The following is a 60,107-nucleotide window of genomic DNA, read 5'->3' on the forward strand; positions in this document are numbered from 1 at the left end:
ATGTAGCACCACGTCCCACCCGGTCACATTATCCTGACACCAGGCCAACCAGTCCTAACACTAACCTCTTAATGGTCAGCATCTAGCGAGGCAGCTGTTAATACCATTTTAAAAAGTTTTAGGTATGACTCTGCCGGGGTTCAAAACCCGCAACCTCTTGCAACCAAGGTGGATGCTTTAACCACTGGTGCTGTCATAATGAGGTAGAGCTGTAGTTAATGTATTATTTCTACTAAACTATACAGATACCATTTAATGCTGCATTTCTCTGTCAATCTGTGTCTATTGTATTTGTGAACAGCTAAATACTATATGATATACCGTATCTATTGTCATTGTACAATCCCAGTTAATATACTGATCAAGGACACAGTGCATCATTTCACATTCTTAATTTTTCTCACCAGATATCCTTCACAACACAATGCACTTAACTGATCCTAGGCATTAGGAATTATTTTAAAATGAATTTATGGAAATCAAGTGACACAAAAGCTACAGCAGCATAATCACATTTAGTGCAAATCAAAATTATATCAATACATTATTGGTTATAGTGAGTTCCACATGCAACAAAACAAAAACAGGGGATGAAAGTATATAAACGCACGAAAAACAACAAGCCAGAACCTTATATACCTAAATGAATTTTTGTATTTACAAAATCTGTATATGGATTCCAATGCAATAAAAAAATCCACACTGTAAAGTGTGCTTTTCACAAGCATTTTTATAATGCTGTCTAAATGTAATGTTGATTTAATTTAGTACATCATTCTTAAATCTTACATGGCCAGTCTGGCATTAGATACAAATGCTCAATCTGTGTTTCTGTATTGCGCAGCTATGACTTTCGTATGATACACCAAGCCTGGAAATATTCCATCATCGTCTATATATAAAATATTTTGAATTATATATTGCTATAATCTGTATACTATTGTGCATCATTTCAAAAATGTCTACACAGCTTTAAATTGTATAAAAAGCTATCATGGTGGTGGGTATATGATGTATCTGCTGAAACTGGTCAAATTCTCTGCTGTACAGACAGGAGTGAAACGACAGTTAGTTGAGGCTGACAACAACTTTTTGGACAGGATATTTCATTATGAGTTCTCAGCTGAAGCTAGAGTGCAAATGGACACCAAACTTAACACAGAGCCCAAATGCTTTTGCTGCTGAAATCTTACTTTGAAAATAAAAGAAATACAAAGTAAGACAGACTCAGGAAGTCACGTTAAATTTCAAGGTTAGAAATGCCCTCTTGTTTGGAGAAAATGGAAATTATCAACATTACCCCTTTTAATTTTATAATAAGATATGAGTGTCAACCTTATCATGTTAATTACACCAGATCATTCAAACTATGAACCAATTACTACACAGCTATGGACAGATATTTATGGGAGAATAACTATGGCTACAGCATCTTGAGTTTGCAACCAGCTGCACAATGCTGAATTCTTGGTGCAAAGAACAAAAACTTCTAAACCATACACCTATTGATTGCCTTTCAAGCTGCAGTTTCATTACACTGAGAGAAGACATTCCACAATGTAAATCATCTCAGTGACCAACTATGGTCAGAAAACTAATAGCTTTCATACTTTCAAAAAATTGTCTCCAGAATTTGTCTTTTTTTAAGCATGTGGAGGAATTTACAATTTGTCTATTAATATTACTGAGAGTTCAAATTCACTGAATAAATCTAAGGAACCAATTTTTAAACATTTGCAGCCCAAACATGGATGTATCATTAAAGAGCAATAGCTCCATTAGTTTTGAGTAAAATTTAGAAGACTTATACCTTGTTACAATTATCTTCACATATTTTAGTCACTGGGCCACAAAACTGGAATTGTATTTTTGTTACAATTGTTTACAATTTTGCAACTTTTCATGAAGGAAATAAAAAGAAAACAAAATATCATTTAAAATGTTCTTGCTAAACAATATAAAAATGGTTACTAAAAGTCTAGTCCATGTATTAGAAACAGAATGAATCTTCTTCTTTTTATCAAACAAAATGCTCAAATTGTCACTAAGTTAAATGCAAGAATAATTTCTTGCTATGAAAATAAACAAAGCAAAAGAGTTTTGAAAGAACAGTGATTTAATGAGATTTCTATATCACTGAATCTATTTAGTAACTGGTTCTTTTTTATTTAATTTTGTCCTTAAATTTTCTTGAAAGTGGAGTGGAGTGAATGCAATAAAAATATACAGTATGTCATATTTCTCTAAAAATATTTACTCAATCATAGTATTGTTGGGAATTATTTCAGCCGTTATTTCTGCTAGCTGCAGAACCCAGTAATCCCTCAGACTTGAAAAATCTGTTTTGTACATTCTGTAGACAATGGGAATCAGATCTTACAAATTACCTGCCCTTACTCACTAGGGGGCTCTCCTTACACTGGATATAACCAATTTAAACTTGAGCACTCTCTGAAATAGGAAGTTTGCATTGCAGGGAGGGGTGGGATGGATTTAAGTTAATTGACTGGGTAAGTATTTTCTGGGAAACGTAATTTAAGTTAAAAAAAGCTAATGTTCCCATCAAATACATTGCCCAATCACAGTAACATATGGAAAATAAGTAAGTTGAGGAAATTACGAGTTTCCATCCTCTACCTAAAAGTACCCTGTAGGTCAAAATGACTATCTACTTTCAAGGGTGAAACTCTTCTAATGACAGTTGATGTCCAAATGTGTCAGAAATCATGAAGCAATATCCATTAATTGTTATTGGTGTTAGCTTCTTGCTTGCAAAGAGAAAAAGAAAGCAAGCTCGAGAATTGAGGCTTTCAGAGTGGAGGACCTTCTACTTGTTTAAATCCTCCCGCAATTAAAGATATGAAGTTTTTTCTGTGCAAGACATGCCATATATGATGCATGCAAAAGTAGTAATTTTCCAGAAATGGATGAAAGACGACCAACTGCAGCTGCTTGTAAAGTTTTACGGGTCACAAGGTTTAGCCTTAGCACATCTGTTGCTAAGTCAAGCAGATCAATGATCCATGATGGGCTGAAATCCAATGGATTGCCCAGATTTTGTAAGACAAAATGTTGCCATACTCAGCTCTTGACATTCTCATCTATAAAGCACTATGAATAAATATGATCATTATAGACTCAATATCACTGCTGGCGTCTGACTGCAAGGTTTCTTCTCTTCAAAGGAGTTTAACAGGTGGCACGTGACATTCCCATATCCCTGGCTAAACTAGATAAAGAGTAAGAGGTAGATACAAACACAAAATATCCTCCTTGCCAGATTTATGACTGGCCATTTTCTCTTTGCCCTTAAGCTGCGTTTGCAGAACATTGGTCCACATGTTCTCAGTCCACAGACAGCACAACTTGCATGTGTTGAATGACAAGCGAGACTGGAATTTAACTTCCACAACCTTTACTCTCCTCCACTTATTAAATAGCCATACTGTCCAGACAATATGAGTGTACAAGTGATTTTAATGAGTGACAATATACACAACAGTCATATATTTGTTTCAAACAACATTTGAATGAAAAAACAATGAAAATTCCAAGGAAAACGTGAAACATTAACAAGTGACTGACTTGAAAATAGGACCCCAAATATAGTAATAAATACAAAAAATGGAGGGCCATACCAAAGGTTTGAATCATAATTATTAATATATTTTTTTAATATGTAATTCAGTACAATATTTATATTCTAACATGATATAATTTGTTTGCTTCATTTCTCATTCTCTGAAAATACCTGTTCTATCATATGGATGGGAACCTGAAAAGCTTGATCTGTTATGGGAAGATCGATCTGTGATCATAGGTGAATCAGAAGACGGTACCAGATGTGCTGTAAGTTCAGCCTGGTGATTATCTGCTTGTGACTGCAAATCTCCCTTTACTCTTTGTTGACAAACAGAATTTGATATTTCATCTGGGCTGAAACTCGAGTCTGCTTCTGTACTAAATGTATCGCAGATTCCTCCTGTACATGTTGATAGCAAAGGCTGCTGAGTAAAAAAAAAAAGCCATTATAAATAATTACTGAATTTAAGTCTCACATAATAGTTATACAAAAAATATGTTTCACTTTGGGTATAACTATACATGCTTTCTTTCTTAAAAAAAGTTACAATTGCTCAGCAACTGATTTAAAACTAAGAGCAATGAGAACAGTATACTGTGAATTCAGTGAATTTTGTGGGTACTTATTTTTTCTGGATTTTGTGGTTGCTACAAACTGTAAGCGTAAAAACCAACAAACTGTCATTCTTTTGGAAACAAACAATAGGTTCCCAAACCAATCCATGGAATTAGATGCAGACAAAAAACAAGAAACCTGAATAATAGATCCCATGAAAAAAAATGAATTCACAGTATTACATGGCAGTCCAATATAGACTGGTCCTGTATATAGATACTGACAGAACCTGGCTATGAACAGCACTGACTAATAGATCACAGTGCTTTTGAATTTTACTTTTTACAAGGAATAAGCTCATACATGTGACAGAAGAGGTCAGTCAGTCTAAGATGGATCAGGAGATCTGCAAATTTGGTCATTAGTTTTGACTTCAAAAACAGGAGGATTTTCATCAAATTGTAAGTAAACAAATGTAGAAAATTGATAATTACTGAAAAAAGTAATTTTTTCTATATTAAAATTTGTGTGTATCACCTCAACACATTAGTTCTTACATAGTAACTTGCTGCATATACTGTCTCTATATGATACAAGAATATTTTTAGCATAAAGTTCTTAGTAGATCATTGCCTGGATTATATTGTGACAGTCATCCTAACCGTTCTCTGCACTTAGAAGATGATGTGTCATTACTGGACCATTGTATTGGGGGGAAGGGGAGAACATAATATTTTAAAGTTTAATGGCATCTTTACAGGTATCATACAGCAGTAATAAATGCTTCGGTCCAGCTTGGGTGTTTATGCTTTATCAACACAAATCAACTGTGCAAACACAAGTGTATCCAATGTATTGTCTCTCAATCTATCTATTACATGGCTAATGTCATACTGACAAGCAAGGGTCAATTAATAGTTATCACTGTAACAAGACTAAGATAAGATATATAAGGAAAACTAACCTGAACGTCAAATTCACAATTTCAAATATGCTACATTCAGGTGGTACTTCTATTATGATTTATGTCATATACATCAGAATGACTTATATCGATATGTTTGCACCAGATTTAAATGCTCCCCCTTGCTGCTGTTCTTGACAATTTAAATCGCCATAAACCTGGAATTTTTTAATTTATTTTTTCCGGAATTTGCTTGCTGAATTATCTTCAAAAATGAATCACATCTGAACACTGTTACAATAAATGAAATAATCAAATCTGAATTCAAATAAATGTTGCTGTTGATCATAAACATTATCAAAGGTGGCTGCAACATTCTCATTCAAGCAGGTAATGTGTATAATAACTTCTGTTCTTCAACATGTCTCTTTGATGTACCTGACTTCAGATGAATAGGGATGTTCTAATCTGTGTACTTTACTTATGCAAATTAGGTAAATGGACTATTATCACAGGAGAATTGGACATGGCACATCACCCTAGCTAATGTCAACCAATTAAGTAATCTCTGAGGACCTTACATTTTAATTGCCTCTATATCAGCTGTATGCCCGGAAGACAGGTTAAGCTGAGATTTGAGAAGAACTGTTTACTGTTCATACATATGTTAGATTACATGCAGGCAGTATATCACTATGGTCAAGAAATATTGGGATATTTTGTTGTTGAAAAACTTTTGGTGCTAATATTCTGGAAAATTTAGCTTTTTGAACACAACCATGTCAGGGGATTTGGTTAGTCCAAAATCATGTTTTTCGTGTGACACAGAATGTTTTGGCAGATGTTTGACTTGTAATACCGAAATCATTACATGACCTTCTCATCTGAACTGCTAGCGATGCACAAAGTTTAGTAAGCGAACTTAGCCTGCAATAAAATCTGTACTTGGTACTTTTCATTTTTCTTTAATACTTTGTGTCACCATGACCATGATCTTTCAATGGAATACATTCTTGCAGAGTGTATTGACTTCGATCATGCGAGACCAAAATCTAAATGTTACTTGATTACAACAAATGCAAACACATAATTTGATCTGAATATTGGTCTACAACTAAAGTCATAAGGCAAAAAATAAAAGGTGTGTTTGCCGCTGGCTGATCATACATGTTTTTCCTTGCTGACCCTAACACTTTTTCCCCTAGGGGATAATTGTAAAAATCATGAAAATTGATTTGTACATCTAACTGAGTCAGTTTGGTCCAGTACAGGACCTATAGCTATACCTGTTGCTATACAGCTTTCTTGTAAGACTTCATACGTTAGATGAGATTTTATAATCCTGTTTCATGTAATCACCGAGATAATTTTGCAGATCATTATAACGTATGGCTGTTCCTGCCAAACCACAATTCTCAAGGCACTGTTGTCAATTATCAAAAATAGATTGACTAAATTAGCAAATAACATGCAAGCTTGTTAATCTAATTTCTGTTTGTCTTTTCATGTATCAATTTTGGCAATTGTTCAGAGGTCATTGCATCTACTTTTTTTCATTTCAAACAAGATTGAAGTAATGCTATTTCAAAGGATCAATCGAAAATTTCATTTTTTTTTTTTTTTGTTATTGTTTTACAGATATACCTAAGGAACCAATGGCTTGCCATGCAGTCCTATCAAAATGGATGGTAAAACTGAAATTTAGGATTTCTTGAAAGAATGATCAGGAATAACACCTTGAGACATTTCTAAGACTTGTGAAATGAATTTCGAATGTTGAACGAAAAAAAAAAACTTTTTTTTTTTGCCAAACAAGTAAAAAGTCAGATTTTTTTGTTCAGATAATGCAGTGTAGTACATGTTGCTGTAATCTATTTCAGTGGATGGTACCTGAATCATACAAAAAAGCAGGGTAGGGTGCATGATTTTATTCTGCGTTCGGAAGAGGTGTTTAAATGTTAGCAGTGCTCAAAGAAAATTTGTTCTTAGACACAGACCCCCAGGACTCAGGTAACAAGCCATGACTCAAACTCCACAAGCCAGGACTGCAATTTCCATGTTCCCAAACTTGCCCTTTTTCAGCATTATTTTTTTACACATCGTTGTAATTGCTACACTTTAAATACGAGAAGAAAAAAAAAACAAATCATATTAAATTGACTTGGGTGTTTATTTGAATCTTGAACAATTTCACCCAAAGCATTGTTTTCCGCCAGGTCTTTAGGTCAGCCATTGTCTAATAGCTCTAACAATGTCCATCATACTCAGTGGATCAACAGTGTTTATATTTATTAGCATCAGAAGCATGTCTTGACATATTATCAAGTTTCTGTTTACACTAATGAAGTTATTCATAGGTGCCACTTAATTTGTTTAAACAGTATTTCATTAGTGTCAGCATGAGCAATGGGCAGCTGAATTGTTATTCATTAATATTTAACTTGAAAAATCTTCAACAGCGCAATAGCATTTAAACATGAGCATAAGTGAACTAAGTTTATGGAATTGTTCATTTTCTGCTTTACAGTTTACTGCAGCATATAAATAAAATCCAAATAAAGGTTCTAAAATTAATTGTTTTATAAAACTTTAAAGCTCCCCAATATATTTATTGAATTTAGCCAGAATTAAATCAAATTAAAGAAAATTCCTGCATCCCTTATTTTGAATTCTTTAAAGGTTTGAAAGAACAATTTCGACATTGATGTACATTTGGTGTCAAAAACAGAGTAAAGCAGCATGTATGTATATGTGTGTAATCAGGGACTAGTACATGTATGTACAGATCCACGATGCAAGTCAGTTATGAAAATATGAATGGTCAGGCTGACTCACCTACAAAATGGCACTTTGTTGTTCTAAAGAAATTTTATTATAAACATTGTACCAGTAAACCATCTTGAATACTATCTTTGAAAATTGTGACTGAAATTTCAGTGAAATTTTGTGAAATGCCTTTATTTCACCAAAATTATGGTATTTTTTCCATTTTAAAGCAAAATTTCATTTTTCAAAGACCTGATTCCAATTTTGCTTCTTGTGTCAATCTAGTTTGTAAATAATAGTCTGTCCAGTCTCATTCCGTAACAATTCTTATACCTGTATGTAGTCATTTAAATCAATATATTATTTAACAGGAGGTTCTATGAAGAGCTTCTGACTGGTCAAGCATTTGCACTTGCCTACTAAATCCTCAGGTAATGGAAACTGATGGGAATGAGCATGCTTCCCAAACATGGCATACTGAAATTAGTTGTTGACAGTTATTGACAGTAGGGTTTGATTTAAGCATATCTATTGAATTTAGCCAGAATTAAATGTATGTTATCACTTTCTTGTTGCTCTGAAGGTGTTTTTCATTAGTTCTCAGACAGTGGATTCTAGAAAATTTGTAAACATGTACATGAAGACATTTTTACATCCCAATGAAAAGAAAAGATGCGATCTAAACTAAAGACACATACAATACTGTTGATGTTGTTATTGGCCAATTATTTTTCCGTCAGGAGGAGAGTGGGTCGCATTTCATTTATACTTTACTTGTAAGTGTAGCAAGTGAATGACTCATATTTCACTTAATATACTTCAATTCTAACTAAAGTATACTTCATTTATAAGTAAAGCATATATATAATTGAAATAATTTAAGTATACTTCATTTATAAATGATATGCCTGATTTTCATATCCATATATAAATGCAATGCCTAATTTTACATATAAAATCCTAGCCCTTCACATATCAGTCACTTATAAGTGATCTATAAAGAGGCAATTCACTTATAAGCTCTGAATAAGCAATTAATAAGCCACTTATAATGTCATCTATAGGTTTTTTAGGGTCTTGAAAGCAGATTAAGTAAACCCCAATATTTATAACCAGGAGTGGAAGAATGCACAGGAAAGATAATTCACAAACTCATATTTGCATCTAGTTGTATTTCTTTGACTTTGGTTAACCTATGAAGCAAAATTATGGGGATGAAGGGAAAGACTCACATAATGCTGGCAGTTTGAAATCTGGTTTGTTCTTTCCATGCCTTCTGCATCCTCACTGATTGGTATTTGTGCCAAACACTGCTGAACTGTAACAGATTCAAAATGTACTTGTAAATTATATATTACACAGTGTTTTTACTATGATTAGAACAGAAGTAAAAATTGGTGGAATAGGTGAAAGACAAAGCCATTTTTGAAAATGAAATATAGCCAGCAGAACATTCATTGTGGATAGTGGATTGTTCTGCCAGTCAGCTTTTAATAATTCTACTAATGCTGATACCATTATTTTATTCTACAAAAGACTCCTCCTAAGGGATGATCTTTAAATAATGAAAATAATGTGAATAAATAAGATATACAAAACAAAGTCAAATTTCAATGAAGGTTGATCAACTGATTGGTAATATAGTTAAATATCCGACATTTATCACATCTGGCACATCAATACATGCAAGGTTATATCATAAAAACCCAATTTAAATAGAAGTAAAATTATCCAAGACAAAAATTCTTCCATTACAAATCATAATAGACCCCCAATTACATCACTATATTTGATACATAAAGCTGAAAAATAACTGCTTCTCTAAACAGGGAAGATGTTGATAATTGGTGGTGATCTAAACATTGCTTGCATACAATTTTTGCCATGTAATAGTTGTTTAAATGATAAGATTTTGAATGAGTGATTACCAGTCAACACACATCACTGCCTTTGTTGATCATATCTATCTTAATCAACCTGCACATTGGCAATTAGACAGCAATATAATATCTGAATACCGAGGCATACACAGCAGCTGCCAATAATTACAATCATTTTTTTATACACGATATAGGAATTTCAAAACATTCTGAGGAGGATTTTTTAACTGACCTATTATTTACACCCTTTTATGAATCCTGAAAATAAAATTGTGACCTGCATTTAAAAAAATGATATCAACTATTAAATAAAGTCTAAAATATCCATGCATCACAGACAGACAAATGTGTCATGTAACAATTTAAACCTGCATGGCTCACACTGGAAATCAAGTTTGGCATGGATGAGATAGCTTCAAGAGAAACAGAGATTGGGTGAACTGCAAGTGCTGAGAAAGAGTCATGCACTTAACTGACAATGTAAAACAGACCTATTATAAACAAGCTGTAGAGTAAGCTCAAACAATGAAGCAAGTGTGAAAATATTTTAAAAAAACCCAATATCAAATCTGTTATTACCATAATAATTCCCATTTAATTCAAAGTTGTAGCACCAACTTTCAAATGTTTGCTAATCAAATAACTTAGATATAAAATATCACCAGATCACGCACGTTAAATTTTGTAATACAAGTTTACTTTTATCAGTTGCTTCCTTACTTCTGTGTTTACTAAATTTCTTTACATATATTTCTAACAAGATGCCTATTAAGCAAAAAGATAAATAAGCATCAAGGATTCTATTTTAATAAGTGGTAAATATTTTCACATGTTTTACACATAATCAGGAAAGAATAATCTAAATGAAGATCAAGTGAATCTCCTCACAAAAGGAAGTCAAGAGGCATGAGTAGGCTTGATATTACTCACCTGTTTAGTTAACATGGCTTTGAATTCAATAGAAAGTGAAGGAAATAAACATTTAAACAAAATAAACATTTAACATCTACAGTGTTGCTACATATTGTTTGTCATGATGCCACAGCATATGTATATATATATATATATATATATATATATATATATATATATATATATATATATATATATATATATATATATATATATATAAACCAAATGTATTTATATGAATTTGACTGGCATTTTGTTTTACCCCCACCCCAACACACAATGACACTCGACATTTTAGATCCTTTCATTATATCATCTGTTATAAACAAGCTGTACAGAAAGCTCAAACAATGAAGCAAGTGTGAAAATATTTACTATATCACTGTTCGGTAAACAATGTGATCAGTTATGGCCCCTGAGGGAGTGTGCGTGTGTGTGTGCGTGTCTGTGATTTGGATTTTTAATGTAGCTTTAACAGTTATGTCATATCGCCAGAATGTCTGAAGTATGGCAGTTTATAGGAATGTCTAGAACTGAGGTATCATGCCACAGACATGTAGCACCACGTCCCACCCGGTCACATTATCCTGACACCAGGCCAACCAGTCCTAACACTAACCTCTTAATGGTCAGCATCTAGCGAGGCAGCTGTTAATACCATTTTAAAAAGTTTTAGGTATGACTCTGCCGGGGTTCAAAACCCGCAACCTCTTGCAACCAAGGTGGATGCTTTAACCACTGGTGCTGTCATAATGAGGTAGAGCTGTAGTTAATGTATTATTTCTACTAAACTATACAGATACCATTTAATGCTGCATTTCTCTGTCAATCTGTGTCTATTGTATTTGTGAACAGCTAAATACTATATGATATACCGTATCTATTGTCATTGTACAATCCCAGTTAATATACTGATCAAGGACACAGTGCATCATTTCACATTCTTAATTTTTCTCACCAGATATCCTTCACAACACAATGCACTTAACTGATCCTAGGCATTAGGAATTATTTTAAAATGAATTTATGGAAATCAAGTGACACAAAAGCTACAGCAGCATAATCACATTTAGTGCAAATCAAAATTATATCAATACATTATTGGTTATAGTGAGTTCCACATGCAACAAAACAAAAACAGGGGATGAAAGTATATAAACGCACGAAAAACAACAAGCCAGAACCTTATATACCTAAATGAATTTTTGTATTTACAAAATCTGTATATGGATTCCAATGCAATAAAAAAATCCACACTGTAAAGTGTGCTTTTCACAAGCATTTTTATAATGCTGTCTAAATGTAATGTTGATTTAATTTAGTACATCATTCTTAAATCTTACATGGCCAGTCTGGCATTAGATACAAATGCTCAATCTGTGTTTCTGTATTGCGCAGCTATGACTTTCGTATGATACACCAAGCCTGGAAATATTCCATCATCGTCTATATATAAAATATTTTGAATTATATATTGCTATAATCTGTATACTATTGTGCATCATTTCAAAAATGTCTACACAGCTTTAAATTGTATAAAAAGCTATCATGGTGGTGGGTATATGATGTATCTGCTGAAACTGGTCAAATTCTCTGCTGTACAGACAGGAGTGAAACGACAGTTAGTTGAGGCTGACAACAACTTTTTGGACAGGATATTTCATTATGAGTTCTCAGCTGAAGCTAGAGTGCAAATGGACACCAAACTTAACACAGAGCCCAAATGCTTTTGCTGCTGAAATCTTACTTTGAAAATAAAAGAAATACAAAGTAAGACAGACTCAGGAAGTCACGTTAAATTTCAAGGTTAGAAATGCCCTCTTGTTTGGAGAAAATGGAAATTATCAACATTACCCCTTTTAATTTTATAATAAGATATGAGTGTCAACCTTATCATGTTAATTACACCAGATCATTCAAACTATGAACCAATTACTACACAGCTATGGACAGATATTTATGGGAGAATAACTATGGCTACAGCATCTTGAGTTTGCAACCAGCTGCACAATGCTGAATTCTTGGTGCAAAGAACAAAAACTTCTAAACCATACACCTATTGATTGCCTTTCAAGCTGCAGTTTCATTACACTGAGAGAAGACATTCCACAATGTAAATCATCTCAGTGACCAACTATGGTCAGAAAACTAATAGCTTTCATACTTTCAAAAAATTGTCTCCAGAATTTGTCTTTTTTTAAGCATGTGGAGGAACTTACAATTTGTCTATTAATATTACTGAGAGTTCAAATTCACTGAATAAATCTAAGGAACCAATTTTTAAACATTTGCAGCCCAAACATGGATGTATCATTAAAGAGCAATAGCTCCATTAGTTTTGAGTAAAATTTAGAAGACTTATACCTTGTTACAATTATCTTCACATATTTTAGTCACTGGGCCACAAAACTGGAATTGTATTTTTGTTACAATTGTTTACAATTTTGCAACTTTTCATGAAGGAAATAAAAAGAAAACAAAATATCATTTAAAATGTTCTTGCTAAACAATATAAAAATGGTTACTAAAAGTCTAGTCCATGTATTAGAAACAGAATGAATCTTCTTCTTTTTATCAAACAAAATGCTCAAATTGTCACTAAGTTAAATGCAAGAATAATTTCTTGCTATGAAAATAAACAAAGCAAAAGAGTTTTGAAAGAACAGTGATTTAATGAGATTTCTATATCACTGAATCTATTTAGTAACTGGTTCTTTTTTATTTAATTTTGTCCTTAAATTTTCTTGAAAGTGGAGTGGAGTGAATGCAATAAAAATATACAGTATGTCATATTTCTCTAAAAATATTTACTCAATCATAGTATTGTTGGGAATTATTTCAGCCGTTATTTCTGCTAGCTGCAGAACCCAGTAATCCCTCAGACTTGAAAAATCTGTTTTGTACATTCTGTAGACAATGGGAATCAGATCTTACAAATTACCTGCCCTTACTCACTAGGGGGCTCTCCTTACACTGGATATAACCAATTTAAACTTGAGCACTCTCTGAAATAGGAAGTTTGCATTGCAGGGAGGGGTGGGATGGATTTAAGTTAATTGACTGGGTAAGTATTTTCTGGGAAACGTAATTTAAGTTAAAAAAAGCTAATGTTCCCATCAAATACATTGCCCAATCACAGTAACATATGGAAAATAAGTAAGTTGAGGAAATTACGAGTTTCCATCCTCTACCTAAAAGTACCCTGTAGGTCAAAATGACTATCTACTTTCAAGGGTGAAACTCTTCTAATGACAGTTGATGTCCAAATGTGTCAGAAATCATGAAGCAATATCCATTAATTGTTATTGGTGTTAGCTTCTTGCTTGCAAAGAGAAAAAGAAAGCAAGCTCGAGAATTGAGGCTTTCAGAGTGGAGGACCTTCTACTTGTTTAAATCCTCCCGCAATTAAAGATATGAAGTTTTTCTGTGCAAGACATGCCATATATGATGCATGCAAAAGTAGTAATTTTCCAGAAATGGATGAAAGACGACCAACTGCAGCTGCTTGTAAAGTTTTACGGGTCACAAGGTTTAGCCTTAGCACATCTGTTGCTAAGTCAAGCAGATCAATGATCCATGATGGGCTGAAATCCAATGGATTGCCCAGATTTTGTAAGACAAAATGTTGCCATACTCAGCTCTTGACATTCTCATCTATAAAGCACTATGAATAAATATGATCATTATAGACTCAATATCACTGCTGGCGTCTGACTGCAAGGTTTCTTCTCTTCAAAGGAGTTTAACAGGTGGCACGTGACATTCCCATATCCCTGGCTAAACTAGATAAAGAGTAAGAGGTAGATACAAACACAAAATATCCTCCTTGCCAGATTTATGACTGGCCATTTTCTCTTTGCCCTTAAGCTGCGTTTGCAGAACATTGGTCCACATGTTCTCAGTCCACAGACAGCACAACTTGCATGTGTTGAATGACAAGCGAGACTGGAATTTAACTTCCACAACCTTTACTCTCCTCCACTTATTAAATAGCCATACTGTCCAGACAATATGAGTGTACAAGTGATTTTAATGAGTGACAATATACACAACAGTCATATATTTGTTTCAAACAACATTTGAATGAAAAAACAATGAAAATTCCAAGGAAAACGTGAAACATTAACAAGTGACTGACTTGAAAATAGGACCCCAAATATAGTAATAAATACAAAAAATGGAGGGCCATACCAAAGGTTTGAATCATAATTATTAATATATTTTTTTAATATGTAATTCAGTACAATATTTATATTCTAACATGATATAATTTGTTTGCTTCATTTCTCATTCTCTGAAAATACCTGTTCTATCATATGGATGGGAACCTGAAAAGCTTGATCTGTTATGGGAAGATCGATCTGTGATCATAGGTGAATCAGAAGACGGTACCAGATGTGCTGTAAGTTCAGCCTGGTGATTATCTGCTTGTGACTGCAAATCTCCCTTTACTCTTTGTTGACAAACAGAATTTGATATTTCATCTGGGCTGAAACTCGAGTCTGCTTCTGTACTAAATGTATCGCAGATTCCTCCTGTACATGTTGATAGCAAAGGCTGCTGAGTAAAAAAAAAAAGCCATTATAAATAATTACTGAATTTAAGTCTCACATAATAGTTATACAAAAAATATGTTTCACTTTGGGTATAACTATACATGCTTTCTTTCTTAAAAAAAGTTACAATTGCTCAGCAACTGATTTAAAACTAAGAGCAATGAGAACAGTATACTGTGAATTCAGTGAATTTTGTGGGTACTTATTTTTTCTGGATTTTGTGGTTGCTACAAACTGTAAGCGTAAAAACCAACAAACTGTCATTCTTTTGGAAACAAACAATAGGTTCCCAAACCAATCCATGGAATTAGATGCAGACAAAAAACAAGAAACCTGAATAATAGATCCCATGAAAAAAAATGAATTCACAGTATTACATGGTAGTCCAATATAGACTGGTCCTGTATATAGATACTGACAGAACCTGGCTATGAACAGCACTGACTAATAGATCACAGTGCTTTTGAATTTTACTTTTTACAAGGAATAAGCTCATACATGTGACAGAAGAGGTCAGTCAGTCTAAGATGGATCAGGAGATCTGCAAATTTGGTCATTAGTTTTGACTTCAAAAACAGGAGGATTTTCATCAAATTGTAAGTAAACAAATGTAGAAAATTGATAATTACTGAAAAAAGTAATTTTTTCTATATTAAAATTTGTGTGTATCACCTCAACACATTAGTTCTTACATAGTAACTTGCTGCATATACTGTCTCTATATGATACAAGAATATTTTTAGCATAAAGTTCTTAGTAGATCATTGCCTGGATTATATTGTGACAGTCATCCTAACCGTTCTCTGCACTTAGAAGATGATGTGTCATTACTGGACCATTGTATTGGGGGGAAGGGGAGAACATAATATTTTAAAGTTTAATGGCATCTTTACAGGTATCATACAGCAGTAATAAATGCTTCGGTCCAGCTTGGGTGTTTATGCTTTATCAACACAAATCAACTGTGCAAACACAAGTGTATCCAATGTATTGTCTCTCAATCTATCTATTACATGGCTAATGTCATACTGACAAGCAAGGGTCAATTAATAGTTATCACTGTAACAAGACTAAGATAAGATATATAAGGAAAACTAACCTGAACGTCAAATTCACAATTTCAAATATGCTACATTCAGGTGGTACTTCTATTATGATTTATGTCATATACATCAGAATGACTTATATCGATATGTTTGCACCAGATTTAAATGCTCCCCCTTGCTGCTGTTCTTGACAATTTAAATCGCCATAAACCTGGAATTTTTTAATTTATTTTTTCCGGAATTTGCTTGCTGAATTATCTTCAAAAATGAATCACATCTGAACACTGTTACAATAAATGAAATAATCAAATCTGAATTCAAATAAATGTTGCTGTTGATCATAAACATTATCAAAGGTGGCTGCAACATTCTCATTCAAGCAGGTAATGTGTATAATAACTTCTGTTCTTCAACATGTCTCTTTGATGTACCTGACTTCAGATGAATAGGGATGTTCTAATCTGTGTACTTTACTTATGCAAATTAGGTAAATGGACTATTATCACAGGAGAATTGGACATGGCACATCACCCTAGCTAATGTCAACCAATTAAGTAATCTCTGAGGACCTTACATTTTAATTGCCTCTATATCAGCTGTATGCCCTGAAGACAGGTTAAGCTGAGATTTGAGAAGAACTGTTTACTGTTCATACATATGTTAGATTACATGCAGGCAGTATATCACTATGGTCAAGAAATATTGGGATATTTTGTTGTTGAAAAACTTTTGGTGCTAATATTCTGGAAAATTTAGCTTTTTGAACACAACCATGTCAGGGGATTTGGTTAGTCCAAAATCATGTTTTTCGTGTGACACAGAATGTTTTGGCAGATGTTTGACTTGTAATACCGAAATCATTACATGACCTTCTCATCTGAACTGCTAGCGATGCACAAAGTTTAGTAAGCGAACTTAGCCTGCAATAAAATCTGTACTTGGTACTTTTCATTTTTCTTTAATACTTTGTGTCACCATGACCATGATCTTTCAATGGAATACATTCTTGCAGAGTGTATTGACTTCGATCATGCGAGACCAAAATCTAAATGTTACTTGATTACAACAAATGCAAACACATAATTTGATCTGAATATTGGTCTACAACTAAAGTCATAAGGCAAAAAATAAAAGGTGTGTTTGCCGCTGGCTGATCATACATGTTTTTCCTTGCTGACCCTAACACTTTTTCCCCTAGGGGATAATTGTAAAAATCATGAAAATTGATTTGTACATCTAACTGAGTCAGTTTGGTCCAGTACAGGACCTATAGCTATACCTGTTGCTATACAGCTTTCTTGTAAGACTTCATACGTTAGATGAGATTTTATAATCCTGTTTCATGTAATCACCGAGATAATTTTGCAGATCATTATAACGTATGGCTGTTCCTGCCAAACCACAATTCTCAAGGCACTGTTGTCAATTATCAAAAATAGATTGACTAAATTAGCAAATAACATGCAAGCTTGTTAATCTAATTTCTGTTTGTCTTTTCATGTATCAATTTTGGCAATTGTTCAGAGGTCATTGCATCTACTTTTTTTCATTTCAAACAAGATTGAAGTAATGCTATTTCAAAGGATCAATCGAAAATTTCATTTTTTTTTTTTTTTTTGTTATTGTTTTACAGATATACCTAAGGAACCAATGGCTTGCCATGCAGTCCTATCAAAATGGATGGTAAAACTGAAATTTAGGATTTCTTGAAAGAATGATCAGGAATAACACCTTGAGACATTTCTAAGACTTGTGAAATGAATTTCGAATGTTGAACGAAAAAAAAAAACTTTTTTTTTTTGCCAAACAAGTAAAAAGTCAGATTTTTTTGTTCAGATAATGCAGTGTAGTACATGTTGCTGTAATCTATTTCAGTGGATGGTACCTGAATCATACAAAAAAGCAGGGTAGGGTGCATGATTTTATTCTGCGTTCGGAAGAGGTGTTTAAATGTTAGCAGTGCTCAAAGAAAATTTGTTCTTAGACACAGACCCCCAGGACTCAGGTAACAAGCCATGACTCAAACTCCACAAGCCAGGACTGCAATTTCCATGTTCCCAAACTTGCCCTTTTTCAGCATTATTTTTTTACACATCGTTGTAATTGCTACACTTTAAATACGAGAAGAAAAAAAAAAACAAATCATATTAAATTGACTTGGGTGTTTATTTGAATCTTGAACAATTTCACCCAAAGCATTGTTTTCCGCCAGGTCTTTAGGTCAGCCATTGTCTAATAGCTCTAACAATGTCCATCATACTCAGTGGATCAACAGTGTTTATATTTATTAGCATCAGAAGCATGTCTTGACATATTATCAAGTTTCTGTTTACACTAATGAAGTTATTCATAGGTGCCACTTAATTTGTTTAAACAGTATTTCATTAGTGTCAGCATGAGCAATGGGCAGCTGAATTGTTATTCATTAATATTTAACTTGAAAAATCTTCAACAGCGCAATAGCATTTAAACATGAGCATAAGTGAACTAAGTTTATGGAATTGTTCATTTTCTGCTTTACAGTTTACTGCAGCATATAAATAAAATCCAAATAAAGGTTCTAAAATTAATTGTTTTATAAAACTTTAAAGCTCCCCAATATATTTATTGAATTTAGCCAGAATTAAATCAAATTAAAGAAAATTCCTGCATCCCTTATTTTGAATTCTTTAAAGGTTTGAAAGAACAATTTCGACATTGATGTACATTTGGTGTCAAAAACAGAGTAAAGCAGCATGTATGTATATGTGTGTAATCAGGGACTAGTACATGTATGTACAGATCCACGATGCAAGTCAGTTATGAAAATATGAATGGTCAGGCTGACTCACCTACAAAATGGCACTTTGTTGTTCTAAAGAAATTTTATTATAAACATTGTACCAGTAAACCATCTTGAATACTATCTTTGAAAATTGTGACTGAAATTTCAGTGAAATTTTGTGAAATGCCTTTATTTCACCAAAATTATGGTATTTTTTCCATTTTAAAGCAAAATTTCATTTTTCAAAGACCTGATTCCAATTTTGCTTCTTGTGTCAATCTAGTTTGTAAATAATAGTCTGTCCAGTCTCATTCCGTAACAATTCTTATACCTGTATGTAGTCATTTAAATCAATATATTATTTAACAGGAGGTTCTATGAAGAGCTTCTGACTGGTCAAGCATTTGCACTTGCCTACTAAATCCTCAGGTAATGGAAACTGATGGGAATGAGCATGCTTCCCAAACATGGCATACTGAAATTAGTTGTTGACAGTTATTGACAGTAGGGTTTGATTTAAGCATATCTATTGAATTTAGCCAGAATTAAATGTATGTTATCACTTTCTTGTTGCTCTGAAGGTGTTTTTCATTAGTTCTCAGACAGTGGATTCTAGAAAATTTGTAAACATGTACATGAAGACATTTTTACATCCCAATGAAAAGAAAAGATGCGATCTAAACTAAAGACACATACAATACTGTTGATGTTGTTATTGGCCAATTATTTTTCCGTCAGGAGGAGAGTGGGTCGCATTTCATTTATACTTTACTTGTAAGTGTAGCAAGTGAATGACTCATATTTCACTTAATATACTTCAATTCTAACTAAAGTATACTTCATTTATAAGTAAAGCATATATATAATTGAAATAATTTAAGTATACTTCATTTATAAATGATATGCCTGATTTTCATATCCATATATAAATGCAATGCCTAATTTTACATATAAAATCCTAGCCCTTCACATATCAGTCACTTATAAGTGATCTATAAAGAGGCAATTCACTTATAAGCTCTGAATAAGCAATTAATAAGCCACTTATAATGTCATCTATAGGTTTTTTAGGGTCTTGAAAGCAGATTAAGTAAACCCCAATATTTATAACCAGGAGTGGAAGAATGCACAGGAAAGATAATTCACAAACTCATATTTGCATCTAGTTGTATTTCTTTGACTTTGGTTAACCTATGAAGCAAAATTATGGGGATGAAGGGAAAGACTCACATAATGCTGGCAGTTTGAAATCTGGTTTGTTCTTTCCATGCCTTCTGCATCCTCACTGATTGGTATTTGTGCCAAACACTGCTGAACTGTAACAGATTCAAAATGTACTTGTAAATTATATATTACACAGTGTTTTTACTATGATTAGAACAGAAGTAAAAATTGGTGGAATAGGTGAAAGACAAAGCCATTTTTGAAAATGAAATATAGCCAGCAGAACATTCATTGTGGATAGTGGATTGTTCTGCCAGTCAGCTTTTAATAATTCTACTAATGCTGATACCATTATTTTATTCTACAAAAGACTCCTCCTAAGGGATGATCTTTAAATAATGAAAATAATGTGAATAAATAAGATATACAAAACAAAGTCAAATTTCAATGAAGGTTGATCAACTGATTGGTAATATAGTTAAATATCCGACATTTATCACATCTGGCACATCAATACATGCAAGGTTATATCATAAAAACCCAATTTAAATAGAAGTAAAATTATCCAAGACAAAAATTCTTCCATTACAAATCATAATAGACCCCCAATTACATCACTATATTTGATACATAAAGCTGAAAAATAACTGCTTCTCTAAACAGGGAAGATGTTGATAATTGGTGGTGATCTAAACATTGCTTGCATACAATTTTTGCCATGTAATAGTTGTTTAAATGATAAGATTTTGAATGAGTGATTACCAGTCAACACACATCACTGCCTTTGTTGATCATATCTATCTTAATCAACCTGCACATTGGCAATTAGACAGCAATATAATATCTGAATACCGAGGCATACACAGCAGCTGCCAATAATTACAATCATTTTTTTATACACGATATAGGAATTTCAAAACATTCTGAGGAGGATTTTTTAACTGACCTATTATTTACACCCTTTTATGAATCCTGAAAATAAAATTGTGACCTGCATTTAAAAAAATGATATCAACTATTAAATAAAGTCTAAAATATCCATGCATCACAGACAGACAAATGTGTCATGTAACAATTTAAACCTGCATGGCTCACACTGGAAATCAAGTTTGGCATGGATGAGATAGCTTCAAGAGAAACAGAGATTGGGTGAACTGCAAGTGCTGAGAAAGAGTCATGCACTTAACTGACAATGTAAAACAGACCTATTATAAACAAGCTGTAGAGTAAGCTCAAACAATGAAGCAAGTGTGAAAATATTTTAAAAAAACCCAATATCAAATCTGTTATTACCATAATAATTCCCATTTAATTCAAAGTTGTAGCACCAACTTTCAAATGTTTGCTAATCAAATAACTTAGATATAAAATATCACCAGATCACGCACGTTAAATTTTGTAATACAAGTTTACTTTTATCAGTTGCTTCCTTACTTCTGTGTTTACTAAATTTCTTTACATATATTTCTAACAAGATGCCTATTAAGCAAAAAGATAAATAAGCATCAAGGATTCTATTTTAATAAGTGGTAAATATTTTCACATGTTTTACACATAATCAGGAAAGAATAATCTAAATGAAGATCAAGTGAATCTCCTCACAAAAGGAAGTCAAGAGGCATGAGTAGGCTTGATATTACTCACCTGTTTAGTTAACATGGCTTTGAATTCAATAGAAAGTGAAGGAAATAAACATTTAAACAAAATAAACATTTAACATCTACAGTGTTGCTACATATTGTTTGTCATGATGCCACAGCATATATATATATATATATATATATATATATATATATATATATATATATATATATAAACCAAATGTATTTATATGAATTTGACTGGCATTTTGTTTTACCCCCACCCCAACACACAATGACACTCGACATTTTAGATCCTTTCATTATATCATCTGTTATAAACAAGCTGTACAGAAAGCTCAAACAATGAAGCAAGTGTGAAAATATTTACTATATCACTGTTCGGTAAACAATGTGATCAGTTATGGCCCCTGAGGGAGTGTGCGTGTGTGTGTGCGTGTCTGTGATTTGGATTTTTAATGTAGCTTTAACAGTTATGTCATATCGCCAGAATGTCTGAAGTATGGCAGTTTATAGGAATGTCTAGAACTGAGGTATCATGCCACAGACATGTAGCACCACGTCCCACCCGGTCACATTATCCTGACACCAGGCCAACCAGTCCTAACACTAACCTCTTAATGGTCAGCATCTAGCGAGGCAGCTGTTAATACCATTTTAAAAAGTTTTAGGTATGACTCTGCCGGGGTTCAAAACCCGCAACCTCTTGCAACCAAGGTGGATGCTTTAACCACTGGTGCTGTCATAATGAGGTAGAGCTGTAGTTAATGTATTATTTCTACTAAACTATACAGATACCATTTAATGCTGCATTTCTCTGTCAATCTGTGTCTATTGTATTTGTGAACAGCTAAATACTATATGATATACCGTATCTATTGTCATTGTACAATCCCAGTTAATATACTGATCAAGGACACAGTGCATCATTTCACATTCTTAATTTTTCTCACCAGATATCCTTCACAACACAATGCACTTAACTGATCCTAGGCATTAGGAATTATTTTAAAATGAATTTATGGAAATCAAGTGACACAAAAGCTACAGCAGCATAATCACATTTAGTGCAAATCAAAATTATATCAATACATTATTGGTTATAGTGAGTTCCACATGCAACAAAACAAAAACAGGGGATGAAAGTATATAAACGCACGAAAAACAACAAGCCAGAACCTTATATACCTAAATGAATTTTTGTATTTACAAAATCTGTATATGGATTCCAATGCAATAAAAAAATCCACACTGTAAAGTGTGCTTTTCACAAGCATTTTTATAATGCTGTCTAAATGTAATGTTGATTTAATTTAGTACATCATTCTTAAATCTTACATGGCCAGTCTGGCATTAGATACAAATGCTCAATCTGTGTTTCTGTATTGCGCAGCTATGACTTTCGTATGATACACCAAGCCTGGAAATATTCCATCATCGTCTATATATAAAATATTTTGAATTATATATTGCTATAATCTGTATACTATTGTGCATCATTTCAAAAATGTCTACACAGCTTTAAATTGTATAAAAAGCTATCATGGTGGTGGGTATATGATGTATCTGCTGAAACTGGTCAAATTCTCTGCTGTACAGACAGGAGTGAAACGACAGTTAGTTGAGGCTGACAACAACTTTTTGGACAGGATATTTCATTATGAGTTCTCAGCTGAAGCTAGAGTGCAAATGGACACCAAACTTAACACAGAGCCCAAATGCTTTTGCTGCTGAAATCTTACTTTGAAAATAAAAGAAATACAAAGTAAGACAGACTCAGGAAGTCACGTTAAATTTCAAGGTTAGAAATGCCCTCTTGTTTGGAGAAAATGGAAATTATCAACATTACCCCTTTTAATTTTATAATAAGATATGAGTGTCAACCTTATCATGTTAATTACACCAGATCATTCAAACTATGAACCAATTACTACACAGCTATGGACAGATATTTATGGGAGAATAACTATGGCTACAGCATCTTGAGTTTGCAACCAGCTGCACAATGCTGAATTCTTGGTGCAAAGAACAAAAACTTCTAAACCATACACCTATTGATTGCCTTTCAAGCTGCAGTTTCATTACACTGAGAGAAGACATTCCACAATGTAAATCATCTCAGTGACCAACTATGGTCAGAAAACTAATAGCTTTCATACTTTCAAAAAATTGTCTCCAGAATTTGTCTTTTTTTAAGCATGTGGAGGAATTTACAATTTGTCTATTAATATTACTGAGAGTTCAAATTCACTGAATAAATCTAAGGAACCAATTTTTAAACATTTGCAGCCCAAACATGGATGTATCATTAAAGAGCAATAGCTCCATTAGTTTTGAGTAAAATTTAGAAGACTTATACCTTGTTACAATTATCTTCACATATTTTAGTCACTGGGCCACAAAACTGGAATTGTATTTTTGTTACAATTGTTTACAATTTTGCAACTTTTCATGAAGGAAATAAAAAGAAAACAAAATATCATTTAAAATGTTCTTGCTAAACAATATAAAAATGGTTACTAAAAGTCTAGTCCATGTATTAGAAACAGAATGAATCTTCTTCTTTTTATCAAACAAAATGCTCAAATTGTCACTAAGTTAAATGCAAGAATAATTTCTTGCTATGAAAATAAACAAAGCAAAAGAGTTTTGAAAGAACAGTGATTTAATGAGATTTCTATATCACTGAATCTATTTAGTAACTGGTTCTTTTTTATTTAATTTTGTCCTTAAATTTTCTTGAAAGTGGAGTGGAGTGAATGCAATAAAAATATACAGTATGTCATATTTCTCTAAAAATATTTACTCAATCATAGTATTGTTGGGAATTATTTCAGCCGTTATTTCTGCTAGCTGCAGAACCCAGTAATCCCTCAGACTTGAAAAATCTGTTTTGTACATTCTGTAGACAATGGGAATCAGATCTTACAAATTACCTGCCCTTACTCACTAGGGGGCTCTCCTTACACTGGATATAACCAATTTAAACTTGAGCACTCTCTGAAATAGGAAGTTTGCATTGCAGGGAGGGGTGGGATGGATTTAAGTTAATTGACTGGGTAAGTATTTTCTGGGAAACGTAATTTAAGTTAAAAAAAGCTAATGTTCCCATCAAATACATTGCCCAATCACAGTAACATATGGAAAATAAGTAAGTTGAGGAAATTACGAGTTTCCATCCTCTACCTAAAAGTACCCTGTAGGTCAAAATGACTATCTACTTTCAAGGGTGAAACTCTTCTAATGACAGTTGATGTCCAAATGTGTCAGAAATCATGAAGCAATATCCATTAATTGTTATTGGTGTTAGCTTCTTGCTTGCAAAGAGAAAAAGAAAGCAAGCTCGAGAATTGAGGCTTTCAGAGTGGAGGACCTTCTACTTGTTTAAATCCTCCCGCAATTAAAGATATGAAGTTTTTTCTGTGCAAGACATGCCATATATGATGCATGCAAAAGTAGTAATTTTCCAGAAATGGATGAAAGACGACCAACTGCAGCTGCTTGTAAAGTTTTACGGGTCACAAGGTTTAGCCTTAGCACATCTGTTGCTAAGTCAAGCAGATCAATGATCCATGATGGGCTGAAATCCAATGGATTGCCCAGATTTTGTAAGACAAAATGTTGCCATACTCAGCTCTTGACATTCTCATCTATAAAGCACTATGAATAAATATGATCATTATAGACTCAATATCACTGCTGGCGTCTGACTGCAAGGTTTCTTCTCTTCAAAGGAGTTTAACAGGTGGCACGTGACATTCCCATATCCCTGGCTAAACTAGATAAAGAGTAAGAGGTAGATACAAACACAAAATATCCTCCTTGCCAGATTTATGACTGGCCATTTTCTCTTTGCCCTTAAGCTGCGTTTGCAGAACATTGGTCCACATGTTCTCAGTCCACAGACAGCACAACTTGCATGTGTTGAATGACAAGCGAGACTGGAATTTAACTTCCACAACCTTTACTCTCCTCCACTTATTAAATAGCCATACTGTCCAGACAATATGAGTGTACAAGTGATTTTAATGAGTGACAATATACACAACAGTCATATATTTGTTTCAAACAACATTTGAATGAAAAAACAATGAAAATTCCAAGGAAAACGTGAAACATTAACAAGTGACTGACTTGAAAATAGGACCCCAAATATAGTAATAAATACAAAAAATGGAGGGCCATACCAAAGGTTTGAATCATAATTATTAATATATTTTTTTAATATGTAATTCAGTACAATATTTATATTCTAACATGATATAATTTGTTTGCTTCATTTCTCATTCTCTGAAAATACCTGTTCTATCATATGGATGGGAACCTGAAAAGCTTGATCTGTTATGGGAAGATCGATCTGTGATCATAGGTGAATCAGAAGACGGTACCAGATGTGCTGTAAGTTCAGCCTGGTGATTATCTGCTTGTGACTGCAAATCTCCCTTTACTCTTTGTTGACAAACAGAATTTGATATTTCATCTGGGCTGAAACTCGAGTCTGCTTCTGTACTAAATGTATCGCAGATTCCTCCTGTACATGTTGATAGCAAAGGCTGCTGAGTAAAAAAAAAAAGCCATTATAAATAATTACTGAATTTAAGTCTCACATAATAGTTATACAAAAAATATGTTTCACTTTGGGTATAACTATACATGCTTTCTTTCTTAAAAAAAGTTACAATTGCTCAGCAACTGATTTAAAACTAAGAGCAATGAGAACAGTATACTGTGAATTCAGTGAATTTTGTGGGTACTTATTTTTTCTGGATTTTGTGGTTGCTACAAACTGTAAGCGTAAAAACCAACAAACTGTCATTCTTTTGGAAACAAACAATAGGTTCCCAAACCAATCCATGGAATTAGATGCAGACAAAAAACAAGAAACCTGAATAATAGATCCCATGAAAAAAAATGAATTCACAGTATTACATGGCAGTCCAATATAGACTGGTCCTGTATATAGATACTGACAGAACCTGGCTATGAACAGCACTGACTAATAGATCACAGTGCTTTTGAATTTTACTTTTTACAAGGAATAAGCTCATACATGTGACAGAAGAGGTCAGTCAGTCTAAGATGGATCAGGAGATCTGCAAATTTGGTCATTAGTTTTGACTTCAAAAACAGGAGGATTTTCATCAAATTGTAAGTAAACAAATGTAGAAAATTGATAATTACTGAAAAAAGTAATTTTTTCTATATTAAAATTTGTGTGTATCACCTCAACACATTAGTTCTTACATAGTAACTTGCTGCATATACTGTCTCTATATGATACAAGAATATTTTTAGCATAAAGTTCTTAGTAGATCATTGCCTGGATTATATTGTGACAGTCATCCTAACCGTTCTCTGCACTTAGAAGATGATGTGTCATTACTGGACCATTGTATTGGGGGGAAGGGGAGAACATAATATTTTAAAGTTTAATGGCATCTTTACAGGTATCATACAGCAGTAATAAATGCTTCGGTCCAGCTTGGGTGTTTATGCTTTATCAACACAAATCAACTGTGCAAACACAAGTGTATCCAATGTATTGTCTCTCAATCTATCTATTACATGGCTAATGTCATACTGACAAGCAAGGGTCAATTAATAGTTATCACTGTAACAAGACTAAGATAAGATATATAAGGAAAACTAACCTGAACGTCAAATTCACAATTTCAAATATGCTACATTCAGGTGGTACTTCTATTATGATTTATGTCATATACATCAGAATGACTTATATCGATATGTTTGCACCAGATTTAAATGCTCCCCCTTGCTGCTGTTCTTGACAATTTAAATCGCCATAAACCTGGAATTTTTTAATTTATTTTTTCCGGAATTTGCTTGCTGAATTATCTTCAAAAATGAATCACATCTGAACACTGTTACAATAAATGAAATAATCAAATCTGAATTCAAATAAATGTTGCTGTTGATCATAAACATTATCAAAGGTGGCTGCAACATTCTCATTCAAGCAGGTAATGTGTATAATAACTTCTGTTCTTCAACATGTCTCTTTGATGTACCTGACTTCAGATGAATAGGGATGTTCTAATCTGTGTACTTTACTTATGCAAATTAGGTAAATGGACTATTATCACAGGAGAATTGGACATGGCACATCACCCTAGCTAATGTCAACCAATTAAGTAATCTCTGAGGACCTTACATTTTAATTGCCTCTATATCAGCTGTATGCCCGGAAGACAGGTTAAGCTGAGATTTGAGAAGAACTGTTTACTGTTCATACATATGTTAGATTACATGCAGGCAGTATATCACTATGGTCAAGAAATATTGGGATATTTTGTTGTTGAAAAACTTTTGGTGCTAATATTCTGGAAAATTTAGCTTTTTGAACACAACCATGTCAGGGGATTTGGTTAGTCCAAAATCATGTTTTTCGTGTGACACAGAATGTTTTGGCAGATGTTTGACTTGTAATACCGAAATCATTACATGACCTTCTCATCTGAACTGCTAGCGATGCACAAAGTTTAGTAAGCGAACTTAGCCTGCAATAAAATCTGTACTTGGTACTTTTCATTTTTCTTTAATACTTTGTGTCACCATGACCATGATCTTTCAATGGAATACATTCTTGCAGAGTGTATTGACTTCGATCATGCGAGACCAAAATCTAAATGTTACTTGATTACAACAAATGCAAACACATAATTTGATCTGAATATTGGTCTACAACTAAAGTCATAAGGCAAAAAATAAAAGGTGTGTTTGCCGCTGGCTGATCATACATGTTTTTCCTTGCTGACCCTAACACTTTTTCCCCTAGGGGATAATTGTAAAAATCATGAAAATTGATTTGTACATCTAACTGAGTCAGTTTGGTCCAGTACAGGACCTATAGCTATACCTGTTGCTATACAGCTTTCTTGTAAGACTTCATACGTTAGATGAGATTTTATAATCCTGTTTCATGTAATCACCGAGATAATTTTGCAGATCATTATAACGTATGGCTGTTCCTGCCAAACCACAATTCTCAAGGCACTGTTGTCAATTATCAAAAATAGATTGACTAAATTAGCAAATAACATGCAAGCTTGTTAATCTAATTTCTGTTTGTCTTTTCATGTATCAATTTTGGCAATTGTTCAGAGGTCATTGCATCTACTTTTTTTCATTTCAAACAAGATTGAAGTAATGCTATTTCAAAGGATCAATCGAAAATTTCATTTTTTTTTTTTTTTTTGTTATTGTTTTACAGATATACCTAAGGAACCAATGGCTTGCCATGCAGTCCTATCAAAATGGATGGTAAAACTGAAATTTAGGATTTCTTGAAAGAATGATCAGGAATAACACCTTGAGACATTTCTAAGACTTGTGAAATGAATTTCGAATGTTGAACGAAAAAAAAAAACTTTTTTTTTTTGCCAAACAAGTAAAAAGTCAGATTTTTTTGTTCAGATAATGCAGTGTAGTACATGTTGCTGTAATCTATTTCAGTGGATGGTACCTGAATCATACAAAAAAGCAGGGTAGGGTGCATGATTTTATTCTGCGTTCGGAAGAGGTGTTTAAATGTTAGCAGTGCTCAAAGAAAATTTGTTCTTAGACACAGACCCCCAGGACTCAGGTAACAAGCCATGACTCAAACTCCACAAGCCAGGACTGCAATTTCCATGTTCCCAAACTTGCCCTTTTTCAGCATTATTTTTTTACACATCGTTGTAATTGCTACACTTTAAATACGAGAAGAAAAAAAAAAACAAATCATATTAAATTGACTTGGGTGTTTATTTGAATCTTGAACAATTTCACCCAAAGCATTGTTTTCCGCCAGGTCTTTAGGTCAGCCATTGTCTAATAGCTCTAACAATGTCCATCATACTCAGTGGATCAACAGTGTTTATATTTATTAGCATCAGAAGCATGTCTTGACATATTATCAAGTTTCTGTTTACACTAATGAAGTTATTCATAGGTGCCACTTAATTTGTTTAAACAGTATTTCATTAGTGTCAGCATGAGCAATGGGCAGCTGAATTGTTATTCATTAATATTTAACTTGAAAAATCTTCAACAGCGCAATAGCATTTAAACATGAGCATAAGTGAACTAAGTTTATGGAATTGTTCATTTTCTGCTTTACAGTTTACTGCAGCATATAAATAAAATCCAAATAAAGGTTCTAAAATTAATTGTTTTATAAAACTTTAAAGCTCCCCAATATATTTATTGAATTTAGCCAGAATTAAATCAAATTAAAGAAAATTCCTGCATCCCTTATTTTGAATTCTTTAAAGGTTTGAAAGAACAATTTCGACATTGATGTACATTTGGTGTCAAAAACAGAGTAAAGCAGCATGTATGTATATGTGTGTAATCAGGGACTAGTACATGTATGTACAGATCCACGATGCAAGTCAGTTATGAAAATATGAATGGTCAGGCTGACTCACCTACAAAATGGCACTTTGTTGTTCTAAAGAAATTTTATTATAAACATTGTACCAGTAAACCATCTTGAATACTATCTTTGAAAATTGTGACTGAAATTTCAGTGAAATTTTGTGAAATGCCTTTATTTCACCAAAATTATGGTATTTTTTCCATTTTAAAGCAAAATTTCATTTTTCAAAGACCTGATTCCAATTTTGCTTCTTGTGTCAATCTAGTTTGTAAATAATAGTCTGTCCAGTCTCATTCCGTAACAATTCTTATACCTGTATGTAGTCATTTAAATCAATATATTATTTAACAGGAGGTTCTATGAAGAGCTTCTGACTGGTCAAGCATTTGCACTTGCCTACTAAATCCTCAGGTAATGGAAACTGATGGGAATGAGCATGCTTCCCAAACATGGCATACTGAAATTAGTTGTTGACAGTTATTGACAGTAGGGTTTGATTTAAGCATATCTATTGAATTTAGCCAGAATTAAATGTATGTTATCACTTTCTTGTTGCTCTGAAGGTGTTTTTCATTAGTTCTCAGACAGTGGATTCTAGAAAATTTGTAAACATGTACATGAAGACATTTTTACATCCCAATGAAAAGAAAAGATGCGATCTAAACTAAAGACACATACAATACTGTTGATGTTGTTATTGGCCAATTATTTTTCCGTCAGGAGGAGAGTGGGTCGCATTTCATTTATACTTTACTTGTAAGTGTAGCAAGTGAATGACTCATATTTCACTTAATATACTTCAATTCTAACTAAAGTATACTTCATTTATAAGTAAAGCATATATATAATTGAAATAATTTAAGTATACTTCATTTATAAATGATATGCCTGATTTTCATATCCATATATAAATGCAATGCCTAATTTTACATATAAAATCCTAGCCCTTCACATATCAGTCACTTATAAGTGATCTATAAAGAGGCAATTCACTTATAAGCTCTGAATAAGCAATTAATAAGCCACTTATAATGTCATCTATAGGTTTTTTAGGGTCTTGAAAGCAGATTAAGTAAACCCCAATATTTATAACCAGGAGTGGAAGAATGCACAGGAAAGATAATTCACAAACTCATATTTGCATCTAGTTGTATTTCTTTGACTTTGGTTAACCTATGAAGCAAAATTATGGGGATGAAGGGAAAGACTCACATAATGCTGGCAGTTTGAAATCTGGTTTGTTCTTTCCATGCCTTCTGCATCCTCACTGATTGGTATTTGTGCCAAACACTGCTGAACTGTAACAGATTCAAAATGTACTTGTAAATTATATATTACACAGTGTTTTTACTATGATTAGAACAGAAGTAAAAATTGGTGGAATAGGTGAAAGACAAAGCCATTTTTGAAAATGAAATATAGCCAGCAGAACATTCATTGTGGATAGTGGATTGTTCTGCCAGTCAGCTTTTAATAATTCTACTAATGCTGATACCATTATTTTATTCTACAAAAGACTCCTCCTAAGGGATGATCTTTAAATAATGAAAATAATGTGAATAAATAAGATATACAAAACAAAGTCAAATTTCAATGAAGGTTGATCAACTGATTGGTAATATAGTTAAATATCCGACATTTATCACATCTGGCACATCAATACATGCAAGGTTATATCATAAAAACCCAATTTAAATAGAAGTAAAATTATCCAAGACAAAAATTCTTCCATTACAAATCATAATAGACCCCCAATTACATCACTATATTTGATACATAAAGCTGAAAAATAACTGCTTCTCTAAACAGGGAAGATGTTGATAATTGGTGGTGATCTAAACATTGCTTGCATACAATTTTTGCCATGTAATAGTTGTTTAAATGATAAGATTTTGAATGAGTGATTACCAGTCAACACACATCACTGCCTTTGTTGATCATATCTATCTTAATCAACCTGCACATTGGCAATTAGACAGCAATATAATATCTGAATACCGAGGCATACACAGCAGCTGCCAATAATTACAATCATTTTTTTATACACGATATAGGAATTTCAAAACATTCTGAGGAGGATTTTTTAACTGACCTATTATTTACACCCTTTTATGAATCCTGAAAATAAAATTGTGACCTGCATTTAAAAAAATGATATCAACTATTAAATAAAGTCTAAAATATCCATGCATCACAGACAGACAAATGTGTCATGTAACAATTTAAACCTGCATGGCTCACACTGGAAATCAAGTTTGGCATGGATGAGATAGCTTCAAGAGAAACAGAGATTGGGTGAACTGCAAGTGCTGAGAAAGAGTCATGCACTTAACTGACAATGTAAAACAGACCTATTATAAACAAGCTGTAGAGTAAGCTCAAACAATGAAGCAAGTGTGAAAATATTTTAAAAAAACCCAATATCAAATCTGTTATTACCATAATAATTCCCATTTAATTCAAAGTTGTAGCACCAACTTTCAAATGTTTGCTAATCAAATAACTTAGATATAAAATATCACCAGATCACGCACGTTAAATTTTGTAATACAAGTTTACTTTTATCAGTTGCTTCCTTACTTCTGTGTTTACTAAATTTCTTTACATATATTTCTAACAAGATGCCTATTAAGCAAAAAGATAAATAAGCATCAAGGATTCTATTTTAATAAGTGGTAAATATTTTCACATGTTTTACACATAATCAGGAAAGAATAATCTAAATGAAGATCAAGTGAATCTCCTCACAAAAGGAAGTCAAGAGGCATGAGTAGGCTTGATATTACTCACCTGTTTAGTTAACATGGCTTTGAATTCAATAGAAAGTGAAGGAAATAAACATTTAAACAAAATAAACATTTAACATCTACAGTGTTGCTACATATTGTTTGTCATGATGCCACAGCATATATATATATATATATATATATATATATATATATATATATATATATATAAACCAAATGTATTTATATGAATTTGACTGGCATTTTGTTTTACCCCCACCCCAACACACAATGACACTCGACATTTTAGATCCTTTCATTATATCATCTGTTATAAACAAGCTGTACAGAAAGCTCAAACAATGAAGCAAGTGTGAAAATATTTACTATATCACTGTTCGGTAAACAATGTGATCAGTTATGGCCCCTGAGGGAGTGTGCGTGTGTGTGTGCGTGTCTGTGATTTGGATTTTTAATGTAGCTTTAACAGTTATGTCATATCGCCAGAATGTCTGAAGTATGGCAGTTTATAGGAATGTCTAGAACTGAGGTATCATGCCACAGACATGTAGCACCACGTCCCACCCGGTCACATTATCCTGACACCAGGCCAACCAGTCCTAACACTAACCTCTTAATGGTCAGCATCTAGCGAGGCAGCTGTTAATACCATTTTAAAAAGTTTTAGGTATGACTCTGCCGGGGTTCAAAACCCGCAACCTCTTGCAACCAAGGTGGATGCTTTAACCACTGGTGCTGTCATAATGAGGTAGAGCTGTAGTTAATGTATTATTTCTACTAAACTATACAGATACCATTTAATGCTGCATTTCTCTGTCAATCTGTGTCTATTGTATTTGTGAACAGCTAAATACTATATGATATACCGTATCTATTGTCATTGTACAATCCCAGTTAATATACTGATCAAGGACACAGTGCATCATTTCACATTCTTAATTTTTCTCACCAGATATCCTTCACAACACAATGCACTTAACTGATCCTAGGCATTAGGAATTATTTTAAAATGAATTTATGGAAATCAAGTGACACAAAAGCTACAGCAGCATAATCACATTTAGTGCAAATCAAAATTATATCAATACATTATTGGTTATAGTGAGTTCCACATGCAACAAAACAAAAACAGGGGATGAAAGTATATAAACGCACGAAAAACAACAAGCCAGAACCTTATATACCTAAATGAATTTTTGTATTTACAAAATCTGTATATGGATTCCAATGCAATAAAAAAATCCACACTGTAAAGTGTGCTTTTCACAAGCATTTTTATAATGCTGTCTAAATGTAATGTTGATTTAATTTAGTACATCATTCTTAAATCTTACATGGCCAGTCTGGCATTAGATACAAATGCTCAATCTGTGTTTCTGTATTGCGCAGCTATGACTTTCGTATGATACACCAAGCCTGGAAATATTCCATCATCGTCTATATATAAAATATTTTGAATTATATATTGCTATAATCTGTATACTATTGTGCATCATTTCAAAAATGTCTACACAGCTTTAAATTGTATAAAAAGCTATCATGGTGGTGGGTATATGATGTATCTGCTGAAACTGGTCAAATTCTCTGCTGTACAGACAGGAGTGAAACGACAGTTAGTTGAGGCTGACAACAACTTTTTGGACAGGATATTTCATTATGAGTTCTCAGCTGAAGCTAGAGTGCAAATGGACACCAAACTTAACACAGAGCCCAAATGCTTTTGCTGCTGAAATCTTACTTTGAAAATAAAAGAAATACAAAGTAAGACAGACTCAGGAAGTCACGTTAAATTTCAAGGTTAGAAATGCCCTCTTGTTTGGAGAAAATGGAAATTATCAACATTACCCCTTTTAATTTTATAATAAGATATGAGTGTCAACCTTATCATGTTAATTACACCAGATCATTCAAACTATGAACCAATTACTACACAGCTATGGACAGATATTTATGGGAGAATAACTATGGCTACAGCATCTTGAGTTTGCAACCAGCTGCACAATGCTGAATTCTTGGTGCAAAGAACAAAAACTTCTAAACCATACACCTATTGATTGCCTTTCAAGCTGCAGTTTCATTACACTGAGAGAAGACATTCCACAATGTAAATCATCTCAGTGACCAACTATGGTCAGAAAACTAATAGCTTTCATACTTTCAAAAAATTGTCTCCAGAATTTGTCTTTTTTTAAGCATGTGGAGGAACTTACAATTTGTCTATTAATATTACTGAGAGTTCAAATTCACTGAATAAATCTAAGGAACCAATTTTTAAACATTTGCAGCCCAAACATGGATGTATCATTAAAGAGCAATAGCTCCATTAGTTTTGAGTAAAATTTAGAAGACTTATACCTTGTTACAATTATCTTCACATATTTTAGTCACTGGGCCACAAAACTGGAATTGTATTTTTGTTACAATTGTTTACAATTTTGCAACTTTTCATGAAGGAAATAAAAAGAAAACAAAATATCATTTAAAATGTTCTTGCTAAACAATATAAAAATGGTTACTAAAAGTCTAGTCCATGTATTAGAAACAGAATGAATCTTCTTCTTTTTATCAAACAAAATGCTCAAATTGTCACTAAGTTAAATGCAAGAATAATTTCTTGCTATGAAAATAAACAAAGCAAAAGAGTTTTGAAAGAACAGTGATTTAATGAGATTTCTATATCACTGAATCTATTTAGTAACTGGTTCTTTTTTATTTAATTTTGTCCTTAAATTTTCTTGAAAGTGGAGTGGAGTGAATGCAATAAAAATATACAGTATGTCATATTTCTCTAAAAATATTTACTCAATCATAGTATTGTTGGGAATTATTTCAGCCGTTATTTCTGCTAGCTGCAGAACCCAGTAATCCCTCAGACTTGAAAAATCTGTTTTGTACATTCTGTAGACAATGGGAATCAGATCTTACAAATTACCTGCCCTTACTCACTAGGGGGCTCTCCTTACACTGGATATAACCAATTTAAACTTGAGCACTCTCTGAAATAGGAAGTTTGCATTGCAGGGAGGGGTGGGATGGATTTAAGTTAATTGACTGGGTAAGTATTTTCTGGGAAACGTAATTTAAGTTAAAAAAAGCTAATGTTCCCATCAAATACATTGCCCAATCACAGTAACATATGGAAAATAAGTAAGTTGAGGAAATTACGAGTTTCCATCCTCTACCTAAAAGTACCCTGTAGGTCAAAATGACTATCTACTTTCAAGGGTGAAACTCTTCTAATGACAGTTGATGTCCAAATGTGTCAGAAATCATGAAGCAATATCCATTAATTGTTATTGGTGTTAGCTTCTTGCTTGCAAAGAGAAAAAGAAAGCAAGCTCGAGAATTGAGGCTTTCAGAGTGGAGGACCTTCTACTTGTTTAAATCCTCCCGCAATTAAAGATATGAAGTTTTTCTGTGCAAGACATGCCATATATGATGCATGCAAAAGTAGTAATTTTCCAGAAATGGATGAAAGACGACCAACTGCAGCTGCTTGTAAAGTTTTACGGGTCACAAGGTTTAGCCTTAGCACATCTGTTGCTAAGTCAAGCAGATCAATGATCCATGATGGGCTGAAATCCAATGGATTGCCCAGATTTTGTAAGACAAAATGTTGCCATACTCAGCTCTTGACATTCTCATCTATAAAGCACTATGAATAAATATGATCATTATAGACTCAATATCACTGCTGGCGTCTGACTGCAAGGTTTCTTCTCTTCAAAGGAGTTTAACAGGTGGCACGTGACATTCCCATATCCCTGGCTAAACTAGATAAAGAGTAAGAGGTAGATACAAACACAAAATATCCTCCTTGCCAGATTTATGACTGGCCATTTTCTCTTTGCCCTTAAGCTGCGTTTGCAGAACATTGGTCCACATGTTCTCAGTCCACAGACAGCACAACTTGCATGTGTTGAATGACAAGCGAGACTGGAATTTAACTTCCACAACCTTTACTCTCCTCCACTTATTAAATAGCCATACTGTCCAGACAATATGAGTGTACAAGTGATTTTAATGAGTGACAATATACACAACAGTCATATATTTGTTTCAAACAACATTTGAATGAAAAAACAATGAAAATTCCAAGGAAAACGTGAAACATTAACAAGTGACTGACTTGAAAATAGGACCCCAAATATAGTAATAAATACAAAAAATGGAGGGCCATACCAAAGGTTTGAATCATAATTATTAATATATTTTTTTAATATGTAATTCAGTACAATATTTATATTCTAACATGATATAATTTGTTTGCTTCATTTCTCATTCTCTGAAAATACCTGTTCTATCATATGGATGGGAACCTGAAAAGCTTGATCTGTTATGGGAAGATCGATCTGTGATCATAGGTGAATCAGAAGACGGTACCAGATGTGCTGTAAGTTCAGCCTGGTGATTATCTGCTTGTGACTGCAAATCTCCCTTTACTCTTTGTTGACAAACAGAATTTGGTATTTCATCTGGGCTGAAACTCGAGTCTGCTTCTGTACTAAATGTATCGCAGATTCCTCCTGTCCATGTTGATAGCAAAGGCTGCTGAGTAAAAAAAAAAAGAGCCATTATAAATAATTACTGAATTTAAGTCTCACATAATAGTCATACAAAAAATATGTTTCACTTTGGGTATAAATATACATGCTTTCTTTCTTAAAAAAAGTTACAATTGCTCAGCAACTGATTTAAAACTAAGAGCAATGAGAACAGTATACTGTGAATTCAGTGAATTTTGTGGGTACTTATTTTTTCTGGATTTTGTGGTTGCTACAAACTATGTGTAAAAAAAAAATTGTGATTCTTTTGGAAACAAATAATAGGTTTCCAGGCCAATTCATGGAATTAGATGCAGACAAAAAACATGAAACCTGAATAACAGATCCCATGAAAAAAATGACTTCACAGTATTACATGGTGGTCCAATGTATATTGGTTCTGTATGTAGGTACTGACAGAACATGGCTATGAACAGCACTGACCAATATCAAGTCTCACATAACAGTTATATGAAATTTCTGTTTGTCTTACAATTGCTCATCAACTGAATTAAAACTAAGAGCAATGAGAACAGTATACTGGTACTGTGCATTCAGTAAATTTTGTGGGTACTTATTTTTCTGGATTTTGTGTTTGCTACAAACCATAAGTGTAAAAACCAACAAAATGTGATTCTTTTGGAAACAAACAATAGGTTTCCGAACCAATCCATGGAATTAGATGCAGACAAAAGATATGAAACCTGAATAACAGATCCCATGAAAAAATGACTTCACAGTATTACATGATGGTCTAATGTATATTGGTTCTGTATGTAGGTACTGACAGAGCATGGCTTATGAACAGCACTGACGTCTGGATCAGTGACTTTGAATTTTACCTTTTACAAGCAATAAACTCATACATGTGACAGAAGAGAGGTCAGTCTAAGATGGATCAGGAGTTCTGCAAAATTTGGTCAGTAGTTTTGACTTCAAAAACAGGAGGATTTTCATCAACATTGTTAGTATGCAAATGTAGAAAAACGATAACTACTGAAAAAGGTACTTTTTCTATATTAAAATTTGTGTGTATCACCTCAACACATTAGTTCTTACATAGTAACTTGTTGCTTATACTGTCTCTATATGATACAAGAATATTTTTAGCGTAAAGTTCTTAGTATATCATTGCCTGGATTATATTGTGACAATCATCATAACCGTTCTCTGCACTTAGAAGATTATGTGTCATTACTGGACCATTGTACTGGGGGGAGAACATAATATTTTAAAGTTTAATGGCATCTTTACAGGTATCATACAGCAGTAATAAATGCTTCTGTCCAGCTTGGGTGTTAACGCTTTATCAACACAAATCAACTGTGCAAACACAAGCGAATGCAATATATTGTCTCTCAATCCATCTATTACATGGCTATAGTCATACTGACAAGGCAGGGTCAATTAAAAGTTATCATTTTAACAAGACTAAGATAAGAAATATAAGGAAACCTAACTTGAACGTTAAATTCACAATTTCAAATAAGCTACATACAGGTGGTACTTCTATTTTGATTTATGTCATATACCTAGAATGACTTATGTCGATATGATGTTTGCACCCGATTTAAATGCTCCCCCTTGCTGCTGTTCTTGACAAAGTACAACGTCATAAACCTGGAATTGTTTTATTTATTTTTTCCAGACTTTGCATGCTTTGATTACAGCATATTGCTTTCTGAATTATATGCTTCAAAAATGAATCACATTTGAACACTGTTCCAATAAATGAAATAATCAAATCTGACTTCAAATAAATGTTGCCGCTAATCACAGACATAAAAAGGTGGCTTCAACATTCTCATTGATGTGTAATAACTTCTATTCTTCAGCATGTCTCTTTGATGTACCTGACCAGATGAATAGGGTTGTTCTAATCTGTGTACTTTACTATGCAAATTAGGTAAATAAACTCTCTCACAGGAGAATTGGACATGACACATCACCCTAGCTAATGTCAACCAATTAAGTAATCTCTGACGACCTTACATTTTAACTGCCTCTACATCAGCTGTATGCCCTGAGGACAGGTTAAGCTGAGATTTGAGAAGAACTGTTTATTTTGTTCATACATATTTTAGGTTACATGCAGGCAGTATATCACTACGGTCAAGAAATATTGGGAGTTTTTGTTGTTGGAAAACCGTTGGTGCTAATATTCTGGAAAATTTAGTTTTTCGAACACAACCATATCAGGGGATTTTGTTAGTCCAAAATCATGTTTTTCATGTGACATAGAATGTTTTGGGAGATGTTTGACTTGTAATACTGAAATCATTACATGAACTTCTCATGTGAACTGCTGGGGATGAACAAAGTTTAGTAAGCGAACAAGTGAACTTAGCCTGCAATAAAATCTGTACTTGGTACTTTTCATTTTTCTTTAATACTTTCTGTCACCATGACCATGATCTTTCAAGGGAATACATTCTTGCTGAGTATATTGACTTCCATCATGTGAGACCAAAATCTAAATGTTACTTGATTACAACAAATGCAAACACATAATCTGATCTGAATATGTGGTCTACAACTAATGTCATAAGGCAAAAAATAATATGTGTGTTTACAGCTGGCTGATCCAACATGTTCTTCCTTGCTGACCCTAACACTTCAGTCAGTTTGGTCCAGTACAGGAATTATAGCTATACCTGTTGCTATGCAGCTTTCTTTTAAGACTTCATATGTTAGATGAGATTTGTAATAGATTTTGTAATCCTGTTTCATGTAATCACTGAGATAACTTTGCAGATCATTATAATTTATGCTGTTCCTGCCAAGCCAGAGTTCTCAAGGCATTGCTGTCAGTTATCAAAAATGGATTGACAAAATTAGCAAATAACATGCAAGCTTGTTAATCTAATTCTGTTTGTCTTTTCATGTATCAATTTCGGTAACTGTTCAGAGGTCATTGCATCTACTTTTTTTTATTTCAAACAAGATTGAAGTAATTCTGTTTCAAAGGTAACAAGTGAAAATTTCATATTTTTAATGTTTTTTTAATATAGATATAGCCTAAAGAACCAATGGTTTGCCAAGCAGTCCATTCAAAATGGATGGTAAAACTGAAATTTAGGATTTCTTTAAAGAATGATCATGAATAACACTTAGAGATATTTCTAAGACTTGTGAAGTGAATTTTGAAAGTTGAACTAAAAAAATAAATAATATTTTTGCCAAACAAGTAATAAGTCAGTTTTTTTGTTCAGGATAATACAGTGTAGTACATGCTGCTGTAATCTATTTCAGGAGATGGTACCTGAATCATACAAAAAAGCAGGGTGCAGGATTTTATTCTGCGAGGATTTGTTCAGAAGAGGTGTTTAAATGTTAGCAGTGCTCAAAGAAAATTTGTTCTTAGACACAGACCCCCAGCTAGGTCTCGGGGTAACAAGCCATGACTCAAACTCCACAAGCCAGGTCTGCAATTTCCATGTTCCCAAACTTGCACGTTTTCAACATTATTTTTTACATCTCGGTGCAAAATCATATTAAACTGATTCGGGTGTTTATTTGAACCATGAACAATTTCACCCAAAGCAATGTTTTCCTCCAGGTCTTGAGGTCAGCCTTTGTCTAATTGCTTCAACAATGTCCATCATACTCAGTGGATCAACATTGTTTATATTTATTAGCATCAGAAGCATGTTTTGACTTATTATACAGTTTCTGTTTACACTAATGAAGTTATTTATAGATGCCACTTAATTTGTTTAAACAGTATTTCATTAGTGTCAACATGAGCAATGGACAGCTGAATTATTATTCATTAATATTTAACTTGAAAAATCTTCAACAGTGCAATAGCAATTAAACATGACCATAAAAAATCAGAACACTTGCACAAGGTTTCTGCCAAAATCACTTTTAGTCAATTTTTCCTTCTTATCTCAAGGTAAGACGATTTTTGCAATCAAAGACAATGGCCAACACGAGCACATTTGACACTTTATTACTTATAATACCTGAAAAAAACATTGTGCATTTCGCCTGAACTCTTCAGATTACAACAACAAAGTAATCAGTTAACAGCATGTAATGTATACATGCTAGCCTTAATAGCATTTGTGGCCATGCATCATTGCACCAGTTGCAACAATTGCAGGAACAGTTTCTGGCACATAAATATCCAAAACATTATTTTAGAATCACATGTATGTTAAAGCCATGTGAGTATTAGTTATAGTAACACAGACAATCTCTTCCCCATTCATAGATCACAATAATTATACTTCAATTTGTTCTCAAAGTTCACCACTTTTGACAGAAATATGGGGTAAGGGGCATACATGGGGATGAATTTTAATAATATACCAGTCTTCCAACATCTTGAAATTAAATTTTAACATTTCATCAGCATGATAGATTTTGTCAACAAGCCTGACAGGCACCTCAGTTAGAATGCAGTAGGGGTTTATCTGAAACTAGATGGGCCCCAGGCGTTAAGCTATGAGACTTTTTGAGCTCTGAATGTAAATCGAAAGGCTAATATTGTTGATTTTTTTATTTAATAGTGCACAATTTTAATAGATGGGAGGGGGATCCTGTCAGGCTCTCAGAAAAAGGAAAATTAGTTTCAAGGGAAATCTCTTGTTTCCATGAAAAATTTTCATGATCTTCCTGCCAAATATTACAGTTTTGTTGAGGCCAATATTCCAGGATTTTCCATGCAATATTCCAGGGTTCTCCAGTGTAGCCTGGACAGAGCCTGGAATATTAGTCCAAATACTCCACCGTTTTCCATGCAGGAACTTTCCAGGGTTTTCCATGATAATATTCCAGAGTCTTCCAGCCTACTGTGGATGGAGCCTGGAATATTAGTCCAAATACTCCATGGCTTTTCATTCTAGAATTTTTCAGGGTTTTCCAGCCCACCCTGGACAGAGCCTGGAATATTAGTCCAAATATTCCATGGTTTTCCATGCTGGAATTGCCTATGGTCTTCAATCCTAAAGTTTTCCATGCTAGAATTGTCCAGCACATTCCATTCTTTTCCATGTCTTTATTTTCCATGGTTTTCCAGCCTACACTGTACAGAGCCTGGAATATTTGTCCAAATACATAATGGTTTTCCATGCTAGGAATGTCCAGGGTTTTCAACACCAGTATTCCACACTTTTCCCAGTCTTCTTTTCCATGGTTTTCCAGCCTACCCTGGAAGGAGCCTAGAATATAAGTACAAATACTCCATGGTTTTCCATGCTAGAGTTTTCCATGGTTTTTCCTAGACTACCATGGAAAATCTATATCCAGGCATTGTCTATTACACCAATCACCAAACATTTTGTTTGGCAACATATATCTTAGAAGCAGATCGTCTCCTGGATTGGATGATGCAAATGACAGCTCTGACAAAATAATTTTCTTGGTAGAGAGATTGCTTGAGACGAATCAAGCATCAGGGTGGAGAATCTGTTGGCTGCTGTGAAAGAAAGAGCCCCAGTGCTGTGATAAGAGGGCCTTTCTCTGAGGTAGGATACACGATTAGACCACCAGCAGACCAAGATCAATGAACAACATTCCATGAGGCCAAAGTGAGTCAATCAAAATCAGCTGAGCAGTAGATCCTGAATGATCAAAAGGTGTAAGCGAACATATGATACTAATTCAGACAGAAAGTGTCCACTACCCAGGCCCTCTGATACGGGACTGGGGAAATGTTAAAGGGTAGCTTGATATTTAGGTGCAGAAGTGCATAAGAGATGTCTTCCAAAGTTGGAACAGAAAGTTTGCTACCAATTGGAGAAATGTCCATTCCATGAGAAATATCTTCCCTTTGCTTTACAAAAAGAATATTTTCTCAGATATTCTCCATACTATTTCTAATCTTGAGAATAGTAGCCCAATTTTTAATCTTGTTTATATATTGCTGCAATTGTCTTTCAATTGTATGCATGTGTTTCAATAAATACCATATTAGAAAATAGAATTATGTATCATCTTTTGAATTTGCAATATAATTTTTAAGTCCCTTAAGACAATGATGTTATATTTGATATCCTTTAGTTCAATGGTTATTACAATTTTGTGTGAGTGTGTGTGTGTGTGATTAGGATTTTTAATGTAGCTGTAACAATTTTTCAGTCATATCGCTATGATGTCTGCAGTGGGGCAGTTTATAGTGATGTCCAGCACTGGGGCATCATGCCGCAGAGATGTAGAATGATGTCCCACCCAGTCACATTATCCTGACACCTGGCCCACCAGTCCTAACACTAACCTCTTAATGCTGAGCGCCTAGTGTGGTAGCTGTTAGTACCATTTTTGTAAGTCTTTGGTATGACTTGGCGAGGATTCAAACCCATGACCTTCCCCTTCCGAGGTGGACACTATATTACTATTGTAAAAGAACAGGTATATTCTGTTAATAGTTACATTCATGATGAGGTCAGTATAAGGTGAAACAACTAAGGAGGTCAGAATGACAAACAAGCATTAATGTGGGTCATGTAAGCAAGCGTGGGAATTGAAATTGACATTGCCCTAACCCGCACGCTCTAGCATTTGATTGGTTCCATGAGATCTGAAGGTCAAAACAGGAATGTTTTCAATTATGACACTGACTGTTTGAGTTACATTGAAATTAAAAGATTTAATTCAAGAAATTCTAGTGAATCAAGATTCATTTATTTAAAGCACAGAAGATCACTATATACTGTATGTTTTGACACCATATTTGTTGGGACTCCATAAATTAATTTTAAAAGTAATTTTTTGTGCACTGTTTGTTCTGGGACGCATCATGTTTTTTAGGCGTAAGTTGTGGGACACCTTTTAAATCATTCGAAAATTACATGTCAGAAAATGCACTCCAACTGAAATTTTATTTTAAAAGACATAAAACTGTGTACTTGAGATAAAACTCCTTAATTCACTACAGCAGCATCTCAGCAACACAACCCTTCTCATGCACATATACATCCATTCTTTCAGTATATGAATATTTTTTTTAGCTTTCTCATACAATGAAGAATTGTTAGAGGCAACACATCACCTGAAGCAGAAACTGCAAGGAGTAAAGTAATATGTTTCAAATCTGCACTAGTCTTGCTGATTCTCACACTTTTGACCCCCATCTTATCATCAGTCCGTCCAAAAATGCAATCAAAGTACCTTAGAGTTTCATCCATGTCAATGATCATATTGTCGGCGAAATGATCTGTTTCTCTTCTGGCCTTCTCAAATTCATCACATGATTTTAATTTTTCCAAACCTTCTTTCCGATGCTCGGTCATTGATGTTTGCGCACAAAGCACTATATTATGTCACTTCAAAAATTGTTCCACTGTTTTAATTTATTTTCAAAATTTCTGAGAATACCGGTGAGAAGGAAGCAAAGTTTCCATATCTCAACCATCTTTGTACATTCAAAAATAAAAAATAAAAAATCTGCACACTTAAAAGAATCCATAGTCGGCTTCCAAAATCAGCTTGATTTGCAATAAAATAACCTTTGTATTGAATCCTTTAAAACAAAACGTCTTCAGAGTCCAAAGACAGCTTCCCTTCCAAGGTCAGCTTGCTTTGTAATTAAAAAAAATTGTCTTTGTTGTCCTGTCTGTAAGTTCAAAGAAGTTTACTGCTTGCTGCCAGTTGTGTTTATTCACCACCAGGGCTTCTGTGTGCTTGGCATCTGTAGCTATAATCAATACCAAGGAGCATCAATGTCTGCGGGTAAATAGTAATGATACTTTTGTAACCTGTGCTAGCGAAAAGATGGTCACTTACACTCAAGTGAATGTGTTTTCAAATAATGATTTTTATTTGCAAGATAGTGTCACACAGTAGACCTGGATATAATTCAATATTTATTTTTTTTTGCACCTAAGACCGTGTTATATATGAGTGGCATTTGTCTTCAATATATCAGTTTATTATTTCCCTATGTTTGTGAAATCATTTGCTTCTCTTCTGCCCTTCATGAATTCCTCACATGATTTTATTTTCTCCAAATATTCTGGGCGACGCATGGTCATCGACATCCATGCATGAAGCACTAATTTGTGTCACTTTAAAATTTGTTCCATTGTTTCAATTTATTTTCAAAATAACCGTGGAAACCAGTGAAAAGGAACCAAACTTTGCTTCCATATCTCAGCCTTCTTTGTATGTTTAAAAAAAATTGGCACACTTCAAAGAATCCATAGTTGGCTTCCAATGTCAGCTTGCTTTGGAATAAAATAACCTTTGTATTGATATCCTTTACAAAAAAAATGTAACCAAAGTCAGCTTCTGAGATTGGCTTGCTTTGTAATAAAAGTAACCTTTGGTCTTTGATGTCCTCTCAGTAGGTTCAAGGAAAGAGTTTACTGCTTGCTGCCAGTCGTGTTTTTTAACCACCTGGGCTTATATGTGCTTAGCATCTGTACTTACAATTACTACAAAGGAGCATTGATGTCTGTGGTTAAAGAGTATGGATACTTTTGTAACCCGAGCTGGTGAAAAGACTGTCACTTACACTCAAGTGAATCTGTTTTCAAATAGACCTGGATATAATTCAATCTTGATTATTTTGCACACACCATGTCATGTGTGAATGGCATCTTCAAGATATCGGTTGATTATTTCACTCTTGTTTGTAATTTTGTTGGATCCAGTTTTCAGTTGGATAACATGTTCAAACCTTTGAGCAAAACCACATAAAATTTGTTTCTAAATGTTCACGTCAATGAACAATATGGCATGTGTTATCTGACATAAGCAATACACATTACATTATGGAAGCCTAAGCTACATATACGGATTTTGTGGATATATTTGACTCTTTAATGCGCATGTTGAAAAAAGGAATAAATGATAATAATACAAGGTTAGTTTCATTCTTGCATTATCAATTAAGTGTTGTATTTATCTATTTTATTGCAACTTGCAGTTGGGGGGGGGGGGGGCAGCACAAATGCAATACAAATTTATTTTGTTCCTTTAGTCTTGGGACATAATGACCAAAGTGAAAAAAGTTTCACCACAAGTTCTGGGATAGGTAAAGAACTTATTATTTTATTATCTCCCAACATACATGGTAAATATGGTAATGAAGATACAAGCACCATGCTTGTTCTTTCAGTTATATGCAGTCTTAGTAAGAGTCAGAGAGGAATTTGTGATTTACATGTTGTTGGATTTAGTAGAGTAGATAAACTTTGATTTAAACGGTCAGTACTTTGAGGATTACATGATTATATTCAAGGACTTGAATATCTAATAAAAGCATTTCATCAGACTTTGTACAACTTTCCAGGACTTCATTGATACTCTTTGTTCACGAGACTACATTGAAGAACATGCAATAACATTTGGATTAATAATTCTGTTGAATTCAATGTTATCATGGTAACACATAAGTAATATACACATTTTGCTCAGAATACCTTAGAACAGTTTTGGATTAGTGAGAAATGATTTTATATTATTAGGATTACTAAGATTACATTCTAGGAATGCACATGCTATGTTTCTTTTAATTCTTTCACTTTGCTTGATTGTATATTTTGGATAGTTGGTACTACAGCCACATCAGAAGCCACTTTAGAAAGATATTAAATTCTAAGTCTCCAAATATCAACAAGCCTTGCTTTTGTCATTCATTCCATTGTTTTACAGACATGATTTCACTTCTATGTCACTCGAAAGTGCATAGTTGAATGACTTGCATTTCACTAGTAAACTTCATTTATACATGAAATGTGTAATTTGCATATGAAAATATTATAATTGACCTATATGTCACTAGTAATTGAACCATAATTGAGTGAGTAAGTAAACAATTCGCATTTCACTTACAGGTGAAGACTGCTTTAATTCTATGTGAAATTCCTAAATTGCATATAAAATCCTAATCCATCACCATAATGTCACTTATACGTGATGAATCACAGTTACCTTACCTGATTCGGAATGCTGACAGGTGAAGAAACAGCTCGTATCAGTGGATTTGTATACACAAAGTTTGAATCTAGAAATATGTTTGTCTGGACTGATAGTTCTATCTTATGATATTTATCTCTTTTCTGGCTCTCTTTGTTCACTTCTACACCCTCTGAACTTGGAAATGTTAAATTTTCATTAGACACAAAGTGTTCTTCAAAATTATTCCATGTAGAGTCAGAAGGTCTTCTTGTACCACTAGAATCAAAGGATCTGAAGTGCAAATAAAAACAAAAATATAACTGGGGGAGATAAATAGTTCTAACTTATTATCTTCATTCACAAAAACAACTTTTATATTTATTTTTAAAAAAAAATGAAATTTACTTTTAATCAAATATGACACTGTATATTAGACTAAATATTTTTATGTTTCTTTGTAAGCTTATAAAGTTAATTCCCAAAACTTGTTGGTTTATAACTGACGCTGCCTTGAGAGACTGATGCAAATTCATGTACATACTTTACATTGGCATTTATTCTTTATATTCTTCATGCTGATTAATCATACTGCATTTCAGTGATACATTATGACTCCTTGATCTTAAACTAAGCAACTAAAAAGAGCCAAAACCAAGAAGTTTTGTAGAATTCAACAATTAATTGATTTCCCAGAAAATAAAGTGAAAATTAAAAAGATCTTGCAGTAATGGCAATTAAATCCTAATTAGTCCAAAAGGTTCTATACCAGTCCTAATAAATAAAGTTCTAATTAAATTCCACTGGTGTTCAAAATAAGATCCAATGCTGAAGGTAATGGTGTGCCTGTAGTGGCATGTGACGTGGCGATGTGATAATCCCTTATCAAAATGCAATCCTAAAACAAACTTATGCAAGCATGTGACAGCTCATGGCAAGATCACACTAATCTTATAATCTTTATTGTAGCTAGCAGACTATATGGGAGCTTGGAGCAAGCTTATAGAAGCTCATATAAAACATTTGGCAACATCCAAGTACAGTTGCTTGCATGATCTTGCTAGCAAACCCCACATATAAAATATTAACCAATAAAACTGGAAATACATAGTGATGGTGAGAAATTTATGAGAAATTTTTCTACATAATGTAAATTTTTTTGTCTGTAAAATCATTAATGTGCATGTCAAATCAATAATCTTTACATGTCTGGAAAGGCAATGAAATTCTTTGTCTATTATTTTGTTTTAGCTTTTTGCTGCATCAGTATATTAATCCAAGAGAATTATGCAGGAGCACTGTGTATATTGTTATATATTTGCAGGTTGTTGACAATTTACACCTAAGTAATTGCATGTATTTTTGTTACCTTATGAATATTATGAATTTATAATCCACAAAGTAATCAATGACACTATGCAATGTGAATATTGATATCTACCCTAAGGCTCTGCACCTTGCTGATGATGACACTGTAAAATGGCCAAGCAAGCACTGCGCATGATAAATAAATACCCAAAGACACCCTAAAAGTGTCCCAAGACACTCAATCTACCCACAATATATATATATGAAGATAGCAATAATTACTGTTTATTTTAACATGTTTGGTTTAATGAAAAGAAACTAGACCAGATTTGGAGGTTATTATAGTTCCAAACTGATTCCCTTCCAGAATTTAAGGAGGGACAACGTATAGAACACTGGTGGGGATCTGATGGTACTGTTTCCATATACCTATATTAAAAATGGTTATATCTTTCTGGATATGTTTGCATGGCCTACAAGTAGAATCATCCTTCAATGTCATGAGTGGTATTAACTATTATTGTTTGTATACGCCAAATATTCTAGTTGTGATAGACTTCACAAGGAGAATCAGTGTAATTATTTTATTATAAACATTTGTCATGGCTGCTTATGAATCTAGAGCTCATTCAACTTCAAGTGATCACAACAACACCAACAGTTTGTAACTTTATTCAAAATTCCAGTCAGCAACTTCTGAATCTAGTGTATGTCATATAACAACTGCACAATTTTTCGAAATTTAAATTGAAATATTACTGTTGTTAATAAACTGCTGTATAATCCATATCCATTATTTCCATTGAAACTTTCTGAAATGTCAGTTAAAAAGTCTAAAGTAGTATCTCAGATATTTTGCTATTTCAGTCAGATTTGAATGGTAATCCATGAAATTTTAGTGAGATTTCACCATAAAATTTCAGTGCCAGTTTTGGTCACAATTTCAGTGTAATTTTAGTGAAATCTCACCACAAATTCTGTGAAACATATTGTAAACTTTTTATATAAATCTCGCCATTCTATCAAAGTCGTGTACAATCAAAATGAAGCTTCATTTTCCATTTACAGCAGTTATTATTATAATTACTTTTCTATATATTGTTGGTTAAAGGAGCACTGTTGGGACAGTGAGACATCACTAGTTGAAGGAGTAGTCCTAAGAGATGGAAATAAAACTCATTTCCCATTTGTGACCATTATTGTTTTAATAGCTTTTCAACTGACTGTTGATTCATCAGAAAGGTCTCAACTTCACCCATTTCTGAAATTGGAACAATAAACTAGAAATATCAAAACTTGAGGACAATTGAGGGATATAAATCTATGATACACTCACAAAACTTTTTGGGGGGGCATGAAGATTTTACTTTTTTGTTTCTTTTATTTCTGTATGCTTGCTGCAACCTTGTGCATGCAAAGTTTTCGCAAGCTTGCTAATAGCTGGTTCACAGTGCATCATGAGTTCATATACCAGCTGCAAGCTTGCACGTGTGAAGTTATAGCAAGCTTGTTAGAAGCTCATTGAAAGCATCCCATGAGCATGCTAATATTTCCCAGTTAATGACTCTATCCAATAATATGATGAGCACTTTGTATTTCCAGTGTATAAATATTTTGAATAAATAAATTCTAGCCCATATCAAAGACTGAACACAACAACTGGACTGACTCTGTCTGAAGATATAAAAGCAAGAATTACCAATTTCTAGATCAGAAGATTATAAAGCCCTGTACTTGACCTAAGTCACAATTAGCATTTTCAGGAAATTCTATGACTTAATGGAATGTTCCTTCCTATAACTTTCAGGGTTCTCGACAAGATAAAATCTGTTACTAACATAGAATGTAATAAACATCAGGCAGACTAGGTATTTGTATGGGGGAATTCCAATAACAATGACCCATAACCTAATAAATATGTTTATTTCTCTTGAAATTGATCTTAATATTTAATCCACACTCCTATAAAAATATTAGCCATGCATTATTTGTTTACCAAAATAAAAACATCATCAGTGTCTCTAGTCAGTAACAGAGTGAACTTGATTTTGGACAAGGTCAAGTACAAAATGCAATTATAACTTATAATCATGGAGAAAAACTAACAAATACAAACTAAAAATATACATAACACATATCACACATGCATGCTTGGAATAATTCATTTTCCTTAAGGCAAGTTGCATTACACAAATTAATGGATTTTCTGATAATGGATGTTTATGCAATTCATCAATAGGTGTACACATGTAATATTCATGCTGTTCCAATCCTAGTTTCCATTGGGGAGGTATGATTTTCGTATTTTTATTTTAAGTTATATGTACTGTTTTGGTCATTAAACCATGAATGTTAGCCATATGACTTCATATGAGTACAACAAGAACTATATATTGTAATTTATTCTAATAGTGTCCTGATTACATGATTCTAAATCTGAATTGGTGCAAATTTATTTTAGTTTTCACAAATACACAAAAACTGGCAAGTCAAAATGATTCTTATTTAGTTTTGATTTAATGCCTCAAACATGTAATAAAAAACATCAGTAACCAGTTTGAATACATGAACACGTTATCTAGGGTGCAATTATAGAGGTTGTTTCAAAATTGTTTTAAAATGTTTTGAAATTTTTTTTGTTCATTGTCTACAACTAAAGTTGTTGTCCAAAACCAGTTTTCTTTTTTCAGTCACAGTGACCTTGACATTTGACTTTTTACACCAAAATCAATAGACTTCTTCATTACTGCAATTGCAAAGTTCTGTTCAGGTCTACGGTATAAAATAAATGTTCTTATGTGCAAAAACATTTCTCTTTTTCCATTCAATGTGACCTCGGCTGCTCACCCCAAAACTGAGAGGTTCCTTATCCATGCTGCAAGGGCAAACCACCTATAAAGTTTTGCCCCAGGTCAGCGATTTGGAACAAATGGTTTTGTGAAGAAACCATTTTTCTTCCATCAACCACCATGACCTTGATGTTTGACGTTCTGACCCCAAATCAACTGACTTCTTACACTAATTTGAAATCATCACACAAAATCTGATTTTAAATTATATCCTTCTTTTATTTATGCATTAAATAAGTTTAGATTATCTGTATAACAATGAACTAACATATTCTCTGATGTTGACTGTGCTAAACACGCATTATCTGAAGTTTGCTGTAGAACACAAATTCATGTAAGTAATATGACTGTGAAAGTGGCATAATAGTTCTCACCAGTTGAGAAGCTCGTGCACTTCATGATACCTGCAAAGGGTCTGTTTAAAGCAACCATATGGAATGCAAAAGTTGTGCAGTCACATGTACAATTACTATGGACAGGAGCTAAAACCTGGACATTTAGAACAACCAGATTAAGGTAGGAAATTTCTTTAATTCTTTTATTATTTTGAATAATATCGGGAAAGTGTTGCAACTGGGAATTATACTATTGGGAGGTAAAGTTTTCTTTTCTTTTTTTCTTTACGTAAAATCGGAGTAGTGTTTTGAGGATTCTATTTCATTCATTACAACTCATTCTAGCAGACTGTTTTCGCTACTCAAATATATTGATTGTAATTCATATTAAAGTACACAAGGCTAGTATGTTGAATATACTATGCTTTTATGTCGCAATCTACTTTTATAGGCCAGCTGCTACATAAATATTGCATATTTTCATTGTCAGCATTCATAAAATATTAGGTTTGCTTTCATTTAGTGCAGACAGATAAAAGTAATTTAAGACATGACATGAAAAGAGCACTGGAATAAAACAGAGCACGAAGGCATTGTATATGTCACTCAATGTAACGTACACATTAACCTTATAATATATGACTCAGAATGACTTTTGTTTTCTTGCCACTTCCAACCCTGGAAAGAAAAGGCCAGGTTGAGACTGCTAACGGAAGATTATGCTAGCCAGGGAATCCTCCCACAAGGGCAGACAAACCTGATGCGTCCTAAGAACATTGGGGCACTGGAGCCCCAGTCACATGAATCCCTTAGTTAGGACCAGTTTGACAGACTGCTGAAGGAAATTGTGCTAGCCAGGGAATCCTGCCACAAGGGCAGACAAACCCAGGATGTCATAAGACTGTCAGAACATTGGAGCCCCAGTCACAATAATTACTCTATAATTCACTGCACAGTGAAGAAGCCATAGGAAGGCACACCTACACAATGAAGGAGACACTGGATGGCATACATATGCAGTGATGAAGCCATTGGAGGACGTATCAAATCATTGAAAAATTATTCAGTGCAGAGGTACCAGTCAAAATAACGTGCTCTTAATAACTTTAAAAACAGACAATATTTAAGAATGGTTTAACTGCAGTTATTTGGTTTTTTTATCCTATTGTGTAATATAATTCTTTTTATTCATCACAATCATCTAATTAAATCATCTTAATTTTTGAAGACATTGTCTCTATATTCTCCATAAGTAGCATTCCAAACATCCATTCATCAGTTCTGTGATCTGGAACTAATGGTTTGTGAAGAAACCATTTTTCTTCCATCAATCACCATGTCCTTGATGTTTGAACGTTTGACCTCAAATTAACCAACTTCTTAAACCAATTTGCAATCCATGCACAAAATGTGGTCAAGGTTAGAGATGTAAAACAAATGATACTGTGCAGAAACTATAATTCTTCTTCAAAGACATTGAACTTTGACCTTTTGTCTTGCAACAGATAGACTTCTTTTGTACCAGAACTGCAAGCAATATCGAAAGTTTCACAATGTTAAATGGTGGTGAAATTCAGCTTTTGTGCAAATTATCAAATAGGGAATAAACAGGCAGATGGATGTCATAACATAAGCTTGAACTTTTGGCAGGTGTAGAATGAGGACTGAGACAGACCCCAATTTAGCTTGAGAAAACAAATTTAATTTAAAAACTGACTTGCATAAAGGTCATCAGGCAATTCCATTTGTGAATTTGTATACTTTAAAACCATTAAAAACATATTGTATGAAATATATGTATGTACAGAGTGAGAGATTTTGCATATTGAGGTCTATCTTTTAGTCTAGAAATGCATGATTGCACAACATACCTAAATGAAAAATGCAAGAGAGTAAAATATAACTCAAACAATTGATAATAAAATATGTTTATCAGAAAATAAGAAATGACAATCTAACAAGACTCATAAGTGGGCCTAACCTTACACAACTTATTTGGAGCCCCGAGTGGCCGAGTGGTCTAAAGCGCTCACCGTTCCGGATCACTGCCATCTCACCTCTGTCTGCATGGGTTCGAGTCCAAGGCTCGGCTAGCGTGGGCATGTGGGAAAGCCTGCCAGTAGCTTCTCATGGGTCGGTGGTTCTTCCCTGGGTTTTCCAGGTTTCTTCCTCCACCAGTTATACTGGCCGCCATGTATAGCCCATCTTGTGCTGAAAAATGGCGTTAAACCCTAGAACAGCAACAACAATAACAACACAACTTATTAAATTACCATTTCACAATATAGGCTTATGGGCTATTGTAAGAACAAAATGATGGGTGGTACACATAAGGAGATGTCTGAAGTAGGGCTTTAAAATTTGAGTAAATATCTACCAGTTACCTATCGATCCTGATGACTGGTTACCAATATACCCAATCAAAGGGAAATTGTTTTAAATGTGCACAACCTAAACTGCTTTGTTATAGTTTGACACTGGCACAAGTGGCTTGCATAAGTGCATTTATTGGTGGTTAAAGTGTAAATAGGAGAACTGTTCATTTTGTATTTATTCATATTAAAATATGAAGTAACAAAAATGAAGAAGTGGTTGACAAAACCAATAAATTGTCATGGCCTAGCCGTCGTAAATATCAGACTCCCTTTCCTTAGCCTCAGTGGCATATGAGGATGATTATAGGGACTGAGCTTGTGCTCTGCAAGTAACACTTTGATCATACAGTTTGACAAATCTATTAAAGTTTGCAAGTTAAAATGTGTCAATTACGTGACAAGATCAAATAACCACCCTCTCTTACTTGCCACTAAGCAAGTATCAACCCTGTGGCTCAATCAAAGGTTTGTCATGTGGGAAGGTCAAATGCTTACTGATCATAAAGAAAATGCTTTTGATCATAAACAAAATGGCTGCCATGGTATCAGACTCTTAACCAGCTCCTGAAACATTCGGAAATACAGCTGTATAGAAGAAAATATACTAGTTCTAAGTGCTACCAGTAACTAATTTAGGCAGTGCAAAAAGTGTCAGGGTAACTTAGTAAGCTCAGTCTGTGGATGTAAGTACAGATTTGCATGTTCGCATATTCAGACAAAAGAACAGTAAAACAAATATGGCCACTTCTTCACTATCTCAGTGGATCTACTCATATTTAAAATCAGATTCATCAGATTCATTTTCAGGATTTACCCAAGAGGATCTCTTAAACGATACAAAGAATATAGACACACTCAATACTGAAGAGAAATATTCATTGAAATAGATTCAACCTACCAAGATTTTGTAACACCAAAATCCAACATGACTGACTCCTCCTCTTCAGTTCCAAGCTTTCTTAAAATCCAACATAATATGCAGAGTATAACAATCACAGCTGACTCCAACAAAATTCCAACAATCAAGACATTCTTTGAGAATCTACACTTCCAGCAGGGACACTCACATAATGGACTGATCTTAAAATCCATGGACAAAGATTCTGCCACAGTAACTCTATACATAACAACTGGTAAAATTCACGTACAAGGGCCAGGCTACACAGAATGGGTAAATTATTTTATCAACACTTGTCAGCAAATGGTAGACAACACCAGACTGAAATTAATTACCTCTCAGCCAAGGGCTTCAACACCCATCCCTGAAGCCCACAGATCTCCAAATCCAGTCAACAGTAACACAGCTTTACATGAAATAAGCCAGATTGCTATCAATGTGGAGGAAACTCCAGGACCCCAGTTTATGATTGCTGCAACAAATTCCTTTGAGTTCCATGGAACCCATAACCAGTCTTGTACCTCCATACAGTGCTTAGTAGTGATAGGTATTCTCCAGGCCCAAGTAGAACGGTTAGAACAGGAACTCTCTGCACTAAAATCAAAGAGTCTACACAGTGTTCAAATGGATAAACCAGGTGCAGGATGTGTGCCAGAAAACCCAGACAACATAATACACAAACATGTCAAAGGACCAAAATACAACAGCATGTCAGGGCACTCAGACTATACCAAAACCAGCTATTAGAATAAAATCATTATACACACAAAACAGATGCAACCACACCAATTAAACAAGATGAGTCTTTTCTACAGGTATTAGATGGTCAGAGCCAAAAATTAGCCAAAGCACATGCTGTAAACACTGACAATCATGTGTCTCACTCAACATCAAATCCAGGTACAGAAGAAACTGTTCTAAAGACAACCTCTAATTACCCACAGCAAGAAGCTAAATTAAATACAAATACTAAATACAGCGGTCACCAAACTCTCAGTCAGTCCAGTCATGGAAAACAAGAAGTTCAAACAATGCATCTGAACCCCCCACTTGTCAAAATCAACAACATAGTTAAAGACAGATCTCTTCTCATTGGATCATCAATAATCAAAGGAGTAAGAACAAGAGGATTATATAAAACTGACGTAAAAACCAATAGAGGTGCAACTATTAACACTATTACAGAACAAATTGTCACCATATCATACTGTAATTCTTCTCATTGGTGGCAATGATTACAGTAATGGCCATTCTTTGAAGGGCATTGAGGTTGATTATGAAAGCTTGTATGCCATCAGGTCCAAAAACACAGTGTAAAATAATCATCTCAGGTCTACCGCCAAGAAGGGATGCACTTATGACTCAACTAAATGAACCCTAAGTATGTTGTGTGAAAATTTCCAAATACTATTTGTTCCGCAATGCTGGACCTTCTTCAAAGACAATCGAGTGAACCAACAGTTATACCAGTGAGACCAAATCCACTTGTCCAGCAGAGTACTGTCATGCTCCTTAGGAATACAGACCAATAGATCAATAGATAAGACTGATAAAAGGGGTCAGGCAACTGTATTGTATTGTATTGTTGCATGGAAAACAGATTTGTTGCCATCTTTGTAATGACCTTGGACATAAGCAGAAGTTGTTCACATACCAATAGGTAGATGTACAGGCCTGTGCAACAAATATCCAGCAACAAAATGCATTAGAATATGTGTATATGTTTCAATGAAATAATTATAATTCTATAAACAGGTTTCAGGCACTGAGTTGTGTACAAAGTGCAACTTGTTAACTTGTAAATAACTATGTGATACTGTTCAAGTTACTTCTCCCTCTGAGGCTCCCCAAGTGTCTAATATGTCAATGTCTTCTTGTAAGTATGTAAATCAGTCTCATATTGAACATTCTCATGTGTCCACTACATGTAGTCATGGTACAACAGATGGATCTTGTCTGGTAACTTCATGTGTTTATGTAAATAATCAAGGCAATGTAAAGAAATCTGTCAAGTCTAAAAACAATACATAGCATACTACCTTGTCTGAAAATCAATCCTCTGGTCAAAATTGTCATGTCTTTGGGCACCTCAAAAGAGGTCCGCAAGTAATCAACCTAAATATTCAACACATCCTCCCTAAACTGAATGAGATAAAGTTAATATTACAGCAAACTAGATCAGTCAATATTCTTGGTCTATGTGAAACCTTTCTTTCCGATGATACTGACGATATGGCTCTCCAAATACAGGGCTTCAACTCTGAACGAAAATATAGAGACTCCATGGGGGTGGGTGTATTCTTCTCTATGCAGACCGTTCCATTAGTTATAACAGACGTGTTGATCTAGAGCACATGTGTCAGACTCAAGGCCCGCGGGCCACATCAGGCCCGGTGTACAATTATATCCGGCCCGAGAGAGAATGTTAGGCAAAAATATTTTTAATGGCCCTGCGATATAAAGTGCAAACCAAATTCCCTAATTAGCAGCCTTGCCAAACATCCAGCTCTGACAAATTGGCATAAGAGCGAAAATGGGTATGCCAATGATTTTTTATTATTAAAACTTTTTTCTGTTTTAATTTATATTAATGTTTAAAAAAAAGGTTTAATTTTCTGCTTATTGAATGTTTATCCTGTTCGGCCCGCAACCTTACGTGTGATTTGAGTTTTGGCCCGCTGAGTGATTGAGTTTGACACCCCTGATCTAGACACTATTGGGGTAGAGAGTATCTGGATCGAAGTAACCCTTACCCAATCAAAGCCAGTACTCTTATGTTCAGTTTGCAGGCCACCTAGTTCCACAGCTGACTGGATTGATAGATTTGAGGTTCAAATTCAAAAAGCATTACTAAAGGAAGATTTAGAAATTATCATATTAGGCGATTTTAACAGACTACATGAAAACTCCACCATTAACATGGATAAGTAGCTTTGAAACCTACAACTTTACTCAATTAATTAACACCCCAACTAGAGTAACAGATAAAATTGCTACTATCATTGATCATGTCTATACTAATAAACCTGAAAACATACGTGAAATTAAGGTGCCAGTGTATGCACTGAGTGACTGACCACTACCAAGTCTGTATAACTTGACATGTTCTGAAATCATCTAAAACTGGCCAACACATTGAAATACAATATAGGGACTTCAAACAGTTTGATGACGAAATGTTCTTAAATGATGTAGTTTGCAAACCCTTCCAATCAGTCTGCAATATAGCTGATGTCAACACTGCCTTGGACAAATGTGTATCAGATGTGCAACGCAGCCTTAGACAAGCATGCCCCAATTAAAAGAAAAAGAGTTAAACACCAAATTACACCCAAGTGGATTACCCATAAGACATGAAAAGCTATAGAAAGTGGAGGAATAAAACTAAACACCTGATAGATAAGAGAACTTCTATAAACAGGCTATTAATGAACGTAAAAGTACCAAACCATTGTGGAAACATATAAAAGAGCTGAACCCACCCAAGAACAGTTGTCTTCCCCCTAGATTTAAGCAAAATGATGATATAGCAACATCTGTACAAGACATTGTGAAATTGTTCAACAATTTCTTCATAAGCATCTCCAGTAAGAATATTCAGAACCAGACCTGCAACATCCCAATTGAACTTGATGCTCTTCTATTATTTATAAGAGCAAACATTCCTGATGATAATTTTTTTCAATAGCTAATGGTAGTGAAGCTGATGTTTTTGATATGCTAATTAAGGTGAATATTAATAAATCCTCTGGACTGGATGGTATTGGTCCACAAATTCTTAAAACTGCTACACCAGTAATAACAAAGTCACTAATGCATATCATAAATTTAAGTATAATGAGTGGTAATTTCCCAGAAACACTGAAATGTGCAAAGGTTACACCTGTCTATAAGAAAGGGGAAAAGGTAGGATCCAGGAAATTACAGACCAATATCAATTCTACCTGTATTGTCAAAACTATTTGAAAAGCATATAGCCATTCAGGTCTATAAATGTTTTGAAACATACTCTGTATTTCATAAAGCGCAATCAGGATTTAGAAAGTGCCACTTGTGCCAAACAGAACTTACCAGATCTTTGGCTGAAGGAAATGGATAATGGACATATGACTGGGATTGTTTTCCTTGACTTTAAGAAAGCCTTTGATCTTGTTGATCATGAAATTCTGCTGCAAAAGTTGAACAGTTACAGGTTTGACAATCCTTCTTTAAACTGGTTTAGATCATACCTAAACCAAAGGTCTCAAAAAGTAAGCATTGGCAATATTAGCTCTCAAACTCGCACTATTCATTCAGGAGTCCCTCAAGGCTCAGTTTTGGGCCCCTCCTCTTCCTTATCTATATCAATCATCCACAATTAAATAATGAATCCACAAATACAGATTTGTTTGCAGATGATGCAACCTTGTATACATCTAGTTCTGACACTGAAGTTATCCAAACAAGATTAAACTCAGACCTTATTAGAGTCCAAAACTGGGCACAAAAAAAGGATGGTAATTAATGAAGGTTAAACAAAATGTATGATTTTGGGGACATCACAAAAACTACACAAGTCAGGGAAGTTACCCAGAACTATCTCTTGCAATAGATAATCATCTGTTAGAAAATGTCAAACATGAAAATCTTGTAGGTGGTGTCTGTAGATAATAATTTATTAGGGAATGACCATATTGATAAGCTTTGTAAAACACTGTCATACAAAATACCCCTACTCAGCAGAATCAAGAAATATTTAACTAAGGAAACTCGCAATCTATACTACAAGTCACATATTCTTCCAACAATGAATTATTATTCAAATGTATGGGGAAACTGCTAAATCTGAGCTTGACAGGATTTATAAACTTCAGAAACTAGCAGCACGCATAATATTAGAGACATATATTGATCATCCCTCAAAAGCATTATTTACAGAACTCAAATGGTTCACAATATATGACAGGATGCATTTTCACAAGGCAGTTCTTTTATATAAATGTCTACATGGAACTGCACCAGAGCATCTTCAGGACTTATTTAGGCCTTTCCCAACACAATACCAGTTGAGATCAATATCACATGGAAACCTTCTAGCACCAAAACCAAGAACAG

The 60,107-nt window shown here is 33.9% G+C and overlaps 1 protein-coding gene across 1 annotated transcript; it reads right to left on the reverse strand.

Annotated features, from left to right (window-relative positions):
* Positions 1-3,751: 3,751 nt before the first annotated feature.
* On the reverse strand, positions 3,752-49,815 carry LOC149770126 (uncharacterized; the record flags this gene model as incomplete). The annotated part of the gene is made up of 10 exons (XM_089949351.1): positions 49,781-49,815; positions 47,290-47,542; positions 42,203-42,559; positions 37,154-37,409; positions 31,324-31,409; positions 26,032-26,287; positions 20,197-20,282; positions 14,905-15,160; positions 9,041-9,126; positions 3,752-4,007 (listed from the first exon to the last, which is right to left on the reverse strand). Coding segments are annotated over exons 1-10 (1,927 nt in total), but the record flags the coding sequence as incomplete, so codon positions are not given.
* Positions 49,816-60,107: the final 10,292 nt, after the last annotated feature.

This window comes from Sinohyriopsis cumingii, unplaced genomic scaffold, assembly GCF_028554795.1.
Source record: "Sinohyriopsis cumingii isolate HCF-2022 unplaced genomic scaffold, ASM2855479v2 utg002675l, whole genome shotgun sequence".
Taxonomy (NCBI): Eukaryota; Metazoa; Mollusca; class Bivalvia; order Unionida; family Unionidae; genus Sinohyriopsis; species Sinohyriopsis cumingii.